The sequence below is a fragment of the Microcebus murinus genome, chromosome 1 (assembly GCF_040939455.1).
Source record: "Microcebus murinus isolate Inina chromosome 1, M.murinus_Inina_mat1.0, whole genome shotgun sequence".
Classification (NCBI taxonomy): domain Eukaryota; kingdom Metazoa; phylum Chordata; class Mammalia; order Primates; family Cheirogaleidae; genus Microcebus; species Microcebus murinus.
In genome coordinates, this window is record NC_134104.1 from 16,696,926 (window position 1) to 16,769,014 (window position 72,089).

The 72,089-nt window shown below is 37.8% G+C and overlaps 2 protein-coding genes across 2 annotated transcripts; both read left to right on the forward strand.

Moving 5' to 3' along the window:
- The first annotated feature begins 4,251 nt into the window (after positions 1-4,251).
- ADAMTS5 (ADAM metallopeptidase with thrombospondin type 1 motif 5) lies at positions 4,252-49,146 on the forward strand. Its single transcript, XM_012764460.3, has 8 exons — positions 4,252-6,092; positions 16,472-16,604; positions 26,621-26,788; positions 35,074-35,357; positions 38,537-38,720; positions 39,086-39,261; positions 40,948-41,123; positions 45,545-49,146. Exons 1-8 carry the CDS (start codon positions 4,989-4,991, stop codon positions 46,110-46,112), a joined length of 2,793 nt encoding a protein of 930 aa, XP_012619914.2. The 5' UTR covers positions 4,252-4,988; the 3' UTR covers positions 46,113-49,146.
- A 16,650-nt stretch (positions 49,147-65,796) lies between these two features.
- Positions 65,797-66,541, forward strand: LOC105871235 (UPF0669 protein C6orf120 homolog). Its single transcript, XM_076005286.1, has one exon. The coding sequence runs from the start codon at positions 65,800-65,802 to the stop codon at positions 66,421-66,423; it is 624 nt and encodes a 207-aa protein (XP_075861401.1). The 5' UTR covers positions 65,797-65,799; the 3' UTR covers positions 66,424-66,541.
- Positions 66,542-72,089: the final 5,548 nt, after the last annotated feature.

The following is a 72,089-nucleotide window of genomic DNA, read 5'->3' on the forward strand; positions in this document are numbered from 1 at the left end:
AGTGTAACCTAGAGGGGAACATGAGTTAGACTAAGTATGTGTGAGGTGTATCCATGCTGACATGTGTTATGTGTGGTAATGTTTGTGAGACTGTGTGTCTGCAATGATGCATCAAAATGCATGTTCCACCATTGTGGGATATAAGAGGAAATAGAGAGGGAGAGAAAGTGCTCCAAAAGGAGGGAAGAAGGACTGTTCAGGTGTAGTTTCACCCTCTAAAAGCTGAAGGAATCATATCAAAGCTAGAATAGTAAATACATTCCTCCATTCTCTGCTCCCAAAGAAGTAGAATTTGGAAAGCTCAGTGGGACAGGAGGAAAAATCTCACCCAGAACCTTTAAGACATTCATAAATGGCCCCACGCAGTAGTGGAGCAGTACCTACTCAGAGAATCCATGCATCAAGGGAAATGGTACTTAGAGGCCTCCAAATGCAGCACAGCCTAGGGTAGGGATCTTGATGTGGGAAAGGAAACACAGACGGACTGTGATTCTTCTACATGGGAGGTATGGAACAGGTGTTTGGCTGGAAGGGAATATTTTACTGTCAGATATTTCCTCACTCTAACCATTAAAATCATAGTCTGGGGCGGGGAAGGAAATGACACTTTAGCAAATGGGAATTTGAAAAAATACTACTTATAAGGATATACAAATCCTATAGAGTGAAGCGGTACTGGAAATACAGGGCTCACAGCACCTGCAGGAGTTATTCTCTTGCTTTTTCTCCATGTTTGTATTTCCCAGTTTGTATTCCAAGTATCTATTGGTACCATTGGCTCCATCTCTGAACTGTGGGTTCCTTAAGAATATTAATCATAATGTATTCATTTTCACATGCTTCTAGAGAACCTCACAAAGCACTCTGCAGTAAGGCCTTGACAGCTATTTGGTAAACTGGATAGATTTTAAAAGGTCTTGTAGATCGACCACCAAATTAGAAGCTGGAAGATTTCGGTTTTAGGAGATTCTGCCACCAGTCAGCTTTTTATCCATAGACAGACCACTTGGCCTCTAGGTCCTTTTCATTGTCAGAGGGAAGAAGTTTTTCTAGATGATCTCCAAGATAACTTTCAGCTTGTAAAATTCTGAAGTAGAAAGTCTGTCTTCCTTTTGCCAAATGTAAAGTATGTATCAACTGTATTAGTGACTACACACTCTATAAATGCAGTGGAAAGAGTGCTCATTAAATGTGCACAAATAAAACTGTTACTTAGATTAATGAAGTAACAATTAATCTACCTAAACAGGATTACTAATATATTTTGTCTTCCTACTGTAAAAATAAAATAAAAACTTTAGCTGCTTTCATCTAGTGTGAATTACTTTCTTGGACCGACAGACATTAAATTTTTCTGTAACATGGCTTATCCTAATCCATTAGCATAATATTTTTAAGTATTACCAAATGACCTTTGCAAAGTGTCCAAGTTATTTTCTCAGGAAAGAAAAAAAAAACTACTTCTAAGTAGGAATTTTCTGAGTGTGTAAGAATTTACTCATATTTTTAAGCTGTATTATTTAATTTCCTTTTGAATATGTGGGTCTAATAAATATTTAGTACTTGATGTTCATATTTGGAACTTTATCTTTTTCTATCCTGTTCTTCAATGTATTTCTCAATATTTCAATTATCTGAGTACAAATGACATTACGAAAGTAAACTTATTAGAAGCATGAAATTTAGATGCAGGATCCATGTGAGAAGCACAGTTTTTAAAGGAGCGGAAAAGCTTCATTATGAAGAAAATTCAGTTGGAATGCCCTTAAATTCCAAATGAGAAATCTGTGAATGAAAAGAATTACAATTAATAAATTTAAGCCACTGTCACCTAAAAAAACCTCTTTATCAAAATGATCCTTTGAGGCCGGGCGCGGTGGCTCACACCTGTAATCCTAGGTCTCTGGGAGGCCGAGGCGGGCAGATTGCTCGAGGTCAGGAGTTCGAAACCAGCCTGAGCAAGAGCAAGACCCCGTCTCTACTATAAATAGAAAGAAATTAATTGGCCAATTAATATATATAAAATAAAATTAGCCAGGCATGGTGGCACATGCCTGTAGTCCCAGCTACTCGGGGGGCTGAGGCAGAAGGATTGCTCCAGCCCAGGAGATTGAGGTTGCTGTGAGCTAGGCTGACGCCATGGCACTCACTCTAGCCTAGGCAACAAAGCGAGACTCTGTCTCAAAAAAAAAAAAAAAAATGATCCTTTGAGATGAATATGATGAAATGGTTAAATTCACTGAATCAAGGTTGTTTTAGACGTGTTATTTAGTGCCAAATATTGGACTTTATTGTCATAAGAACCACTAAAAAACACATACACACACAAAAAACAGTTTTCTATCTGCAAGCACAAGGCAATGACCGCTGGAGGGAGAATCATCAACATAAGACTCCAAGACCATTGCCGGGATAGAGAAGGTTGCTGTAACCTAGATTCTCCCCCTTTCCACCCTGACCCAGACAACTGGTGGTATTGACCTGGAACAACTGATCACTTCATTTCACCAATGAGGCGCTGTGAAATTAAAAGGCAATGGCAACTTCCTCCCAGGCTCTGATGTATTATTTCAGAATCCATCAGGGGGTGTTGGGTGTCCCTGGGGCCCCAATGATCACTTAATTTATAAATGAGGAAGGGATGTCAGGACATGTTTCACTCCATCTTTCAGATGACTCCAGAGAGTGATCTAGACACAGGGCAATGGGCATTGTTGATGGACAATTCTGGAATTCCTTCCAGATGTTTACCACTACTCTTGAGGACCTCAAGCTAGGCCTGGATCCTCATAGTTCCCTCTCCCCAAAAATGATCTGCCTGGGCACCTCTGAGACGCCAGCCTTGCTATCCTTTGCACCATCAAAGTTAAACGTAGAAAAAAGATGAGAACGTGCTAATTACATTGGATTCATTTTTTTCCACTGGTGCATAAATTAGCCCGAAGAATGATTAGAGGGGGCGCTCTTGCCCCTGCAGTACTAGACCTAACCATTACCAGGTACTGGTTAGAAAGTCGTCGGTTTTCCTTCTTCCTTCTTAGAATTGATAATTAAAGGAAACAAAGAGGATGGAGCAAATGAATAGCCGTTGGCAACGCCACCCGCCTACAAATAAGCACCAACTTTACTTCCCCAGAAGTATTCTTTTTCTTCTAAAAGGGATTTCTGAAAATGATGATAGGTCAAAGCCTATGGCAATGAATGGTTGTTCTACATGGGGACAAAAACTGATATGGGTATTTATCACTTAATTATCATTTAAGCAGGAAGAAAAAGAGAAAGTGTGAGCACAAAAGTGTAAAATCTTTTGGGGGAAAAAAATTGAGCGGAATTCCCTCCAGCACTTAACTCTTCCCCTCCCTACCTTTTTAAAGCAAAGGAAGTTCCAGTGGGCAAGGATTAAGTGACTGATCGTGGGCGCTGACTGACTAAGGCGCGCTAGAGAAAGAGGGGAGCCCGCGGTGCGCACACAAAGCCGCGGAGTTCCCAGGCGGTGGGCGGCCTTGCCCCGGGGCACCACAGCGCGCCAGGAAGCGCCCTCGGCTCTAGGGCTGCCCAGCCGCTCCGCTGGTGGCCGGGAGAAGTTAGTCACCCGGAGTCCCAACTCAGCGAGTGTCACAGCGCGAAGAGGCTGGGGAATGGGCAGGGAGGAAAGCCGGTACCGGGACGGATGGGAGGAAAGGAGAAGAGCGCGGGGGTTAGGGGACACACGGGAAGCCGAAAGCCCTTGCTGGTGGATGGAGTTGCAAGGTGTGCGGGGCCAGAGCGCACGGGTGTGCAACGGGGAAAAACTTGCGGCGGCAGCCTCCTACCGAGGGCAAGAAAGGCAGGCGAGAAGGAGGCAGGGAGAGACTTGAAATGTCTCAATAACTTTAAAAACACCCTTCAGGACATGAGGTAAGCCGAGGTTAGCCAAACCCAATTGGTTGTGAAATATCAGACGGACCCGGAGTCGCTGTGGCTTTAAATGAGGCCAAGGAGATCTGTTTTTCTTGCCCAAATACTTTTTTCCCCTCGCCTTCGCTTCCTCTCTTGTCCCTCCTTCCACCTTGCCAGGTCCCAGTCCCGTCCTCCTTTCTCGTCTCCCTTTCCTCGATCACCCTCCCCTTTTGCCCTCCCCCATCTGATTAGGCGCGGACGGGGAAGGGTGGGAGTGGTGGGGGAAGCTCTCCCTTTAAGAGGCAGCGTGCAGTGACGAATTGTTGAAATTGCCATTGCAGGATGGCATGCCGCTATAAATTCATTGTTCCACCTCCTCGCATCTTCACAGCGCTCGCGCTGCTCTCGGCGCTCGCAGCGGCCGACTGGGGATGACGGCGGGCAGGAAGACGCCGCAGCCAGAGGAACACGGACGCGCCGCTTTCCCAGCTCGCCGCAGGCCGCCCCCTGCGTTTTTGCTTTAATTTTTATGGCTTTTTCCCCTCTCTTTCTTCCCTTGCTCCTGGTTCCAGCAGAGCCAAGGAAACCCACAAAATAAGAAAGGAAGTGGGCCCGGGAGCTTGGAACCTCGGCAGCTAGCGAGTCCCCAGCAGCAGGGGGCGGGAGGCAGCGCGCACCAGTTGCCGGCCGGGTGCGCGGTACCTTTCTTACTTTTCTGGGAGCAGCGATCGTGGCTGCCTTTGGATTTTTCTCCTTTTCCCATATTTGCTGAATCTCCACTACCCGGCTTTTTTCTTTTCTTTTCTTTTTTTTCCCCTCCGCCTCTCTCTGGAGCACGAATCCAAACATTTTGCAAAGCAACAAAGAAAAGTTCGCACGCTGGCACCGCGGCCCGGACAGACTGGCGCTGCTGCCGGGTCTCCCTCCCTCTCTCCGACACTTGACTCAACCTTGCAAGCAAGACAGAGTGTGTGTGTGCGTGTGTGTGTGTGTGTGTGTGTGTGTGTGTGTGTGCGTGTGCCCCATCCCCCGCCCCGGTAACTTCCCCAGCGAATAACAAATACCCATAAAGTCCCCGTCGCGCAGCCCCTCCCCGCGGGCAGCGCACTATGCTGCTCGGGTGGGCGTCCCTGCTGTTGTGCGCATTCCGCCTGTCCCTGGCCGCAGCCGGCCCCGCCGCCGCACCTGCCCAGGATAAAGCCGGGCAGCCCCGGGCTGCTGCAGCGGCCGCCCAGCCCCGCTGGCGGCAGGGGGAGGAGGCGCAGGAGCTGGCCGAGCCTCCGGGTCATCCGCACCCCCTGGCGCAGCAGCGCAGGAGCAGCGGGCTCGTGCAGAACATCGACCAACTCTACTCAGGCGGCGGCAAGGTGGGCTACCTCGTCTACGCGGGCGGCCGGAGGTTCCTCCTGGACCTGGAGAGGGATGGTTCGGTGGGCGCCGCTGGCTTCGTGCCCGCAGGAGGCGGGCCAAGCGCATCCCGGCGCCACCGGAGCCACTGCTTCTACAGGGGCACAGTGGACGGTAGCCCCCGCTCCCTGGCTGTCTTTGACCTCTGTGGAGGTCTCGACGGCTTCTTCGCGATCAAGCACGCACGCTACACCCTGAAGCCGCTGCTGCGCGGGCCTGGGGCCGAGGCGGAAACCGGGCGCGTGTACGGGGATGGGTCTGCGCGGATCCTTCACGTCTACACCCGCGAGGGCTTCAGCTTTGAGGCCCTGCCGTCGCGCGCCAGTTGCGAGACCCCTGCCTCCCTTCCAGGGCCCCGAGAGCGCCCCCCGGCGCGCGGTAGCCTGGGCCGACGCACAGCGCCGGCCCCGCAGCTCCTGGACCAGTCAGCTGTCTCGCCCGCTGGGGACCCAGGACCGCAGACGTGGTGGCGGCGGCGGCGCCGCTCCATCTCCCGGGCCCGCCAGGTGGAGCTGCTCCTGGTGGCTGACGCGTCCATGGCGCGGATGTATGGCCGGGGCCTGCAGCATTACCTGATGACGCTGGCTTCCATCGCCAACCGGCTGTACAGCCACGCCAGTATAGAGAACCACATCCGCCTGGCCGTGGTGAAGGTGGTGGTGCTAGGCGACAAGGACAAGAGCCTGGAAGTGAGCAAGAACGCAGCCACTACACTCAAGAACTTTTGCAAGTGGCAGCACCAGCACAACCAGCTGGGAGATGACCACGAGGAACATTACGATGCAGCCATCCTGTTTACTCGGGAGGTAGGTCCAGCTGGGATGGGTGGTCCCAGAGTTGGGATAAGGAGGCTGTTGGAAGGGACAGTCTTGCTGATGGCTTTGCTTCTTCCCCAACTACCTGCTACTATGATTTGTTTCACTGCTTCTTGCGGGAAACCCAGCCAGCCTTCAACTCTGCTTCTGTGTTCAGATTGGCTCCGGCAGCAATTTTTGCCCTAAATAACTAGACCTGCTTAGGCAATCAAACAGCAATCAATATGCTGGCTGTCATCCGGTCTGAGATATGGTGTCATAAGTATAGAAACAAGATAGGAAGGCACTAGAATGCTTGGGAAAAATGTAATAGTTAAATGTGAAAAAAGGAAAGCAAGATTGATTGCCTTGGGAATCTCGGGTATTCTACTTTCTGGTGAAACCAAAAATGTAACTGTCCAACCCAATCGAAAGCGCTTGATGGTTCATTCACAACACTCACTTTTTTCTGATGACCTCCTTTTGTAAATGCCCACACCTTATTAGTTGAATGCCATCTGCTATACAAGCCGAGGAAGGACTTTCCCTTCCCAAGGACTCCTTTTCCAATCTGAATCTCTAATGGAGTTCTTACGCGTCCACCTTGGAACTTCAGTTCCTGGGAAGGAAGGAGGGTTGGGAGGATATAGTTACCCAATCAGCTGAGGGGACAAACTTGTGAAGTTACTTAAGAACTCCTTTGCCCAGTTCATCAATGTGTCACATCACTGCCCATGCCAACTCCGCCACCGCGGAAGGGTCACAGCCAGTTTGCATGTTTGGGTTTTGGATGAATACGTTTCTGAAGCCCCAGTGCAGAAGTCCGGGCAAAGAATCAAGACATGAGGAAGGAATGTTTTCCCAGGATTTCCCTCTTTTAAGAAAGACGGTTACAGGAAAGGAAAGAAATGGATACTTATAGGCCCAGAGGCTCTGGGAGGAACACAATATCTATTTACACAATCATAAGACCACCACGTTAGTGTGACATTTAGACAAAAAGTCCAGGTTGATTTGGGGCCTGGCATGAACATAGTTCTGAGCCTCAGTTTTCACAACTTTGCTCCCATTGGCAGTCTTAAATTGTGCTTCTCAAATGCCTGCTAAGAATTTGACTTTTAAAGCTCATTCTTTAAGTGCTTGAGACCCATCCAGAACAGATGAGGATTGCAGACTTGGAAGTATTTTGTGAAATCATGGTATGAAATGAGGCAAACAGAACAAGGATAGGAAATTGAATGATGGATTGCAGGAGACCAGAATCACACAGCTTCACTACCTAATTCTTCTATTTTTACTAAGGCACCTCTGGTATGAAGGAAAAGTGTTGATAAATTTGGAGTAGAGAAACACTTGTGGTTCATGGGGTGGACATAAATGTAAACCACATGTAAACAAAGACACTGAAGGGCGGCAGCTTAGGGAGAGCCAGGCGGTGCTCAGTGCTGTGCCCAACGGAAAGTCTTTCTCATCATTAAGTGACCTTCTGGAAGCCATCCTTTAATTCCTCTGCACAACATTAGTCTTTGAAACTGTAGAACATTCGTTTTGTAGCTTTCTCTATGAAGTGAAGTTCTGTAAGACTATCCCTTTCTTATTTGGTTTTCCAAAGGTTTTTTTTTTTTTTTTTTTTCTGTGAGCAACTTTCCATGTCTGGGTTTCCTTGCCTTGCTACATCACAAGAGGCTGCCAAGAAGGAGTCTTTGGAGAGTTTATGGAAGGAGGCTCTCTAAAGAAAGAGGAAAAAATACTTTTGTGGGCATACTGTTCCAAAGAGTAGGTCATTTTAATGGTTCAATTTCATTTTTTAATGCAAATACACATTTCATAACTTTTAAATGAATAAAAATTAATGGAAGGTCCATTACTCTCTACCTCCTGCTCTGTAATTTTCCTAATTATTTCCCTACTCCCTACAAAAAGGAAACTAGTTAGTGATTCTAAATGATCAGTCTCTTCTTTTTCTTTTCTTTTTTTTTTTTGGATTTGTTTCTTGTTTGGATAGTTAATAATTCCCATTTTCCTAAACTCTGAAACTTATCAGCATGTTTTCAAAGCAAGAAAGAAATAAATTAATGGTCTATCTTAATTTTAATAATTATTATAATGACATAGATTTTTCAAACTGGTCTACACATGGAAAATATTTTACATGGGTCCTCCCTGGCCTTCTTGCCAAGCAGAAGCATACTTTTAGTAAAGCAGATCTCATTTGTGGTTGGCCTTCTAGTATAAACATCTAATTCCATGAGAACTGAATATTTGAAAAGCATGTATATTATGAATATATGCATCTAATTTAAAAGAGTGCTATTAATTAGGATGCTGAGAAAATTATTTCCAGACCTTTATATAGCACTCATTGAAAGTACTTCAAAATTAATCTCTGCCTAATACTTCAGATAGTAGAAAATAAGAAGGCTGATAGAGAGACAATCTGTGCCCTTTTTTTTCATGGACATCAAATATCTTAAGGCCTAAAGAAAACTTTCATAGCTATTTCTTTTTCAATGATAAATGCCCAGAGTTGGCACCAGGATTCTACTTTTACAACTCTGTTTTGAATGTAAGAAGTACGTTGCTTAGCAACCAGACGCCAAGCCATCAGATCCATGTTTTGATGGGCTCTGAGTCCTGTTCAAATTTTGTGTCCAGATGTCTTTTCCTAAATTGCTTGTTTTCCAGGCATGAAGCAAATGTGTGAGGATATGTTTTCCACCCCTGTTTACTAGCTGAGGCCACCTTGAACGTTGCGTCTGGGATTCTGCAGAATAGTGCTAGTAATTCATCTATCAAACTAACACACTTCACTGTCAGGACTGTACCCAACACCCCAGTACTGTTCTAATTAGAAAGAGTTAGCACCAGTGAATTTTCGGACATAGAAGCCGTTTTCATTTTGGAATGGCACTAATGGTAGGATTCACACCACTTCTGCCACTGAACAGTAGAAATCCAGGATTTAATTTTGCTTCCCAGAATCCTTTTCCTGATTGCCTCTTTTATTTTAAAATAATTTATTTAAAGACAGACTCTTCAACTCATTTTGTAGACCATTCACTCTATTTTAGAAACAAAAGCCGACCTCCTTGTTGACAAAATTGGAAATTGTTTAACATTGTTCCATCCCTGTACACAACCGATGAAAGTCTTAATTTCATAGATTGAAAGCACTGGATTGAAATGGAGCCAGATAAGGGACTGGGCAACATAGAAGATTCATTTGCTTTCATTAACTATCAACATGCCAGTTAAAAGGCCATCATCTCTCAACTAAAACTCTCTTCTACATTCCGCCTTATGATGCTGGGGCTGGGACTCCACATATAACATTTCTCCTTTACCTTCCATCTCCTTATTAGGTTCTACAATAGGGGGCAGTAGTGGGAGACCAGAACTTGGAAGAGGAAGAAAGATTTGTTTGTTTCTTATTGGCTTGCTGCCTAGACTAATTTAGTCGCATGTTTGAGTTCAAATCTCATTTAAGTCTGAAAGTGGACCCTTACCAAGGCATCAGAGCTTACAGGTCATTCCTAATCAATAAAAGCCCAAATAACTCAGAAATGGGGAGGTTGGTAGCATATAAAGTCTATTAGAGACAATACACCACAACAAACAGGACCTATGACATTATTGTATTTCTCACATTCAGATTATGCCTACGTGCACCTCCTATGTGTGAGACACTCATTTAGGTAGCTGAAGGTAGCAAGATGTAAAATACTTGGTCTCTGCCCACTGCCCTTATCCAGCAGAGAGGAAGCAGATGCATGCATACATTGCTTTAACGTTAGGAAAACTCAGATAAATGCTGTAACCGAACTGTAAACAAAATCTGTGAAAGGAAAGGGGAGGGAACAGTTTGTTCTGCTTATGAACTTTATACAGGTCTTATTGCAAATGTAGGACCGAATTGGTCCTCAGAGGATTAAATAGATTTGATTTGGATTCAACCAGCTGTTATTGAGCATTCTAAGGTACTATCCATGGCCGTTAACTATTTTGTAATTAATCCCTTCAACAACCTGCAACCATCATATCATTGTTTTAATCTGACAGGTAAGAAATTCATATGAAGGAAAACAGAGATAATCCCTTTAGAGTAACAGCTGACAAGTGACATAGACAGAAGATAGTCCTGTCTAGTGCTCTCTAAACTAAAAATATTATGACTATTATAATTTATTCAAAAATTCAATATGTTCCTCATAGTCAGAGAGAGATTCAGAGGTTTAAAAAAGTGGCCCCTTTCCTAAGAATCTATTCCTGGAAACAGACAAGCAAATGGATAATTGTACAGCATGATGACTTTTATGATAGATGTGGTCGTAAGATATTATGGAAGTACATAGGAAGGTTGCAACCTCATCTGAGTTTAATTTTGAAGAAAGAGTAGGGGTTTGCTAGACATATGAGAAGATAGTCATTCACGACACACACCCAACTATCATGTACAGTGGCCCAGAGGCAGTGGAGTAGTAGATTACTCTGAGGAAGACAATAACAACCAGATGATAGAAGAAATTATATGCCATGTGTATTCTTCTGTGTGGACTACCATAACAAAATACCATAGAATATGTGGCTTTAACAACAGAAATATATTTTCCCACAGTTCTAGAGGCTGGAAAATCCAGGATCAAAGTTACAGCCAATTCTGTTTCTGGGGAAGGCTATCTTCCTGGCTTGTAGACAGCCACCTTCTCACTGTGTGCTCACATGGCCTTTCTTGGGTACATGAGCACAAAGAGAGAGAAAATACTCTCCAGTGTCACTTCTTAGAAATCTCTGATCAGAGCCCCACCCCTATGACCTTTAACCTTATTTACTTTCTTATAGGCCCTGTCCTCAAATGCAGTCACACTGGGGTTTAAGGTTTCAACTTAAGAATTTTAGAAGGACACAATTCAGTCAGTAGCATCATGGAAGAAATTTAAATTGTAAATTAAATGCAGTGAGAATCAATGGAAAGAACATCAGTGGGAAAACATCAGTGACCAGAGGTGTGTTCTGAAATGAGCCTTCTGGTCTAAGTCGTTGGACTAGATCCTGGGTGAGCCTTTGTAGTCTATTGCAGTGATCTTCAAGAGGAGCCTCGAGGTAGTCTAAACTAAAGCAGTGGCATTAGGAATTAAGAGGCATGGATCAAGTCTAGAAATGTTAAAAAGAAGCGGATGTGAGTAAATGAATCCTTTCTAGCAGAAGGAATGTTTTGAGCTCAGGTTTGTGGGCTAAAATATTCATGAGATATGCAGGAAATAGTGGACAGGATGGAGGAGGAATGTGCAATGGATGCAGTAAGGAAGGCTGGGGCTGTATTGTGCAAGGTTTTGAATGCCAGGCTGAGGGGGATGTGAAGCAGTGGAGGAATCTTATACGATTTGTGCTCTAAAAAGGTAACTGACAGTGGCCTATGGATAAGGAAGTTACAGGAGACAAAGGGAGCAGTTAGACGTCTCAGGTGACAATCCAGGCAGGAAGAAATAGGAAAGAATGAGATACAGAGGACAACTCCAGTGACTTAACAGTGATTGATTGGACATGGCAGGTGAGAGATTGGGAAAGAGGCAAGTGAATGGTATCACCAGGTTTCCTATCCAGCACTTCCATTTTCCTATTTTTTGGAATATCTTTCACAGTGTACTTTGTGTATTTAGTATGCTTCTAAATTATTGAGTTTTACCAAACATTCCATAGAGATGAAAATCATGCTGTTCTTCATTTTATGCAAAAAAAAAAAAAAAAGAAAGAAAGAAAGAAATTCGCTTGACCAAGTGCAGATTGTGAATGTAAAGGATAAGATTAATGTCTAGAATAACATACGTGATGATTTCACACCATAGAGAAGTAAGATCAGAAATTGGGAGTATTTAGATGTAGGTTTGAATTTCAGGTTCAGTATGCTCAAGCTTGAGTTTGGGCACTTAATGCCCCTGAACTCTAATTTCTTCATATATAAATTAGAACTTTTTTAGTTCATACCCACACATGTATAGCTGGGACAAGCCATGGAGATCATCTGGTCCAGACTCCTTATGTTGGTGGCAAAGCATGTAAATGATTTAAATGATGCTTCTTACTCATAGAGTTAGAGTTAAGAAGCAATCTATCTTCCAGTCACTATTTCTAACCAGATTCCATTCCTATTTTCCAAAATGACTCTTCCAGACATCTACTCCCTTCAAGTTACTTTCTCTGTCTCTTCTTCTCCTTCTTCTTGCCTTTGTCAGAGAAATGTACCTTCTTACATTTGTCAGAGAAAATTTCCTATCTTGAAACCCTGAGCCCAGACTATCTTTCCAGCTTCCTCTACTAGTCCCCTACAGCAAACTTCTTGTTGTTCTCCAAAACAGACTCTGCCTTTTACCATCCCAAGATGTTTCCACTAATCTTTCCTTGTTATCATATCTTTCCTCCCAGACTATCACATCCAGTCACCTCTGCTGAGACACCTTTACTGATTCCTTCAGAGATAATTTATCAATTCCTCTTCTGTTCTCCCTCAGCAAGCCATTCATTGTTGCATGTCACATTTGCTTCTCTCTTGACATAGATATTTTGCCCACTAGATCATGATTTTTAAGGCTCAGGATCAGATCTTATTTTATCTATTTACCACGTCAGCACTGAGCACAGTGTCCGAATGATTGTAGACAGAGCACAATAATTGTTTTAGGAATAAATGCACCTGGATCCCTTGGCTCCTAACAGCTGGGCTCTGTATGCTTCGTTATTACTTAGTTGTCTCCAGAGGCAAGGATAGATATTGTATAGCATAGGTCTTTGTAATGGTTGGCCTAATAGTTCCAATTAATGCAGTATCTGCTGAAGTCTAAAACCAAAATGCAGTATCTGCTGAAGTCTAAATCCCCCCTTGATTTGGGGGATTGCTATATGGGTAGCCAGAAAGGCAAATGCCAGCTTAAGAACCAGATTCATAGAACAAATATGCATGGGTGTGTATAAGTATGTGTGTGTGTAATACTTAGGATTAAAATATGTACCACACCACGTTCATTATTCTGTCACTAATCTCTCTTCACTAAGAATAGTGTAGACAGATAGGTACATATCTCAAGCCATGTTAAACCCTCTATTATACCCTTCCCTTGAGCTCCACGCTTGCCCTTACTAGAAGGTAATATCTGTAGAAGCAGAAATGCTATTATTTAACTCCTATATAAGGTGTTCTTTCTTAACTTTGGCTTCTACTGCTGCAGTTATGATATCTATCTTTCTCAGCATTTGTGTTTCCTCTATCTCCTTTCCTAAGCATGTTTATGCCACATAGGAGACCAGTCTCTTGGTCAAGGCAAGATATCCTACAACTCTGATTTTTTTTTTTTTTCATTTTGTACATTTGTATCTGCTTTGTTCATTTTCACCTCTCAGTACTGGGATTTTCCAAGTCTTACTGTCTTCTGGGCATCTGCTTCTCAATGCAGCACTTTGCTGACACCTTTTTTTTCCTCCCTGTCCTCAAGAATCGGTCTCAGGTACTATTAGTGCTTCAAAATTCCATGATTAATCACAAACTCTGCCATATTTATAGTCATCTGAAAGGGCATACCTGGTGAATGTCACAGTGTAATGACCTTCCTGTCAAATCCTTGTTGATCTTGCAGACCATCTCAGATATATTTTTGAATTAGATACAATGTCTCAGTCTTGTATCCTGGCGAACACCACACCAGAAAAATACCAGGTAAATCTCTGCATACTCTTGCAACCCTAACATTTTACTAAATCTCCCATTGCATTAGTCATCACATATATTGATCTTGCATAAAAAAGCCATCTTTGATATGACAAAGATTATAATTTATCTCAGATCCTCTCTGAGTAAGTAGAAAAGTTCTTTTCAGCAATTTGAATTCAATCACATACAGTGTGCCTGTATGTGATTCACATTTCTTCATTGTTTCTGCCTCCAGATCTAGATTAGTTCATTTATATATGCTATTGTCTCCATAGTATCTTTACACCTGCTATAAATTTTTGTTTAATTCTACAGACTTCAAATAAGTTTGCACATGTATACATTGTAAATCACAACCAGAAAATAGACATTAATGTGATATGTTGCATTCTTAATAATTTGATACACAAGTTAGTTTTAATTCATTGAGATGAACATTGGATCACAAAGAAATTCAGGTGTTCAATGGAAATCTTGAGAGTGAAACCATAATTATACTGCCAATGTTTGCAGTGGTATGAGTGAAGTGGGAAGGGTGCCAGTTTATTTGTAGCTAAAGATACAGTCTCAGGATTTTAAACAATGTGGTTAAAAAAATAATAACAAGTGCTTCTGTTCTTAATTTTGTCACATGCACACAATTCCATTGCAAAAGGCCAAATATATTTCATCCAATTCAAGGATGACAAGGAGGATTAATGGTTTCTAACAAGCAATTGATTAACAGTAAACAGAAAGGTATTAAGAATCCAATTTAAATTCCATCTAGAACAGGGAATGCTGTTTCCCTTTGTTGTGGCTCTTCAAGCTTATAAATGAAGTAAGAAATAAGAAGAGGAAACTTAATTCTTGAATTTTATTATTTGAAGATAATGAACCCCAAATTGTGACATAAACATAAATCTTGGTTTAAAAAAGTATATGTGTGTAGAAATAACCTATGGTGTCTAGCAACTCACTTCAGCCATGACCTGGGTCTTTGGTTCTAGAGCTACTGAAATTATTGGGGAGAGAGTTAAAAAAATGTATTGTACTATATTATTATCTCAGAGACTGATTATTATGCAAAAGTGTGTTCCAATTTCAATTTAAAAACTACTAATTTGTTGTCGACAGCTGTAATTTGGGGTCCCATGGGATAACATCTGAGGACACACAGGAAACCTTGGAAGGCTGTTGTTGGTTTGGTGACTTGATTCACCAAGCCTGCTTGGCCAAGATTTCCACTGTCTGAAGCTACAATAACATGGTGCCACACTTTAATTCCTCACAGCTGGGAACTCATAATACACAGAACACAATGAGGACCTGAAGATGTAATAAGAGAATTAGGGTGAAAGTTTTGAATGTTCTTCACCTCAGTTGGGTGAGGAAAATAGGCAGTGGATTAGGGAAGGGTGAGGAGTATGTTGCCATGCAGTGTGTGGAATTGCAGTGTGTGGAATTGGTTTGTAGTCATACTGTCTTTCACTGCTTGCCTGAAGGCTGTTGAAGTCCTGCTAACATACAATATATTAAATGTGGGTGAGGATTACATGCATCTGACTGTAAGTCACAATTCCATTCAATTAAGCAAACATTTATTGAGTTCCTACTACAAAACAGTGTGGTCATTGGTCTTAGAAAGATGATTGCTATAATAGAAACAACCCAGTATTTCAACCAATAAAGTCATCTTTTTAGTAATTAATATATTTTTAATTCTTTTCTTTTGAAGTTATTAACTTATGGCTTACTAGAAATACCATTTTGCTTTTTTGGGATATATATGGGCATACTTAATAAATTCTCATTCAAAATAGTAGCCAAGCACAAGAAACTCATGTCCATTAATACTCAAATAGCATTTAAAGGCAAAGCTTAACATTACAAATCAGTCATGTCAAAAATTGTGGCTTGTATTTTCTCTTTATCCCCTATCATAAGAGTCTCATTGCTGTCCTTTTCATCCAAATCAATCACTTTTAACCATTCATGGGGGTGTGACTCTGGTCCCTTTTGAGAATCTCTTAAAAGCTATGGAACTTCTTTCCAGAAAAATGCATATGCTCACACACATACACACAATATATGACATATATTTCCTGGGGATTGATAATGTAGAAGCAGTACACTAAATATTATGCATAAGAATGCACAAATTTCAGAAAATGCAACCTATAAAATTAAAACTCATCTTGGAAATTAAGAGATGATCTTTCTAAGAATTACACTTATGGATTTAGTTTTTCATCCGAATTACTGGTACATTTATATTCTGTTGCAGACGTGTGGTTGCAGTTTGCCCCTGTGATGGAAAAGAACTTATTAGGCCAGACGCATGATAAATTTAGCATGAATTTAGGTCAGAATATTAGGGCTTTTCTGAGCATGACCATATGTGAAAGTGATCCATGACATATATACATTACAGCTTTGTTAAGGCTGAGGCAGCTATTGTAATGGACACACTACAATCCTAAGATATCTTTTTAAAAGTGATTGAGTTCCGTTATCCTTCTGTGCTTCTGGGCCCTTGAGTAGCTCAGAAGGGTTGCTGCCTTGTGTTTGCCTTTGGAGCATTTCCAAAGCAGAACAGGTGATACCATAAACATATCCCAGTCTTGCCATTTGTGGTAAGCAAGTGGCTCTATGTGGTGGCTCCTTCTGGATGTAAATTGATTTTAATGATTTCTTTCTTTCTCCCGGGCAGGATTTATGTGGGCATCATTCATGTGACACCCTGGGAATGGCAGACGTTGGGACCATATGTTCTCCAGAGCGCAGCTGTGCTGTGATTGAGGACGATGGCCTCCATGCGGCTTTCACCGTGGCTCACGAAATTGGTATGCGGCGCCTTTTCTCTTCCCTCGCCAAATCAAACACTTGTAACAGCTGCAACAGGAACCAAAATACTTGGCAATTAATTCCAGATTTCTCCTGGTTCAGATGTACCCTTGGGGATTGAATTTGTTTATATTTGCACTTTTAGGGTTAACTGAAACGGGAGAGGGAAGGCAAAGTCAGCAGCACAGTAGATGTTTCCTTCTGACTGTGTCATTTCAAAATGTAAGAGGACTTCACTACTGCTACTGTCTTCTTTCTGTCATTTTAAGCATCCCTAAATGTCTCCTAGACGAAATTTGTCACAGTTAACTATGGAATGCAGAGATGCCCATCTCAGATGTTATTCAAGACAGTATTGAGTCATCCAGGGCTAATCGGTCTGCACAGAAATTTAACATATTTTATTTCATTATGAGTGATAATTGTAGGCCCTTGCCAAAGGTAATCAGTAGCTTATGGTAAATATTTCTGTCTCATTCTTAATAGCAAGGCAAATGAAACCAAGCCTGACACTCAACAAAGTTTGCTTTAAAATGTCATTTGTCCAATTTGTTTGTTATAAGAAGCACATCTAAATCCTACAGCTATAAATATAGGACTGAGTTGATTGCTAAAAAAAGGAATATGCACTTCCAAATCATTGGTCTAGGCTACCAGGTGTGTGAGAATCTTGCTTAGTACACTTAGGACTAGATGTTAGAATTAGACACACATCTGGGCTCAGTTCTTGCTAAAGTACTTTCTATCTATGTCATGTTGGTCTAATTATTTAGACTCTCTAAGCTTCTGTTTTCATACCTGAAATACCTTTCATACCTATTTCATACCTGAAATATAGGGAGACAGTGCCTATTTCATAGAGTTGTGTTAGGGACCAAATTGGGTAGAGTTTAGATAGTAGGTATTATTTATATTCCTGTGTATTTCTGATTTGTTTTTTTAGTTAAATAGTTTATCTACTTTTTAGATGCATGTACCATCTCTTAGCATCATCTTTTCGGGAGCAAAGTGTAGTTTGATAATTATTATCATTTTTTAGCTATGTATTTTTAAACATTTGTTTTTAAAGCTAAAATCATAACTTTGAAATGGAAATTAAAACTGCTTTTTCACATTCCTACTAGCAGAGACTATTTTCACAAAGTGTCAATTTCTAACTGCCATGTTTTCTTTGGGAAGTTAAAATAACTTCTAATCAAAGGTATAGTGTAATTGTGTAAGTCAGAATATTGCAGTGGTAAAATAGAATTTTGTAGTTAAATTTCAATTCTTAAGTATTAATCATGATATTAATATTCTTAATCGACACTCTTCTTACCACCTAAGCAAAAAAAATAAAAAAATAAAAAAACACACAAACATAAAACCATAATGTAAATAACCATCCAACAGCATTACTGATAATATTTTTAATTCAACACTTTATTAATTGAGCATCTTTAGCTTTAGGAGCCAAAGATCTGAACCAGAATTCCAGCTCAGTCTCTGGATTCTCTGTTTTATCTCAGACAAGTAATTTAGACACTTTGAGTCTCTGTTTCTTCCCTATAATGTATATTAGAAAGAGGGAATGGCTCTTTCTTATGCTGCCTAGAAGAGCTGGTCAGCCTGGAAGTATTTTTAAAACACATATTTGGTGCTCTGGGGTAGGGATTATGGCTTTGTCTCTCACTCATGCCTATTAAACTAACTGATAAAAACACAGCCTAATGTAGAACCTTAATCAATACTTATTACATATCTATGTGCATGAGTAAGCCAGGAAAAGAAACAAGGCAACATTCCGATCTGCAGCAGAAATTAAGGGGAATTATTCCAGATATTCCCAGAGGAGTGTAATTAAACAGAGGAGATTTAAAAATTAAGCCAGTAATTAATCACTGTTATTCACAGTGAAAGAAGTCCCACTAGAAAGGTTCTAAATCCTTGGGAAGGCAGAGGCTGGTTTATCTTAAGCTGGGTGGAGAAAGCATGGGGAATAAGACACAGAGTTGAATTTTGGCATCATCCATCCACAGAATTATAAGCTTCTAAATCATGACCATCAAAAAATGACATTACACGTTCTTTGAAGGAAGGACCATTTCTTCCTTCTCTCCCGGTTTCCTGTAGCGATCTGTTTTTACACATTGATAGCTTCTGGGAGGTTTCCCTGTAAGACAAACACTGTGGCAATAAATGCAACTTCTCGAGGGCTACTTTGACGCTCAAACCAACTAGGCTAGAATGAAGAGCCCTGCAGTGTCACCTTTCTCAGCCCTCCTGAATTCCTGAACTAAGGGTCTTGGGTTACATGGGCTAATGCAGCAGTCTGAGAGGCAGGAAGCCAGATGCTGATAAGAACAAAAGTTATATTAAAAATATATGCACACATGTATACACAATAAGAACTTAATAGTAGAAGAATATTGGACATAATTAATTATACAAGGAAGTAGTATGGGAGAAATGTGGGCTTCTATATGTAACATCAAACCTAAATCTTCGGTACTTATCCACTTTAATTTCTTGGTTGGATCATTTCTGTTTATTTCTTTGGAATTCCCTATAATTTATTCTCCAATCAAACACTGCATACATAACTCCCTTTTTGCATTGCATTGGGACTACTCTGAGGTATTTAAGGTCTGGACATAGGAGGACTATGGATTAATTCCCCTTTCATAAGAGAATCTGGCTTTCATTCACTTTGTTTTTTCATTGCTTTATTATTCTTTAATTTTGTTTTTGCCTAAATATTATGAACATGTGTTATAAAATATGAGCCTTAAATATTTAGAAAAGATAGCCTGACAAGAGATTTCCTAATCATCTGTGTATTATTACAGAGTCTTGCCTCCACAGGCAGTGTGATGCAGCTTGCTGGTCCATTTCCAATGCTTTATTTTTGCATAGTTGCATGAAGCTATCAGCTTGAGCTAACCATGCACTCCATTCTAATTCTATGCTATTCATACAATCTTTCCCCTCCCCTTTTATTAAACATTTTCAACTTGCCAGATTTGGAACTTATGTATACAGGCTAAGTATGGTGATAAAAATGAAGTCTTAAAGCCTCACTTTTCTAGAGTGTTTTGAATTTTCTTGAACCTCATGCCAAAATATGCAATTTTGCTTAATGCAAACAAACAGTGTAAATGTGTTACCAAGCTTAAAACATAAGCTGGGAGAAGATTCCCAGACTGCTTCCACAATTTTTCTACTTTATTTCTTCTATAAGTAGTAAAAGGATATAAAGTAATATAAGAATAACACTTTTATTTACAAGTTCTCATGGGGGTGCCCAACTATTTTCTCTTTCTATGCATAGTGGTTTAAAATACAAAGTCATGTACATTTTGTACACAAACAATCAAAATTTCCTTTTTTGCTTCTACCCCTTCCACCTAAAAATTTTCCACATTGGGAATTAACATTTAAGATAAGTAGAAAAAAAAGCTGAAGTTCTTATCTTGCACCATTTCTATGCATGGTGTCAGATTACTTAGAGTCCAAATGACATAGGTAATAAGTGAAGAATTCAGAAAGGTTGCTCGTTTCATATTCCTCATGATATTGGGAAACTTCTGTTTTCTTTCTAACTCTTTTGAAAAAGAGCTAGATTTTGGAGGTACATAGTCAAGTGATGCTATTGCAGGCTTCTGGAAGATACATGTTGATTAATATCTGCATCGGCAGTCAAAAATTGCCCTCCTTCTTGCTGTGTTATGTACATATAAACATTGATTAAATTGTTAGGACATTTCAGGAAGGTACTTCAAACTATCACAAACACAATCCCCATCCATGTGCCTTGAGCGGAGGTAGGAATGTGTTTAAGAAAGTTTTTGAGTTACTGTAAGTTTATATTTTGAGTTTATATTTTTAACTTGTCAAACTTTTATTATTGACTGGTAATAATAAAGATTTCACCTGCTGCACACATGGTTCTTCAAAATAATAATTTTACTGATGTTGGGCCAGCTTCTAATATTGCTAGGGAGAACAATCAGATTCTATGTAGGCTAATGAAATCCATAGTTTGCAAACATGCCCACGTTTTGCTTTACAGTAGTTAATTATGAAACGTGCTAAGTGAATCGCTGTACTATGAAAGACTCCAATATGTTTTCTAAGCTAAAGTTAGGCAACTTAAAAAGTCAAGACCAAATATTCAGCTGAGACTTAGGAAGTGGTTGAGACACAACAGCAAGGCTGCCTGTTTTGCTGTGGTTGGAGAGTGTTCTCTGGTTGTGCTGATCTGCCTGTGACTGTGTTCCCATAGATGATTAGATTAAACACAGCCATGTTTTGAAAAGCTCCAGAGGCCCTTGAAACACCATACGCCAAAGCCAAGTGCACAGAATCAGATGCCCAGACTGGCTGTGAGATGTGACGCGAGAAGGAAGCTGGGATTAAACTTGGTATTTACCCCCAAACCCATAGCTTTAATTAACACAAACTGAGCCTTTTTTTTTTTTTCTATCCAGTTGGGAGCAATGCCCACACTATGTCTTTCTCAGCCCCCAGATGAAAGGTGGGAATAAGTTTTTGCTCTGTGTTCTGTAGCATCAAGAGATTTAATGTTTATTGTCAGTTTTTAAAATATCAAATACCAAGTCATGTTTCTCTAGGGGAAGCCTATAGATTATCTGTCACATGTGTGCAAACCAGCAAGTTGAAGGTGCCACACAAAAATAAATATATCATGCATTTTAGTGTATGATTTTTTTTTCCTCTTATGCTTAGGAAATTTCTCCTTCCCTCCTAAATCAAGAGTTTCTGGTAATATCAAAATTTATTAAAACCAATGAGGACTAGAATACCCATAAGTAAAAGTATAACAAACCCAGAATATCAGTGAGGACAATAAAGTTTAGCCAACAATCACTGGCCCTCTTTGCTATATGTCAAGCACATATCCTAAGCACTTTGCATATGTTATATCATTTAATCCTCACAAAATGCCATGAAGTTAGTATTATTAATGGATCCCCCAAGTGAGGAGGAAACTGATACAAAGAAAAGTTTCTAAACCTAAGACCAAAAACTAATATCCTGGTAGGGTAAGATGCAAACCCAAATCATCTGGCCATAGAGCTCAAGATTTTTATACTATCCTGAATGGCTTTTTAGACCATATTTAATTTCTGAATTTGACTCAGAAGGATATTGACATAGCCAGTTTATAAGGTGAAGGAAAATAGGTTTTTCTTCCTTCCAAATTACATAATTGATACCACATTTACTATTTATGTTTAAAGTTTTGAAATGGGAGTTTAAGAATTTTATCACATCTATATAAAGATTTGTGTTTGAATAAACATGTATGATCCAATTATTGGAGCTCGTGATTCCCTTGTGCAAAGATTCTAGATGCTGATCCCATGTAGGCTGTTGACTCACTTTTCAAACCCTGGCACCTCCATAATCCCAGCTGGAAAATTAGGTAAAATAAAAACATGACCTCATTAAGAAGCAGATGCTTCATCTAAGCAGTGCTTTCCCAAGTAAACACATTACAGAGCTTCTTGTGACATTTTTTTAGGATGTGGCGCTATGTCCCCTTGACCATTGGTCAGCTTGGGATCAGGAGACAAGAGCTTGAAATTCTGTTTAATTTGCAGACCAAAGTTTAGAAAAATAACCAATTTCCCTCTTGAGGTTAACATTATAAGTCAGCCCTAGTTTGTACAGTAATACTTGAATTTAATAAAAAGCCAAACAAATAGTTTCCTTTATAGTAAAGTGTCTTTACCTGGCTGTACATTGTCCCAGATTTTCTAAAATCAGATTTCACAATTCACTTGTGAATTTAAGGAAACAAGATGCTCTTTAAATCTGTATTAGGAATTGCAAAGATAAAATTTATTTAATAAAATGTCACTCATTTGCTAATTTAAAAAAAAGGATAATCATACTAGAAAAATGATCAGGTGACTAACTATGTTATTTCTGAGCTAACAGCATAATGCAGAATTTTGACCCTATAGACCTTGCGTTGACATAATTTACCACTAAATTAATTTTCTTAGTATAATTCAAATAAACTTCTTCTTGACATTTCTTTGTGTGATAGGCACTCAGTAACAGGACTGTTGTATTTATGAAATAATGTAATATATATTAAGAATAGATGAATATTTTCTACAAAAACACAATTTACACTTTGACTTTTATTCATGAACTTGAAAAGCAAAATGCAATTCTGAAGTGTTCATCACTTGGAAAAATACTTGTGTTTTAAACAGTTGCATTATTCCCTTATTTTCACTCTGGCTTATGTCCCTCTCCTTTCTAAAATCTTGTTTAATATGTAAATACAGGATGCCATTAACAAGTACATCCATTACATAACTGTGATTGTCCCTTAATTGCCTCAGGATTTTAGGTGAGAAGCTTCCAATTACATCAGCAAGAATTAAAGATTTGCTAAGAAAGACAGACAAAATACATCAAGCAAACTGCTTTTCAATCTTTGCATATTTCCTGATTAAATATAGTTGCAAATACAAATACTAATTCTGCCCTAAAGCAAGACTTTGGGACTTCTACTTTAAACCCTGACAGTGAATTGCTGCCTCTAAACCCACCTCTGCTTTTTCTCTCACTAGGAAATTTTCATGTCCTCAAATCTCTTCTTTAACCCTTCCAAATTGCTTTGAATTCTCTCTTCCCTTCTCTTCCAACACTCTGACTCTCCAAAAAGAAATATTTCTCCTTTCCAAGGGTAAAGACTAACTTTCAATGTGGTTTCCTGATTCCATTCCCTTGTCTCCTCCAAGACTTCACCCTTCAGTTAACTCTGTTGGTCTCTATTGCTCTAAAAGCTCATCATAAAATACAGTTTAATGTAAACAACAAATTACTTTAGGCATTGTAAACATATTCTTCAACACTACTTTATATTCTTTACGTGTGATTTTACTCTCTGGGGCAGGAATGTCTAAACCCCATCTGCTGCTAATTCTCCCAGAGGCTGCTTGATGAAGAAATTCTTAATCACCAAACCACACCATTCATGTTAAACATCTCTGTGTGTGATTTATGAACAACCTCTCTTTAAAAAGGCAGATGTCTGAAAAGCTAAGAGCTATCTTAGGTGATCGGTATAAATTTTGATTCAGCTGGGGCATTACATTTTCAATTTCCTAGAGTCTGGCTTTTCTAGTTAATAAGCTTTCGGTATCATAGCGTGCTGTGAGTGCCACTTTAAAACAGCTTATGCCTGAAATTTCAGGGCTCAACAATATTAGCCAATTTCAAATTGACAATAGATGTCTTAGCATAATTGATTGGGGGCTCACATCTGAAAATACCACTCCTTTTGCTGTTCCCTGTTTTTAGTATGTCTGTCACGTCTTTCCTGAAGAGCATCCAAATATCCCTCACATTGATCTTCCCTTTCATATCCTGTCCAGCTCCTGAGGGGAAGTCACATGGATCTCTCTGTGTCCTGGTTCCAGCCACTCTGGAGCTGGCTGCCTGTTTCTTTGGGTGCTTAACTGTTCTTGACGTTGCCCATGGCTCTCACTGCTCTTGAGAGAGCATCCTCTCCCAGACAGCTGACAGATTTTCTTCATGGGGGACAGAACCTTCACTCACCCTCAAAGAGTCGGTCTCTTTCAACTGACCTTCAGGCAGTCTGTTTCTGCCTGATACTTGGAGATTGCAAAAAATTCACATCTCCTTTGACCTCTTGCTGAGGTGGAACTAAGCTTTGTTAGTGCCCAGAATGGCAGTCTTGTCTGCTAGAATTTCCTATATATATCTTTGGGGGAAATTAAGTTATATTGATAAATTAGTAAGTTCGGGAGCATAAAATTCATAATAGTATGCCAAATAGCATGCCAAAAGATTTGTAAAATTATGCCAAAATATTTAAAATTAAACTGCTTTGTTTACATAATTGAAACCTTTAAAATTATATGCCTCACCTCTCTGTACTCTCTTGGGCCCCTCAGAGTGAATTTAGTGTTTGCCATACGGCCTATATTTTAAATCGGAATTCTAAAATCTACCCTCCAAATGAAGTGAAAATCCCTTGATACAATGATAGAAATGCATATGGAAGTACTATCTATTTATATAGATTTAGAGGAAAAGACTATTACTCCATTAAATAAGTATGAATATCTTATGAAATAGAATGAAAAAGTCACATTTTTAAATATAAAATCTGGAATGAAACAAATGTTATGTTGCACAGGTCACTGTGGGCCACATTCCCTCTCTCTCTTCTATGCCAGAGGAAAAATCTCAAGTGTGAAATTTCCACACAAATACCACATTTGTCAGTGTTAGCTGACAAATATACCTTGGAAAAGTTTAGGAAGCACAGACCTGCACTATCAACAAGTGTTTGGTGTGCTAAATAACTTTAAGTAGTTTTTAATAAGACATAAGTGAAAGATTCTGTTTCTTCTGTGAGCCCTGAGTTCTCTTGAAAACTCAACTTACTACTCAAAACTTGGAAGAGCCTCTGAAAATTTTCTTTGCATGTTATTTGGGACAAACTTTATAGACTATAATGCACATTTATGCAAACAAAACGTAAGTGGTGGTGGGAAAGTTTCCCAAAGAAAACTTTCTTGTCTAATAAATACTATTGAAGTAAATATCTGAATAAATAGCATAAAAATGTGGAGACTTGGAAGGTCACCAAGCCCTTGGCCACTTAATTTCAACCATAACAGCAGTCTGTTGCTCAGTGGACAATTTTGTTATGAGGTGTTGGTGATTTAACAAGTTGACCAAAAGTGGTCGGAATCCAGCATGAAATATTTCATCTCTGTTGAGTTTTATTGGTGTGCACTGGACTCTTTTGATAGAATGGCCAAAGTTTCTGCATTTGGCATTCAGGAATCCAAGGAGAACACAGTCATCAATTTGCTATAGTTATTTTCTACATTTTTTTTAGTGGTTTGTATATCATTCCAGGGAGCTTTGTTAAAAGCTCTACTAAAATGATTTGTTGTTTACTCTTTGGAGTTTCTACTAACTGCTCAAACTACTGTCCCAGATTTATTTAAACAGCATTTTAGATTTATTGGAGAATATCATTTTGTCTTTAGACTATATGAAAATTGATCTTATGTAATAAAAAGTAATTTACTCAGATCATAAGAATGTGGTTATACTGTGAAATAATATCTAGCTTAATAGAATGAATATGGCATGTACTGGGATTGCAGACTACATATTTGGGAGACTTAAGCACAAATATCAACTGGCTGAATGGTTTTAAACAGTCATTTACCTTCCCAATATTTGTTTTCTCTGCAAGCTCTAACACTCCATGATGGGCATCTTGGTATTTTAGACATTTCCTAAATGTAGACAGGTATATTTTCAAAATAAGTTATATGCTTGTGAGAATAGTATACATTCACAACTCACTAAATAACTAACAGAAATGAACAGGTGAAGCAAGCTTACATTTGCATGGAACTTGAAAGTTCCTCGTTTCACTTCACTCTTTTTCCCTCTCCTAGTTCTCTCTTGTCTAGCTACTTATTTACTTGACTAAGAAAATAGAAGTCATTGACATTCAAAAACCATCTATTAAGTGTTTGCAACTTGCACAGCATTAAGTTAAATACAGAGGTTTCAACAGTGTGTGGAGGAAGATGTACTTTGATCTCATGGGGTTTGATCAGAGGAGGCAGAAAATTAGACAATCACAATAATATGTGGTGAGGGCTATGACATAATCCCACAGTTGTCTCACAAACTCTGGATTCTAAGTAAGGCTTTGTTTCTACATGTCACTGAGCATATGTGATCCAGATGAATTATGGGAACATCTACTCGTTAGATTAATTTTTCAATTTTCATCTAAATATTCACCAAAAGTAACTGCTACACTAACTACATGCAGCTTTTATTTCCCAGGGGTCCCATCCCTGGGTAAGAAGGCAGTTAAAATGAAGTCATCTACACATGGTGAAAAAAATCAAGCACTAGCACAATGGTCATGGGAAAACAGAAAAGCACAATCACCCGTTATTTTCACTTCCTCTGTTCTGTCCCTCAGGACACCTGCTTGGCCTCTCCCATGACGATTCCAAATTCTGTGAAGAAAATTTTGGTTCCACGGAAGATAAGCGCTTAATGTCTTCCATCCTAACCAGCATTGATGCATCCAAGCCCTGGTCCAAATGCACTTCAGCCACTATCACAGAATTCCTGGATGATGGCCACGGTATGTATCATTCAGGACAACATAAGCCGAGAAACGGGAGTTTTACTTCATTAAATCTTCATAGCATTCATCTTGCCCTCTAAGACAATGGGTTGTTTAGATACTGTCGGAAAAAGGAGCAAGGAAATTGATTGTCTACTGGCGTGTAATGCCAACATCCTTGGTGGCATTCTAGTTATGGTATTTTTGCTTTTGAATTGAAAAAGTTCAAAGGAGAAGCAGTGTGGGAGACCACACAGAATGCCTAGCCAGTGCCCTGAAAGCCTGGCTTTTATTCCTTCTTTCACCACTAGCTTCCTGTGAGAACTTTGGCAGACATGTTGATTTCCCTGCTATTAATATGACTCTCAGAATTATTTGTTACATGCCCATTATAGGGCTATGGTTAAGTTGTAGGTGACAATTCTACCAGTTTCTCTTTATGGCAACATAAAGCCAAGAAAGGAAGCTCTCTCATTTGCATTGACTGGAAGAATTTGGTTTCATCATGACAGCAGATTCTCCTGACAGTGGAGTGAAGACTACATGCAGAACAGAAATAGAAAAGCAATCGGATTGATGGGAAAACACTTTAAGAACTTCAAAGGAAAATCTTTGGCTTTATACTTTAGATGCAGTTCAAGATCACAGAATATTTTTATTAAATTCTGTAAGACTAGGATTAATGCTATAAATTATATAAAAATACTGAGGAAGTCACAGTTTTTTAGAAATAATAAATACTGACTTCCAAGTAATCTTTGAAACAAGCTGTTGCAAATTTTCTTGCGTTCTTTATTACTTTAAAATAATATTAACACAGGAGGATAAATGCTTTAGGGTTGAAAAAGATCTTCAGAGATCATGTAGTTCAAGTTTTTTTTATCTTACAGAAATGGACACATTCTCATATCTTTTGTTCTTTTAAAATTTGTCTTTTTTCTAAAACTTATGGTTAAGTGAATATGACAGAAATTCTTGATCATCATAATTTTCCATAAGATTTTCTTCTGATATCTGGCTCAATACCAAATAAAGAGAATCTGTGATAACTGCCTTTTTCCTAGTTCCACAAAGTTTATGACAATATTTTCATAATTTCTTAGTGTGTTGACCATCTTGAACTTTGGCTACATATTGTCATAACAATTGAAAAATTCAATTCATTTCAGACAAAAAGAAATTCAACTGCACAGTTTTTTGATACCATATAGCTGAAATCTCTTCATTAACTCATTCTTGGATACATTAGTGGTGAACTAGCAAGGCTACTTGCTACTATGTATTTAAGTCTTCCAAGTCCTAAAAGCAATCCAGGTCCAGCTTGGTTTAAAATTTCTCTCAATATAAAATAAATGTTCTTTGTTATTAGTTGAAAGGACATTCTAATATCTTAAAGATTTAGAAACAATAATAAGAATTAGTGTATTAAGCTTTACTTTTATACTAATAATAAAATGGTAGTTTTATGTTTAGCTGAGTTTACAATGTAGATTAAATGTAGATAAAGTTCTGAAATTAATACTGCCTTATTATCTTCCTATCTACATTTATAGGACCAATATCTAATACAGTCTCTCTTGGGTAGAATCTTAAATCTCCACTCTTAATATTGCTTTTGCTGTTTCATTCTTTTCAGGTTTTCTGAAAATAAAATAACATTAATATTTTATTCCAAAATCACGTTACACATTCCAAGAAGTTGAGCTAAATTTTGAATCACTAAATGAATGGATTTAGTTGCTAAGGCAGCAAATACTTATGGCTAAAATGGGACTAATTTTTTTTCCTGTACAAGTATTAGGTCAGCTAATTACAATGCTGTGCAGAATTTTGTTCCTTATTGCCATAATTTTGGAATGATGCCTTTATTTCATGTTTATGGAATTTGTGATCCTACTTTATGTGCAGTAAATAGCTTTCAGCATTGTCTTCATTTGTTAACATTATTTCTATATTTGAAGAAGTCCATACTCTGATTTTTTTAAAAAATTACAACAAATTTACATAGTTTTTCATCTCTGTTTCCATCCCAAAGGACTCATGATAAAGAAAAACTAAAACATAACTTAGTATAAATAGATCTTCTTTATTTGCTCTGATAAAAAATTATCTGAATTTCCCAGATGTCTATTAAATAAATAAATTCAATTACCAAAATTCTTTGGACAGAAACTATCTATAGTTTATTTATTTATTTATTTATGTCATTAAATATAGACTGTCTCGTTTTTTAATATGTTGGTTTGATTAGGCAGTCTTTTTTTTCAACCAAAAAACAATTCTATTTTATCAGTAGCCTTTAATGAATAGAGTAAGTTCAGAATGATTAAAAAAAATAAAAAGAAAGAAAGGAAATGTGGCAAAATGGCAAAGCTCAACTATGTCTTATTTCATTTCAAAACTGACATGTCAGTTTAAGTGAAAGAGTGGACATAGAAACTAGCAAACCCAATTTTGAGATGATTGAGGTTCTAACATTATAACTACAGAACTTAGAAGAGAGCTAAGAAGAAAATCAAAGCCCAAGAAGGCAGAAAAGCAAATAAATTCATCTTAGTCAGAAGATTAAGCTGATATCATGAAACTATACTATAAGATTTTTAAACTTTACTCACAGTGAGCTACTTAGGTTTCCACTTAGAGCCCATACATTCATATTTTACAGACCTACTATTTTTCTGTTTTAACTTTTTTTTTTTGAGACAGAGTCTCACTTTGTTGCCCAGGCTAAAGTGAGTGCCATGGCGTCAGCCTAGCTCACAGCAACCTCAAACTCCTGGGCTCAAGCGATCCTGCTGCCTCAGCCTCCTAGGTAGCTGGGACTACAGGCATGTGCCACCACGCCCGGCTAATTTTTTCTATATGTGTTAGTTGGCCAATTAATTTCTTTCTATTTATAGTAGAGACGGGGTCTCGCTCTAGCTCAGGCTGGTTTCGAACTCCTGACCTCGAGCAGAGCAATCCGCCCGCCTTGGCCTCCCAGAGTGCTAGGATTACAGGCGTGAGCCACTGCGCCCAGCCTGTTTTAACTTTTAAGGTAACTAAAAGTAAAATAGCATGTCTGGTGGGGGTAGGAAGACTTTAGATAGGTAAACTGAGAGCAAGAAGTGACATCATTTGACCGTAAGGGGAAATCCAGAAAGCTGTAAAATTTAGCCCAAGAACATGAAACACACAGTAGCCTGGTACCATTTCCTAAAAGGTCAAAAACTCTGTCACACCAGCATGATCCTAAATGTACCTGTATATTTCAGCATGATACAATAATTGATACACAGAAAAAAATTATGTTCTGTTTTCTAGGAAAGTTAAATTGTGACTAATATAAAAGCAGCAAAGGCAACTGTTACATTTAAGTAGATACTTTCACAGAATTTATATAATTTTTAGTGGTACCTAAAGAGTACATTATAAATGCAATATCTATTTACATGTAATATCTCATCCCTCCCCCCTCACCTCCAGCAATACCAGAGAAATGAGGTCACAGGGTAAAATTAAATTCAAAGTATCTGATTTATTTTTAAAATTATTAGCCATAAGTAGCTGGACATTTGTGGCACTCGACCACTGCCAAATTTAAATTCATTAGTACTGAGTGTTTCCTGATTTAGTTCCAACAAGAAATATGCAGCAATTAGGTTATGGTTGAAAAGCTAGAGTGCTCACTCTAAAGCAACTGTGTCTGCAGATTTGTGATTCAGAAAAGGAGAAGCCATGCCCCATGGGACTCCTCCACCAACCCCGGCCAAGATACTTGTAGACATTCCGCTGCATTTATACAAGTTAGCTCTAGGCAAGCTGGCTAGAAGTAGGATCCTCGAAAATAAAGGTAAGCACTGGCAGAGAAATTGTGCAGTGAAAGCAGGTTATTGAATTTCCTTTCTCAAATGTTTAATAACCTTGAAGCCAAAAAAGATAGCTGTGTCTGCTGCATGCCTGAGTTCACAGTGCCAGATAATGAGAAAGGCCACCACCTAAGTACATAGAGCCCTCAAAAGCACTCACAACACAAGCTGCTAAAGAAAACCTAGAGATTTTTTGAAAAATTATCATGGTAGCTAACATATTTAAAGAGCTAAGTGTACAGCCACTTACTGAACTCAGAACTTTGGGCATAAAATGATATTAGAAAACCAGTTCTCTGAATTCTTTGTTAAGTATAGACTGTAAAGCTAGCAATAGGAGCTTAACATCAGTTTTTAGGGTGGTGTTAATAAAATCCAAAGCCTATTATGGTTGTATATTGACTTTGACAATAAATATATGATTTAAAAGAGTTTGCAAATAAGATGTATATTTTAAGGCCATAGTGACCTATATATTTTTTTTAAGTTTCCTTCATCCTGTAATCACGGAGAATTTGAAATCTAATTCCCCTCCCAGTACATCTGCTAAACAGTGCAAAAAGGCTGCTTGGATGTTACCTCTGGTTAACAACAATTGTCTGTTCCTTTTTCAGTGCCCTTGTTTAGTCATCTGTCACTGGGCCCAAAGTGAGTCATCAAAGAGCAGGAAAATGCACCATTTTCTTTCTTAATGTTGGGCATTCAATGAAAGACTTAAAAGCAGAGGTGTAAGGGCAGAGAGGTAAAGAAAGGAAGCAAAAGGGAAGAGAGCAGGCTGTAGTGTGAGGAATTTCCGGATGAGTTTCTTTAGGAACATGAATTGATTTCTCCTAAGCCGTGGATATTGGGCTGATGCTTAATTCATGCCTGAGTACTGAAAAGTAAGGGAAGATTGAAATCACTGTAGTGCTAGAAATAGAGAAAAAATACGAAAAGGATAAAGAGCAACTTGGATAATTTCTATTAATCATTGATATGACAGTACTAGAAGTCAGACATGTAAAACCATAGATTTTTCAGTTCCATTTTCTAGAGGTGTAACAACCCTTCCATCACCCATTAGGGACTTTTGTGACCACGGACAGACTACCACATGCTTTGATTTGTCCATCTCAAATCACTGCGTCTTATGTTTTAAGTTTTTGCTTTGTTTAAACATTTAATGTAACATGGATAGTAAGAACATATATACAACAAGCACACATTTCTATTGACTTTCTTTTATAAGCTATCTCTATGCACAAAATGTTAAAAGCAAAAGAAAGGAAGAAAGAAGGAAGGGAGAAGGAGAGGGAGGGAGGAAGGAAGAAGCACCTTGCCAATATGTGGAACAGAACAAACACAAAATGTTGGCAGCAAAGCCCAGATAGAATTTCAGACTTGGGTGAATTAAGCATATGTGAAGTAGCTATGAAGAAGTGGTCGCAAATAAAAGTAAAACAGATCAGGAAAAAGTCAGCAGTAGGTTTCATGCCTTTAGAGGTCAATATAAATGATACAAAAAGATTGATCAATTTCCCTTTTTACCCCTCCCCAAACTATATACATTTAAAAAAATGGCAATGTATATCCAATCCACTATTATTTAGATATTACATATTTTATACTGTGAGATTCAGAATCAGACTCAATATTGATTTTTTATTGTTCTTGGGCACCACACTTCCCTTTGGTAGTGATGTCTGTACCTTTTTGTTGTAAAAGGTCATAATTCAAAATAAAAATGAAATCAATAGACTATACACTTCTTCAGGGGTAAACAGAAACTGATGCAGAAACTAATTTGGGTAGTGAGGACTTTGGGGTAATAAAATAATGGCAATTCCGAAATAAATCATTTTATTTTAAGAAACAAAAAGTCATCTCCACATGTATAACCTCTAAAGGAAAATCATAGAGCTAATATATCTTCTTTTTAATAACAAAGTAAACATGTTATTTCTAAAGATCATACTTCCAGATTAAGCTTTGTGAAGAGATGCCACATGTTAAAGTCTACTTGTAAGCTGATTTCAAAGTGTTTACATTATATATTTCTTTTGACTCATCATCTACTAGTGAAGTAGAACAGGTGTCAATGACTGTGTATCTACAGTCAGGTGTAAGTTACTTTGGCGTGAGATAAATGAGGTAGACCCATGCCACGTGCACCCACACATGGTAAAGCTTCCTAGCTAATATTTAGTTATCCAGTCTCACAGGCTGTGCTTTTTAGTAAAATAAAAAAGTTTCTTAAAACAACACTTTTGAAGAATTGGAAAGCATTCTTGCTGATTCAGAGATTTGTTGACAGTCTTCTAACATCAGCAATCCACCAAGCATGCCTTGGTTTACACAGCACTCCTTTTTATGTAGCAATAAAGATAACGTTTTTAATGGGGTTCTGAAACGCCTAATCTTACTCTGTCCTGTAAACAAAGCTTAGTGAGGTTTTACTATCATTCTTTCCTATTGACTTGATGCTTTTCTTTGAACTAGATGTTTTTCTCCCAGAGTTCTCTTTGGCTAAATACTTATTTCTAATGCTTTTTCTGGCCTGCCTTAAGAAACTTTACCTCTTCAAATGTTCTGGCTCAAAAGTTAAATAGGAACTTTGCTCTTTAGTCATTTTCATATAATGTCTCCATCACAGATTGACAAATTCTAAGATATTCACTTTGAAGAAACTTTAAATGTAGTTGTAAAAACATTTGCAGTATACTTAAAATGTGCTGAATATTCTATTTCTCAGTGGAACATTAGGGTTTAAACATGATTTTCTTTTGCTGAATACAAAGAATAACTCTAATACATCTAAAATGTGGTTAAATACGTTGGAGATAGAACCAACTATCATTGTTTCATATTTTTCTGGTTACCCTTTATATCTGTCTTAGCTAATTTTATGTTTATAGTATACCAGTGAGAAGAGAAACATTTCACAGATCTTGAAAATAAATTAGGGAGAGATTAACTAACTTGGCCAACAGCACTCAGCCATTAGTGTTCCTCTAGCATTAGACTTCAGAGGGAGTGTTTCTACCATTAGGCTCAACATCCCATCACTTAAGGGATCTTTGTATATGCCTGCCCTTCAGCAGTGAAGTAATATCCACATGCTAAGAGAGGCCATACAGTATATGACGAGGGGGGCAGGCTCTGAGCATAAAACCCTAATAGCTATGTGATGTTGGGTAAGTGATTTATTTTTTACATTCCTCAGTTTCCTTATCTGTAGAATAAACAAAATATGTAATAGAATCTGCCTCATGGGGTTCTTGTGAGGATTAAATAAACTAATAAATGTAAAAAACTGACAATAGTGTGTGTAACAAATATTTATTATTATTGTTATTGATATTACAATCAGCATATACATCCTAAAATCAAGTAAACAAAAAAAAAATGACTGAAATGGATGGGCCATATGCAAGCATGCATGGGTATATAACAAGAGAAAATTAATGGTGTTAACTGGCTGGGCAGGGAACCCTGGGGAAGGCTTTTGGGGAAGGGGAGGCACATGTCAGCTTCTAGATTTGTATCATCTGTGTCCCAACTTCTGTGGTTTCCCAATCTCAGTCCTGTTTGCCTGTACCGCCCCACATGCAAGCAGTGAGACACCAACTTGGCAGATGCTCCAAATGCCCAGCAAATGCCAATTCAATTCAATAGCAGACAAAGAGGGAACAAAAAGGAGAAGAGTATAAAGATAGGCCAAAATTATCAAAAATTTGTTTTTTTTTTCTTCTCCAATCACTCCTTTATTCTGCAAATCTTGAAAGCTTTAAATTAAAGTTTTTATTGGTCTGAGAGAAATACTTTATTTAGTCTATCTCCTTTGCTTGATCTGGATCATTTTTCTGTATTCTCAATACCTAGTATGTTTTCTAGAATATCATAGGTGCTGAGCAAATGCTTGCTGAGTTAGTGCAAAAATGAATGAGGTACCACCTTGGTTATTATTTATGGAATTAGTGGAAAGGAGACATGCAACAAGCACATGGGGAAGAGGTAAGTTGGAAATGGAGATTGGGTTATAAAGAGAGGGCAAAGGACAAACTCTGTTTCTTGAAATTGTAGAGTAAATGCTTTTATTATTATTATTATCATTAAAGTTCACTATCTGATTTACTCTAGGTCTTTCCTAATTTCTTTTAGTGCCTCAGCACAATGGCTATTTCCCAACTAATCATTACAAATTTTATTTCATCATCCCACTGCCAGCCCCACCTCCATCATTATAGATACTGCAGAGTGTGTCACCCACTGTGAATTCTGGGGTGTGTTGGTGAGTCTGAGGAGGTGCCCAGCCTCAACCTTCATGGAATGCCTTCTCCAGAGCCCCACAGTGCGATGGATTCATGGATGACTCATGCTTCAACACCAACCAGAGCATTTCATTTTTAGGTCCATGATTTTAGTTATTTGAAACGTGCAACCCAGAGCAGTGGTCAATCTCGGTTATTCTTTCAGGCAACTGCTTGCTAGACCTACCACGAAAGCAGATCCAGGGCCCTGAAGAACTTCCGGGACAGACCTACGATGCCACCCAGCAGTGCAACCTGACATTCGGGCCCGAGTACTCGGTGTGTCCGGGCATGGACGTCTGCGCTCGCCTGTGGTGTGCCGTGGTGCGCCAGGGCCAGATGGTCTGTCTGACCAAGAAGCTGCCCGCTGTGGAGGGAACACCTTGTGGAAAGGGGAGGATCTGCCTGCAGGGCAAGTGTGTGGACAAAACCAAGAAAAAATATTATTCAGTAAGTGATTTTCTCGTCACCCAGTGCCTGGAGACCCAAGATGTGAAGTGCATTCCCATGACATGTGTGGGCATTGTCATCAGATTGTTTTATATCCTAGTTAAAATATTTTGGGGGGTGTTTTTAATTTCAGCATCTTACGGGAGTACAAATGTTTAGGTCACATATATTGCCTTTGGTCCGCTCAAGTCAGAGCTTCAAGCATGTCCATCCCTCAGATGGTGTGCTCTGCACCCATTAGGTGTGAATATACCCATCCCTTTCTCCCCCCTCCCACCTGCCCGACACCCAATGAATGTTACTACTATATGTGCACTTAATTGTTGATCAAGTAATACCAATTTCATGGTGAGTACATGTGGTGCTTGTTTTTCCTTTCTTGTGATACTTCACTTAGTAGAATGGGCTCCAGCTCTATCCAGGATAATACAAGAGGTGATAGATCACCATTGCTTTTTGTGGGTGAGTAAAACTCTATGGTATACATATACCACATTTTATTAATCCACTCATGTATTGATGGGCACCTGGTTGTTTCCACATCTGTGTGATTGTGAATTGTGCTGGTATAAACATTTGAGTGCAGATGTCATTTTTATAGAATGTGTTTTTTTTTTCCTTTTGGTAAATACCTAGTAGTGGAATTGCTGAATCAAATGGTAGTTCTACTTTTAGTTCTTTGAGATATTTCATACTACTTTCCATAGAGGTTGTACTAGTTTGCAGTCCCACCAGCAGTGTATGAGTGTTCCTCTCTCTCTGCATCCATGCCAACATTTATTGTTTTGAGTTTTTTTGATAAAAGCCTTTCTCACTGGAGTTAAGTGATATCTCATTCTGGTTTTGATTTGCATTGCCCTGATGATTAGAGATGTTGAGAATTTTTTTCATGTTTGTTGGCCATTAGTCTGTCTTCTTTTGAAAAGTTACTGTTTATGTCCTTTGCCCACTTTTTTTTTTTTTTTTTTGAGACAGAGTCTCACTTTGTTGCCCAGGCTAGAGTGAGTGCCATGGCGTCGGCCTGGCTCACAGCAACCTCAATCTCCAGGGCTCAGCGATCCTACTGCCTCAGCCTCCCAAGTAGCTGGGACTACAGGCATGCACCACCATGCCCGGATAATTTTTTGTATATATATTTTTAGTTGGTCAATTAATTTATTTCTATTTTTGGTAGAGACGGGGTCTCGCTCAGGCTGGTTTCGAACTCCTGACCTTGAGCAATCCGCCCGCCTCGGCCTCCCAAAGTGCTAGGATTACAGGCGTGAGCCAACATGCCCGGCCTCTTTGCCCACTTTTTAATGGGCTTGATTTTTTTTATTTTTCTGAGTTCTTTACAGATTCTAGTTATCAGCCTTCTATTGGATGTGTATCATGCAAATATTCTCTCCCATTCTGTAACTTGTGTGTTTGCTCTCCTGACAGTTTCCTTGGCTGTGCAGAAGCTTTTAAATTTGATCCAGTCCCATTTATTTAGTTTTATTGTTGCTGTGATTGCCTTTGGGGTCTCCTTCATAAATTCTTTCCTTAGGCCTATGTCTATAAGAATTTTTCCAACACTTTCTTCTAGAATTCCTATAGTTTCATGCCTTAGGTTTAAGTCTATTATCCACCGTGAGTTGATTTTTGTGAGAGGTGCGGATCCTGTTTCAGTCTTCTACATGTGGCTATCCAATTTTCCCAGCACCATTTATTGAATAAGGATTCTTTTCCTTAGTGTGTGTTTTTGTCTCCTGTGTCAAAGATTAGATGGCTACATGAGGATGATTTTATGTCTAGATTCTCAGTCCTGTTCCATTGGTCTATGTCTCTGTTTTTGTGCCAGTACCATGCTGTTTTAGTTAATATAGCCTGTAGTATAAGCTTCATATTTTACCCACAGTAGCCATTCTCAGTAATCAAATTCTGAAGAAAATACAGATAATAGGAATTTATTTGCAGGTTATATTCTTTAACAAATAATTATATAACCCAGATTCTGTCCAATAGAGATCCCAAGTAGGACTCTGCAAGTTGCTTTTAAAAGCTCACTTTCAAACTTTCCTTGCTAAAGTTACCAGAATACATTTATTGAAATTCAGTAAGGAAATAATAGCAGAGCTCACACATATAGTCCTCATAACATTTGGTGAGCTCCAAAATGATAATTTTTTTTCCTCATAGTAAGTTAATCTAAATTTAGGAGCTGAAGTGACTTAAGACTGCTCCAGGGAAACCCGTCTGTCACCACGTACACAGTCCAACATTAGGTCAGCTGCCCTCTTAATTGTCAAGGCCTGAGCAAAGTACATCTTCACTCTCACCCACAAAATTTCAAAGTCCCTAGAAGAGTGTTGCCATATGCTCATTGCCTGTGTCTTTACAGGCTGTCACCCAACTCTACATCATCAGATACCCTGGCACAGGCAGCCAGAGGCAGTTCTTCACACATTCCCTCCGCAAAGCAGTTTGTAATATTCTTCCTTTGGAATTTCTCAGAATCCGTCTAGAATGTTTCCAGAGCTATAGACCTAGGGTATCACAAAAGGGCTCTTCCTTCCTTCTCTGTGGGGAGTGTGTGGGTGGGGGCGTAAGTGCACTTCAGTTTCTGTCACATCTAATTAGGAAGTAAGCCACACCCAGGTCAAATACATTTATGTATATAGCAGAGAGTCTGTCACAGACAGGATGTGGGATATCAACAAAAGGACTACTGAACTGCATTGCTAAAGAGGGAGAAAGAGATGCAGACACAATCAAATAATGGCCCAGCATCATGCAAAACCTTCAGCATTATATATGTCATTAAAGATTCAAGATCAGATCGGATAAAAAGTTTGCATGGTTCCATGATTATTAACAGAGTTGTACAGTATCAGAAAACATAATTTAAAGTGGTCTGGAGAAACCAGGAAGTAATCTCTGTGGTGTGCTTAGTCCTTAGGGTGATGTTTTCAGATCCTCTGGTGCTGGGATCTGGGGCAGGGGAAGGGTGAGGGGGAGTGCTGGAAAAGTAGAATTGTTTAGAATTGGAAATGTGTTGCAATTTCAGAGCATGACCATGTTAAGTTCAGTAAAAATTTGACTATATCTATCATGAAGTTTCCATTGTGTCATGAAATGCATGTGATTTCCAAATATATTATACATCTTGAATGTTTTTCTCCCATCTAAGTGAAAATATCTTCTATTTTCTATTCCAGACATCAAGCCATGGCAACTGGGGGTCTTGGGGGTCCTGGGGCCAGTGTTCTCGCTCATGTGGGGGAGGAGTACAGTTTGCCTATCGCCACTGCAATAACCCTGCACCCAGAAACAATGGCCGCTACTGCACAGGGAAGAGGGCCATCTACCGCTCCTGTAGTGTCACGCCCTGCCCACCCAATGGTACGCTGCTCCCAAGTGTCAACAACCACCATGTGCCACATGTAGTTTGTATTTTAAAATTAATAAATAGGGGAAGCTGGAGAAACAGCATTAACCTTATACTGCGTACTTCCAACAATGTGCAACTCAATAACAAATGTGTGGGAGTGATTTTAAAATTATTACTGTAAACAGTAAAGTATGCAGAGAATTGGAAGAAATAATCAACAGTTTCAACTCTATGCATAGATAAAATCCATCAGCACTGGTGCATATAGAGGCTGTGTTAAAAAAAAATAAGATCTTCTTAAAATTATTTAAGCACACAAGAATGTATCTAAGTTTCAGAACAGATAAGGTAGTAATGTAACATGTGTGTTTCCTAGGTAAATCATTTCGTCATGAGCAGTGTGAGGCCAAAAATGGCTATCAGTCTGATGCAAAAGGAGTCAAAACCTTTGTGGAGTGGGTTCCCAAATATGCAGGCGTCCTGCCAGGAGATGTGTGCAAACTGACCTGCAGAGCCAAGGGCACCGGCTACTATGTGGTATTTTCTCCAAAGGTAACTACACACTGACTATCCAGAAACAGTAGGCATCCTTGGTGGAAATTATTTGGTAGAATTAAGGCTGTGCATGCCAAATGTAAACAGTCATTATTTCGGGGGTGGTTAGATTTTGGAGGGTTTTTGTTTTCATCTCTATAATTTTTATATTTTCAAACTTTATACAGTGAATAAAAATTATTTCATAAATGGAGCAAGTAAATGTTTCCAAGGCTATTTTTGAAAAGTGAAACTCACTGCCAAGGAAGGGGAAGTGTGACCTTAACTTTACAATAGCCATGAAAACAACTATCATGTCCTGAGAACAATAGTAAAGGGGACTTTAAACCAAAGACAAATTTTCTATTTTTCTATCATTTACTTAAGAATTCCTTTGATGAGTAATGAAGATGGGTTTCAAGATCATCTCTGACCCAGACTTTTCAATGAGTCGATGAATATTAATGAATTAATGTTCCCCTAGTTATTTCTGTTATAATATCCATGTGTATAATATTCCTTATTTTTCACAAGTGAGCATTTTCTAAATATATAGCAGTTTTTTTTTCTTACAATCAATGTTGTGCAACAATTTACAAATACTGTTTATCTAATTTGCAAACAAGTGCTACATCTAAAACCACTTCTGAAACTTGGCCTTCAGTTATGACATGTTATTGCAAACAAGCTAATGTCCAACTTATATAATTTTTAAAACATCATGTCTTTTTATTTCAAAATAACAAATTTTCATTTAAAAATATTATAGGGAAATAACACAACTTAAATATCACCTGAAAATACCACCATGTGGAGAGCTTTTAACCTGTTGAAGTATATCTTCATTTTATACACAGACATTCAGTCAATACACACATATATGGAAAGATAGAGTTTTGTATATACACAAATACAAAATGTGTGGGTTTATTTATATATGTATATATATTTATATGTGTTATATATACTCACATGCACAAGCCACAGTCTATATATGTCTATTTTATAACTAGCTTTTAAACTATATACTAATTCCTTTACCCAAAATATATTCAGTGTCTTCCGATAAGTACTTATCCTCTGACTTCCTCAGACTCCTATTTCTACGCTGATTTGATCGTCTCTATTCTGGCGTCTTACAGTTCAGCACACAATAGGGAGCGCTCTCCAATCATGACATGCTTTTGAATGTGAAAGGTAGATTTTCAAATTTGTTATTATAATAATAATTAGACAACAAAGAAGGATCTTTGCATTCTGGAGCCTGCTCAAGTTCAGCTCTTCACACAAGAGATAGTCCCAAACACCAAATGAAAAGATTATTTCTATCAAAGTAAAAAGCCAAGATTATACTACAGGAACATGTTAAGCATACATAAATGGAGATGAGGATCTCTGGTCTCCTAAGACATGTGGAATTAAGTATAAGAGAGGAAGTCCATAATAGCCTAGATTTCTCCCAGAGCTGTTTTCTGCCAAAATTTGAAAGATTTTCAGTTATATACTCCTGGAAATCAGTTAGATACTCCTGGAAATCATGGTGGGTTTTTTTTTTTTTTGGGGGAGGGGAGTGATATTATTTTGCAATCTATTCCAATCAAACTATTAGAAATTAGACAAATTAGAACTTGCTAGGGTACCAAAGGAACTAAATATACCTATGTACGAATATTTCCCACTGCTAACGTGTTTGTCATGATTCAGGTGACGGATGGAACTGAATGTAGGCCGTACAGTAACTCTGTCTGCGTCCGGGGGAAGTGTGTGAGAACGGGCTGCGATGGCATCATCGGTTCAAAGCTGCAATACGACAAGTGCGGAGTATGTGGAGGGGACAACTCCAGCTGTACGAAGATTGTTGGAACCTTCAATAAAAAAAGGTAATATGATAGAAGCCTTGCCTTTATATGAATTGAAGTAAGCTTTAGACTCTTGCAAAATTGATAAAGGGGTCTCATATTACATCATAAGCTATTTGTAGGAGAAGATCTAATGTGGCTCTCTCTAGTAACACAGTATGAATATGAGAGGGAAAGAAGCAGAAATGAATAAGCTCTGGTTGCTCAGAGGAAACCCTGGGCGCCTCTGAAAGCAGATAAACTGCAATGGGGGTAAAGGTCGCGCAGTCAGAAAACTGAAAAGAAAAAGTGGGTGACGTTCTACTTTAGTGATGTCTTGCAGAACTATTATTTCTGAAATGAAATTTAGAAAAGGATGGCTAGCTTCTGTCTTTTTAAAAACAAATGTTCATTAGGCTGTGTTTTTCTGGAGAAAACATTTCTCCCTACAAAATGTAAATTCATTGTAGTGGTGTGGGCAACATACTGTGTTATAGTGAGCCATCCTGGCTTCTATCTACTCTCTAAAGAAATATATACAGCAATGTCTGTCTCCGGCTTTCTCTTGTGGTCCTAGATTACACTTTTGGCTTGAATGTGTAAGTTTATATAGTACCAATATCTGGCACAAAATATAATGCTGTCAGATAGAATGGCTGAGTTGGCTAAAGAATCTGATGGGACACAGGGTTATTTTTAATCTCCAAACCACTCATACTGAATGGTATTCACTGAGTTACCTGTATTCTTGAGGAAGGTGCTATGCTTTCTTTAACTTGAGAGTAATATGCAAATGATCAGTCTGATGTTATTTTACAAATAAGGAAACTGGGATTCGGAAAGTTTAAAGCTTACCCAATTCTGATGAGTGCCAGAGCAAAGCAGAGGCTATAATGCATAGTCCATTTTGTAAATAAATAAGTAAAGCAGGAAGGAAGGAAGGGAAGAAAGAAGGAAGGGAGGGAGGAAAGGAAGGAGAGAGGGAGAGAAAGAAAGAAATTCTGGAACCAGATTAGGAATAAAATTATTTTTAAAAAATAATATCTTATATACTATATGCTATATATTCTTTCTACGTGAAGTTGTAAACCACTTTCAAAATGCTAAATTTAACTTTAAGTTGTTTGTATTGACAACTAATATTTGCACATCTTGCCACATGAATAGATGAAGAAATTCATCATAGCAATGAATGAGATGCAGCATAACCACTTGCAAATAGATTTGATCAAGATTATATTATGGTACAAATTACCTTCTTGGGTATCCCAAAATTAATTACCTTGGCCTGATGTGATTTATATATAAAACAAAAGCACTGATGTTGGGGCTGGAACATTTGTAATCAAGTTCTGGCTCGGTAAGTCACTGGCCATGTGATCTTAGAAAAATCACCAAATTTCTTTACCATGAAATTTCTCAAAAATAGGAAAGAAATAATAGCAATTATCTTGCACTGAATAAAGCTGTTGTGAGGATGAAATGAGGTAAAGTGTATTAAAAAAGTTCATCCAGTTCAAACCTATTCACAAATATGACCCTAATCTTAACTCTTCCCCTCCCTAGATTTTTCCTCATCTCAGTAAATGGCAACTCAATACTTCTACTGCCCAGGCCCCAATTTTGGGGGGTTGGGGGGGTGGTCATGGTTCGCATCTTATTTTCTCTCACACCCCACACCCACCCATCAGCAAATCCTGTCAGTCCTGTTTCTACCATATATCCCAAATCTGATCTGGCTGCCTCTCAGCTCTGTGAGCACTACCACCACAGTGCAGGGGATGGTCAGGTCTCGTCTGCACCTAGCACAGCCATCTGCATGCTGGTCTCCGTACCCCTTGCCCCTCACAGCCTCATCTTTATCAAGCAAGGAGAGCAGCCACTTTATTACCTAAATCAGCCCACGGCATTCCTTGTCTCAATACCCTCCAGTGGCTTCCGTCTCATGTGTCACTTAGAACCATTGTCCAAGACTGTCTTGTTACCTACAGAGGTACTAAAAGGCCTGGCCTCTTCCCTGTTCCATGTCTCTTCTGTACTGTCCCTTTCTCTTGCTCTGCTCCAAGCACATTGGACTTCCTGACACTCCTCAAACATGGCAGCAGGCAGGCATGTGCGTGCTGTTTCTTCTGCCTCCAACACTTTCCCCTAGTAATAAACAATGCTCTCTCCAGAATTCCTTTAGGTCTCTGCCAAATATCACCACCCCAGATAGTGGCTACCCTTTGTGGATAAGAGGACCTCTCCCCCATCCCCACAATTACTGTCTATCTTCTTACCTTGCTCTGTTTCTTCACAGTTCTTATCAATTGATACTGTATGTATTTTGTTTGGGGGGGGGGTGTCTTAGGGGCCTGACTGCCCCTACTGAAATGTCCCCTCCATGAGAGCATGCTTGAATATGAATGAATATATTCCTTCATGACAACAACTGCATTCATTTATGGTTGTCAGGGAAGCTGGTTAGTGTCTGGAGTTTAAACAATCCCTAGTGGTGTATAAAGAAAATGAATAAAAAAATACACAGAGAATCATCGTCTACTAAGGCACTATGAAATCAGAGTACTAATACTCAGACTCCCCTGGTGAAACTCAGTTTGGAGACCCACAGCAGTACCGCCCATCTTCACTCACTAATTCTCATCAGTAGGAGACAGGCTCTAAGGAACAAGGATAGATACTAAACAGTTTTCCTGCCTGATTCCATCACCCTTCATTCTTTGTTTTCCTTACACCTTGTTGCCTGGTATCATTTAAACTCTGAACATAGCCATAACTTATTTTCATTTAACTGTTATAAAATATGGTTGGCAAGGGTAAGGATTCTACGCATGGGGACATACTGAAAAGAACACACACCAGAGGTCACGAGACCTGGATTTTAAGCCTAGCACTACAACTAATTAACCCTGGAGTGAACTTGATCAAATACTTTCATGTATCCCCACTTCATACCCTTTTAGTGTAAGATGAGATATTAGCTCCAATATCCCCCAGGACTTTGAAGCCAGTTACTGTAGGCTTGCATTTTATTTATTCATATTGGATATTACAAAAAAGCCCTGTAACAAAGCCTGACCCATAATGTATTACAAAAAACAAAAACAAAGAATCAAGTTAGACAGAATAAGCAACACCCTCAGCGCTGCGTCTTCTCTCTTCAACACTGCAGGAAGCTTTGGCACCTGTCTGGCAATCGCTGTAGATCAGATGCCCAGTAGACAGGGGCCTTCCCTGGGAAGCAGCCTCCCCTTTAATTCAAAGAAAACAGTGGGGCAGGGGAACATGCTTGGATTTTTAGTGTATGGATCAGTTATCCCATAACTTCTAACCTTGAGTGAGAACTGGAAATTAGACAATGCAATTTCACATACATCAAAATGCACAAGGAATAGTATTACTGTTTAAATAAGTAGGACAGTAAAACATGTGGGGACCTTATTATAAAATTACTTATGAAGGCAAAGATTTTGGCAAAAGATGACTCCTTCTCACTTTTCTCTTGGTGCTTAATTAGCATTTCCCTCCTAGCACTTGTCACGGGTTTGTGGATATTAAAGGCATTTCTGCCTTTGCCCATTTTCCTGAGCAGATGAAAAATCTTTATAGACTTATCTTATTTGTCACTCACTGTAAAGCTTTATTCAACCCATCATAATGTCTTGCAGACACTAAGCACTCAGAAAAAATTGCCAAGGCATTATATTTTTTTCTTTTTATGACAGAATAGTGAGATATCATTACCCAAATAGAATTTTATGTTCCATTTAGTGGCCTTGCCCCACAAAATCCAGAGTTCTAGTGGAAATGGAAGCAGAGACTCTACTCTGTCTCTGGCCTCAAAGTTAATTAAATCCGTGTTCCCAAAATAGTCTGCACATTGGAACAATGTGAGGAGCTTCAAAAGTATGCCGCCTATTCCCCCAACCTCCCCCGAAAGACCGGGATTTAATTGGTCTGGGGTGTGGCTTTGGAATATTTAAGAGATCCCCAGATGATTCTAATGTGCAAACAAGTTTGAGAAACATTAAAGATTTCTATGAGGCTAATTGAAGGCAGATTTTTGTCAGTTTGTGTTAAGATATATCCCATTTTGTGCCAGAAAGAATGTAAAGTAGCTTTGTAAAGCTGATAGGATTTTATAAGAATGGTTAATGACTGAACCAATCTTTGAAGTTAGTATAGATTTTTAAAGGCAGCATGCTAGCATCATCCCAATTTTGAGCATCTCAATAAAAATGTGTACAGTACTACAGTCTAACCTCAATTTTGTCGTAAGAAGATTAATTTTTAAAGCCAATTTTGAACTAATCTTTTAAGTACATGAAAACTTTGTGTTAAGATCAGGAAAGACTTTTGGAGAATTTCTATGTGTTTACCCATGTGTTAAATGTTTACTTATTTTCTCTTCTTGTCTCATCACCTTCCCCATGTTCCTCCCCCGTGGACTTTCCTGCCTCCAGTAAGGGTTACACTGACGTTGTGAGGATCCCTGAAGGGGCAACCCACATAAAAGTCCGACAGTTCAAAGCCAAAGACCAGACTAGATTCACTGCCTACTTAGCCCTGAAAAAGAAAAACGGTGAGTACCTCATCAATGGGAAGTATATGATCTCCACTTCAGAGACCATCATTGACATCAATGGAACAGTCATGAACTACAGCGGTTGGAGCCACAGGGATGACTTCTTGCATGGTATGGGCTACTCTGCCACGAAGGAAATTCTAATAGTGCAGATTCTTGCAACAGACCCCACTAAAGCATTAGATGTTCGTTACAGTTTTTTTGTTCCCAAGAAGTCCACTCCAAAAGGAAACTCTGTCACTAGCCATGGCAGCAATAAAGTAGTCCCCGATCCTTCACAGCTGCAATGGGTAACGGGCCCGTGGCTGGCTTGTTCTAGGACCTGTGACACAGGCTGGCACACCAGGACGGTGCAGTGCCAGGATGGAAACCGGAAGTTAGCAAAGGGATGTCCTCTCTCCCAAAGGCCTTCTGCATTTAAACAATGTTTGCTAAAGAAATGTTAGCCTGTGGTTATGATCTTATGCACAAAGATAACTGGAGGATTCAGCACTGATACCGCCGTGGTGAACAAGAGGTCTACCTAATGCACAGAATGTCATGCTTCAGTGTCATTGTCTACAGGAGTCGAATTATGGGCAGAATCTGCTCTTTGTGACCAAAAAGAAGATGTGCACTGCTTCATATGACAATGGTGACCTTGGAATATAGAATAACTTGGAAGTGATTGAACATCCCCTGGGCCTACAAAATTGAAAAGAAATCACTGATGAATGTAGAATCAGGGGACATTTGAAGATGGCAGAAGAGTCTCCCCTTTGTCACCTACCTCTTATAGAATGTCTTTAAAGGCATCATAATCATTTTCACCCATGATACACAGTAGCTTATTTTTACTGTTTGTAAATATGTTCTTCCTTGGTATGTCACTTTATATCCCTTGGTTCTATTAAAATATACATATATATATATATATATATATTTCTATACAAAAGTGTTTGACCAAAGTAGGTCTGCAGCTATTTCAACTCCCTTCAGTTTCCAGAAAGAGCTGTGGATGTTTTACTGGAAATTAAGAACTTGCTGCTGTTTTAATAAGATTTAGTATATTTTCTGACTACAGAAGATAGAATTTGAGTCAAAAACCATTTTGACAGCAAGCGTCTTCTGAGAAATTCTGAAAAGAAGAAGGATCTCAGTGTATCTAGTCATTTAAATATATACACGGGTCCATCTACTTAGACCTTTGACTGCCTGTATTTTTTTCAGGTAGCCAGCCAAATTAATGCATAATTTAGGATATAGAAGTAGGGTTTGCGTGTGTATGTGACCAGTATTCAAGAGTCTAAAACCTAGTTTACTCATGTTGAAATTTAAAAAACAAAACAACATATTTCACGGTGTTTTCAATTTATATTTTCACAGCTGCTTTCTCTTTCTTTGGCTCCCATCTGGAATCTCACAATGTGTGATATACGTATAAAACACCCAGCTAAGATTTCTCTATCATATCCAACACTTTCAACACTGGTATACCTCTTACCAGCAGGCCTTGAAAATGCATTTGCATTTGTTTTGCTTATTTGTTTGTTTGTTTGTTTGTTTTGTTCAAGGGTTCCATAAACCTACAATGTTTTGTTCTTTCTTGTCAACTTAGTTTAATAGGAACATTAAAGATCATGTGGTAATTAGCCACATCTAAAAGTGGTTATCATCATTAATGTGGTTAATGCAGAACAAAAAGTGGTTAATATTAATAAGACTGTTTCCACATCATAGGCAATAATTCCTTAAATTTTTTAAATATAATTTTCTACTGTACTAAAGATTTTTCCCAACTAGAAAGTATTTGGTTGTACTAGTAAGTGTTTGAGGGACGAAATGTGATGATTTTCAGGAAGTTGTTGCTTTTATTTCCATAGCCTGTTTAAGTAAGTTGGAAGTTTGAATAGTTAGACATTGAATTGTTTTATAATCATACACCTAAAATTCTCTTTTAAGATAGTAAACTGCATACCCCCACATCCCACAGCTCAGAAAATCTAAGGTGTTTCATTTCACTGGGATTATTTTTTTCTTTGTGAAATACTGCAAAGCCAATTGTTTTTCATAAAATTTTATAATATTAATGCCAAACGTGCCTATTGTTAAAGATTTGCATCTATGGATGTTTCAGTTTCATTAAGCTCATGGGAGTTTATTTTTATTGTAAGATATGTTAATATAGAAGAATTATGTAATTGATCTCACTATATCGCTTTCATTTCAGTGGGCCAGGAAAGTGGAGGTCTCACTGTTTTAAGTATTTTCTTAAGAAATTATTTTTTTAAAAAAAATTGGTTTACAAAACCAATAATTATCCTTTGAATTTTCATAGACACTTTCCTTTAGATGTGGTCATTTTTTTCTTAATAAATTATCAGCTAAAGAAATGAGGCCTATACAAGGCTGGTAACCTATATTTGATGGACATCACCATATACCAATGGCAGAAACCAAAGCCAGTCAAACCAGAAAAACATAAAAATAAAAATCACATTGACCATTTTACTGAATAAAGTGAATGAATAGCGTCCAATGTTACTTTTTCCAGTTTTGAAAATAATTTTAATCAAGTAACTCAAATGTGACAAAATTTATTTTTATCCCTAGTGGTTACATTACTAACAACATTAAAAAATAATTGAAGAGCAAACATAGTTGTCTCTTACTCTGCTTCTGTATAGTATATTCATAGATTTTTAATATGATTTATTAATGATTCATTTTTCCCCCAAATAATGACATTTTATACTTCTCATTGAAACAATCTGAGTGAGTGTAGGGCAAATAAACCACTATTGCATGCTTTTAAGGAGTTTTTTCTACTTTTTTCTTATGAGTATCACTAGATTGACTGAGGAATGTATGTCTAAACTCCTGAGAAAAACGCTATAGACTGGAAACTGAAATTTGGAGAAAGGAAGTGTTCATTCAATAAATGCAAAGAATGATGACTAAAGGGAAAATCCTCTATAACTCAATCTAATTCAGTTCAGTTTCACTTTGTACTATGTTTTCCACCTTACATAGTTGCATCTTGAATTTTTAAAAAGTCTAAAATTCAGGATGCTAGGGGCTACTTCATAAAAAAAGAAAGGTTTATCAGAAAATGCTCAGGTTTGTAAGAATCTAATCTCACTTACATAATAACTAAGCACTCCAGAATAAGTTTCATGAAGTACAAAGGGAGCCCAAAAGAAAATACCATTTACTTCTTCTAGACCAGAAAGAGTCAAATTAAGCCCTGCCTCATTGTTTAGAGGTATAGGGCTATTGCTATAATTTATTCAACACATTCAACTTCCTTTGCCATCCTGTGGAAACAGTTTTATCTCATTAAACTAAGAATTAAGGGATGAATCACCACCAACAACAAAAAAAGTTGCAGCACTGAAAAAAAAATAATTTATTGTCTTTGCAACTGGTATGTGAATTTGTGTGATAAAATTATTTATTCTTATTTAACAAAAATATGTGCAAATTCTTCTATATTTAAAACGTTTTGCTGTTGTCCTACTTTTTAATTTATGCTTCATGTTTGTGTATAAAGTACACCTTGTGAGTTTACATAATATACAGCACTGGTTGCTTTTGTATTTTTTTACAGAAAGCTGTCTGCATAAAACAGGTGTGTGTATGTATTCCTCATGTATCCTTATTCTGAAACCACCATTTTCTTTTCTAAGGAAATTTTAAGTTTGCTCTTTCATGACTAATAGTGTTCATTACTTGTAGCTATATGAATAGGTCTTTTACATCCCATTAACACTAATTTTTCCAAGTCACAGATAAGAATTCAATCAAACAAGGTACAAGTTTTAAATCTGGGTACACAGATAGCCTAGAAGCTTCCCGTAGACATTAAGATACAGTCAAGAGTCAGGTCCATTCAATTCACTGATAAACTTGGATAAGTAACTACTGATGTATTAGATGAAAGTTGGGTACACACAAGCTCTAAGGACTATAAATGATAGTAAAACCAAATATTGTCTTTTGCTTCTTTAGAAACATCCCCTAAAATTAATATCATTTAGTCTCTAGTGTCTGTAGGATTCTATAAATGAGTATAAACAAATTGGATTTATATGATTCAGATGTTATTAGTCATAATATTTTCTACAGATATGGGGTGTCCATTAATAGAATATGACTTTTTCCTACTACTATTGAATCCCCTGGAAAGATCATAGGATAGAGGACAGGCAGGGTCATCTTTAACGACGTCAACTTGCCTGACTGTGATCTCACAGTCTGATCCCAGCAACAAGGCAAAGCATCCTTGGTCTCATGGCACAATTTACCACATCAGTCTCCAATGCTGACGTTTCCCTATTGACTTCTTCCTTGTGAACAAGGTCATTGGAATGGTTTAGGTGAGGACAGCAGCCAGGTTCAAAGTCCAAGACTTGTGCTATGACTTAAAGTTCACTGTAAAATGAGATGGAATTTAATAATGACTGTATTTTGCCAGTGGTTTATGACTGAATGTGAAATCTCATTGACAGTATTGGTGCACATTACTGATCTCTTCATACTTAAAATTGAGGGCATACCTTATATTTTCAAATATTTCAAAGCTAAAAAATAAATGAAATAACCATGAGTACAGAAGGACCATCTAATGCTGAAATACAGCCAAATTTGAGGTGCTTCATCATTTAGGCACACAAAAAAGGAATTTGTATAATGTCTCTATTATTTTTCTCATTTGCCAACAACCTATAGTTTTATATTATCAGACAGATTAACTTAACTGACTAGTATTCTGAAATAAATAATTTTTCTTAACATTCTGTTACAATGAACTACAGAAATAATTTGTCATCATGAAATGTATCTGGTATCTGTCTATAATGCATAATTGTGTTCTATCTCATTAACATGTAGGAACATATTGAAATAAAAACCATGCATTAGTCAGCCAAAAAAATAAAAAAATGCATATGGTGATCAGATCAGCAAAAAATTCATTCTGGCAAATTTCTGTTTGGTGCCATGATATAATTCTCATTGCAAGCTTTGTGTGAAAAATGAATATGTTGTTAGATACTGGTTTTGAAAGAAAATAAGACTTTAACATACACATTAGTTAGCCCAGTTAATTGCACCTTACTAATATACTAGCACTTTAACAATAATTTTGCTGTCTTAGGTCCTTATTTGCTTGTCTGTTCTACCAATTAACTGATCCATTTGACTAGTTAGGTCAAATGAAAAAATAAATAATGGTCCATCGTCCTATAAAACACTGCCACGTCCTATAAAACACTTAGAGTGACCCAAAGTCTAACACTGTAAGGAAAACTGTGATTTGTAAATTAAACAGGGCATGCTTTTTTACTTTTTTCATTTTCCTTTGGCACATGCAATGAACAATTGTCATTGTTATTGAGGTGCTAACAGCTTCAGTGACCAACTTCAAATGTGGTATTTCTGAATTACTACTTTTTTCCTACATGATTTTATAATTTGCAAGAAAGACCTATAAGCTTTTTCTCAACATAGGACATAACTTGATACTTAAAATTTGGGGAAATAAGCACATCCAATGGTCGTTCTGACTAATAGTGGTCAGTGACAGAAACTATATGTATATCTGAGGACATTGAAGGTGTCATCAAAACTTGGAAAACATCAGGCTGGTGTAGCAGACTTTTGGATGAGTCATGTGTCAACATTTACTATATCCTCAGCATTCCATTCAAACTTTTGTGTATATTTGGCCTGATTATTTTAAACCTTCACAATATTTTATGCCCATAGTAAACACTTGGTTGACTATAGCTCAGCCTTTTCTTTAATAATTCACAATATGTTAGAAAGATTTCTGCTTATACTGAGAGTATATTTAGAATAGAAGATCATGTTGTGTGTGACTTTGTGAGGCTAGACTTTTAATTCAGAAATATATAGTCTCTGGATGGTATTTTTGCATCATACACTCAGGCATGACATAAACATTGTTGGTTCTTCTTGCTGCAATTAAGAGTTGACAAACACTGCTTACATTTTTGTATGACCTATTAATCAGAGGAAATCATACACATGCTTTGTAAATAAACTTTGCAGATAACTAAATAGATTGAAGAAATGTGTTTGATATAAGCAGTGGCACAAATATTTGATTTCTATATTAGCATATGTGAGTAAAGTCAAGTAATGAACCTAAGTAGGTATAACTGAGATCTTTAAATCTTGAAACATGCTTTCATCTTAGAGAAAAACATTGAAGATTTACACACTGTATATAAGATGTAAAATGTAAGCTGCTTGTTACCCTCAATTTTGCAGAAGTGATAGTATGTAATGCAGTTGAAAAACCAAAAATCTTGGAAAACTAAGACGGGTCTTGTTTAAAATGTCTCTTTAGCTTTGGCAAACTTCAAATCTGAATTAACTAATTAAATCATTACTGTGTCTTGTAGCCTGCATTCCACAACAGCTCTGTTATTCAGGTAAACCACTTGAACTGAGCCGTTTGGGACTTATACTGTAATATTTTTCATTGAGGAACAATATCCTATTTTGTAAAGAATTTCCCTATGTGTGACTTAAAACTGTAAAGTTAAACATTGATTTTGTGGTTTCAGTGAGCATAATAAATATAAATTGTAAACTAGGTTAAAGTATGTACTGCATATATGTTTTAGAGCTGGAAACTACTGTCCATTTATTTTATTATTTTTTATTTCAAAATATTAATGGGGTACAAATGTATTCGTTACATGGCTTGAGGAAGGGCTGTAGGTGTGCCAATCACCCAGATAGTGTTCACTGTACCCATCAGGTAGGTCTTTGCTCCTCATCCACTCACCTCTTCCCCTTGCTTGATTTCCACTGAGTTTTACTTCCCTCTGTGCCCATGTGTGCTCATCAGTTAGTTCCAATTTAATAGCGAGTACATGTGGTGTTTGTTTCTCCATTCTTCAGATACTTCACTTAGGATAATGGTCTCCAGTTCCATCCAAATTGTTGTTGCAAAAGGTATTCATTCATTCATTTTTAAGGCTTAGTAGTACTCCATGATGTACATATACCAGCTTTTATTATCCACTCATGAATTGATGGGCACTTTGCAATTGAATTGTGCTGTAATAAACATTTGAATGCTGGTGTCTTTTTGATAAAATGATTTCTTTTCCTATGGGTAGGTACTCAGTAGTGGGACTGCTGGATCAAATGAGAGGTCTACTTTTAGTTCTTTGAGGACTATCCATACTGTTTTCCATAGAGGTTGTACTAATTTGCAGTCCTACCAACAGTGTGTAAGTGTTCCTTTCTCTCTGTGTCCATACCAGTGTCTATTGTTTTTGGACTTTTTAATAAAAGCCGTTCTAACAAGAGTAAGGTGATATTTCATTGTCATTTTAATTTGCATTTCCCCGATTAGTGATGATGAGCATTTTTATCCTGTTTGTTGGCCATTTGTCTATCTCTTTTGAAAAACTTCTGTTTATGTCTTTTGCCCATTTTTTAATGGGCTTCTTTTTTTCTTTTTTTTCCTTGCTGATTTGTTTGAATTCTTTGTAGATTGTGGATATCAGCTCCTTATTGGATGTGTAGTTTGCGAATATTTTCTTCCATTCTATAGGTTGTCTATTTGCTCTGTTGATTACTTCTTTAGCTATGCAGAAGCTTTTTTAATTTAATCAAGTCCCACTTATTTATTTTGTTGTTTTTGTAATTGCCATTGGGGTCTCAGTCATAAAATCTTTGCCTAGTCTGATACCTAGAAGAGTTTTCCTTACATTTTCTTCTGGAATTCTTATAGTCTCATTCCTTATGTTTAAGTCTTTTATCCACCTTGAATTAATTTTTTTGTAAATAGTGAGAGATAGGGGTCTTGTTTCATTCTTCTGCATGTAGTTATCCAATTTTGCAACACCATTTATTGAATAGGGCTTCTTTTCCACAGTATCTATTGTCTGCTTTGTCAAAGATCAGTTGGCTATATGTGGATGGTTTTATATCTGGGTTCTCTGTTGTGTTCCATGGGTCTGTGTTTCTATGTTCGTGCCAATAACCTGCCATTTGGTTACTATAGCCTTATAGTAGAGTTTGAGGTATGGTAATGTGACATCCCCAGATTTGTTCTTTTTGTTTAAGATTGCTTTGGCCATTTATGCTCTTTTCTGGTTCCAAATGAAGCATAGAATTGTTTTTTCTAGATCTGCTGAAATATGACATTGGTATTTTAATGGGGATTTCACTGAATCTGTAAATCACTTTGGGTAGTATGGATATTTTAACAATGTTGATTCTACCAATCCATCTGTATCTTATGTTTTTCCATTTGTTTATGTCATCTGCAATTTCTTTCCTCAGTGTTTCATAGTTCTCCCTGTAGAAATCTTTTACCTCCTTGGTTAAATATATTCCTAGATTTTTTATTTTCTTGTAGCAATTGTGAATGGTATTGAGTCTTTGATTTGATTCTCAGCTTGACTCTTACTGGTGTATAGAAATGCTACTGATTCGTGTACATTGATTTTATAAGCTGAGACTTTGCTGAATTTATTTATCAATCCCAGGAGTCTCTTGGTGGAGTCTTTGGGATTTTTTAGCTATAAGATCATATCATCAGCAGTGTTAGCACCAAGCCAGGCCTCAAGGAAGTCCTAGACTCTGTGATTTCTATCATCCCTTATCCATTTTGGCACAGACAATTAATACTTTATTTTAGAGGACTATGGAATTATTACTTCAAGTTCTTTTTACTAGACTATCATCCCCCAAAGTCTGCCTACTATTGAAATTCTGGTTTTAAATTAGAAACAGCAAGCAACATAATCTATTACTTAATTTTGTATAACTATAAACTTATTCCAGATGTAAAATTTAAAAGTTGGGATGATAATAATGCAAGCATAGAAATTTAAAAAAGAAAGTAAAATTCACTGGCAAAAGTCTGTTTATTTTCTAACAAATATATATTGTTAGGTTTCCTTAATGGCATTAATTCCTTTTAAACCTAAAATCATTACTGTTTAAGGTACATTGCAAACATTGAGTTTCCCTTTCATGTCAAACATTTCTAAATGGTGATACTTTAAATTTTCTCTCTAGTAGGATTTATGTTTTTTAAAGAAAAGTTTTCAAAGATGTGTACTTTTAACAAGGTGGTATATTAAACTTAGCCATTACAACGTGGCTAAGATTTGAACATCTCATTGGGTCAGGCCCTTTGGTAATCATCCCACAAACTTTCTACCATGAATTTCTCTCTGAGACCCATGTGAGATTGGTCTTATGATTCCAATATTGCAGATAACAGTCACAATATCATAAGAGTTAATGGTGATCTAACTTTCACCAAGTGCCAGTCACTGTCATAAACATCTTAGATATTCATTATCATATTGGCTTCTTTAAGTGCTGAGAATCTTAAATCCTTATGGACTGTAAATCTGAGGGAGGGATTACAAGGTGGATGTAGGACCGTGTGAGATTAGAGAAATGGGGAGAAGTGTTTAGATGCCCTAATATGTGAATCCCCTGAATAAAAGCAAAAGCAATCCTGAACTTCCAATGAAAATGGCAAGGAAACGATGTAGAATCTGGCAAGCAGCAAAGGTAGAAGCCAGAGCTTAAAGTGGCACAAAAGGTCTGTTGTTTATGAAGAGAGGAGAGAGAATTTGATTTAGAAAACTAGTAAATTGCTGGTAAGGGTTTAAAAAAAAACTTTAGTATTTAGCCTTATAAACTGCTTCACAGCTAATAATGAGCTGCCTCAGACAAGGCCAAAGGCATAAAAATAGTACTGAGGGTAGCTGTTAGATTATGAGTAGAATGAACAAAGAAGATCATTAGAAATTAATTACAGATGTATGTGAAGTCCAAATCATCTTTCATACCTAGATTTTGTTGTGTCTTTCTAGACATATATTTTATTCAGTGTTTTATCTGTTCAAGCAAAGTCATGTTTTCCCAGAGAATAAATGATTATGTTTTTTATGTAGACACAGGTGAGGGAGTATAAATGATTATATGTCATTATGTAGACATAGGTGAGGGAGTATAGTGGAATATCCCTATTTTTTCTTAGGTCTCTTCAATGTATGTCACATAAAGAGGATAGAATCCCGTAGTGATTAACCATCTGGGGCAGTTCCTAACCCAAGACCTCACTCTAGCATACATTCAAAAAAATTTCTGTAATATTTATTTCTCTTTCTACTTCTACATGCTACAATGCTTTGTCTCCTATTTCAGCCTTCATTAGAGGTTGCCTTAAATTGGAATTACAGAATTTTGTTGTTGTTATTTATTATGAAAATCATCTAAATCTTATAAAGCAAGAAAGTATATTTCTACTAGTTATAAGTAGACTCTGTTCAAAAACATTGCCTGAACTAGTGTTAAGTTATAAGAGGTTTTCATCAACAAAAATGTTGAGAACCATTAACCTATTCATCTTCCAAATATGTCTACTACCTACCAGGCATTGTAAAGAATTTACCTAGATTGTTTTCTTACTCTCAACCCTTTACTATCCCTCTGCCTGTTCAAAGATGTCTCCTCTCTTGTTCCTTGGTTCTTTGTTGTATTTTTTAGGTACTTTCAAAATGGGAGCTCAGAGTTTGGGACTGGATAAGATCAGGCAGAATATACGAAAGCCACAAGAGCCTCAGGCAGAATCCTAAAGAAGTGCCTGAAGCTTGACCAGCTGTGACTATGTGAGACAAAATATTAATATATGAAAACAAGCAACAGATGTCCCTTCTCTCACGTTAGACTAAGACCAGGAAGTTCATAGCTCTTCCACCACCACCACCACCACCTGAGGCCAAGCCACCAATCCTTTCCATCCTGAACAACAGCAAATGGCTCTTCATGAGGCTTCCTTCTTCCTTCATCAGCCAGACTGATCATTGAAAACCATAAGTCAGATCATTTAACTCCTATGCTAAAAATTCTCCACAACTACCTATCTTATTCAAAGTAAGAAACAATGTTCTTTCCATGGCCTTCAGGGCACTCTGGGATCTGGCCTGCCTAAATCTCAGAATTCCTCTTCCATTTCTCACCCCTTGGTTCACTGCTCCAGCTACTTTGCCTTTCTGCTGTTCTTCAAAGTATCAAGCATGAACCATGTCCAGAAGCCTTTGCCTAGAACACTTCTCCATCCAGATAGACATTAGCTTCCTCTCTTCCTCCAAGTCTCTACTTAGATGCTATCTCTCAGAGAGGCTGTCCTTGACCACACTAAATCAAATAGATACATTATTCCTTCATTTTTCTTCATGGCACTTACCAGCAGTTGAAATTTCATCATATATTCATTTGCCTGTTATCCCTGTCATATACATAGATATACGAATGTACATACTTTGAGTGCATGTCTTTTTTTTTTTTTTCACTGCTGTCTCACCAGCTCCTAGAAAGGTACCTGGCTTAAAATAAGTGCTCAATAACTATTTGTTGAATAAATGAGTGAATCAATGAATTGATGGAAGTTCAGGTAGACATTTATCATTAAGAGTTCAGGAAATGGTGCATAGGTTTCAGTGGGTGGGCAAAATGTGATAATGGAAATACTTTCAATAGATAATGCTGTTATTTAAAAAAAACAAAAAAGCCAAACCAGGATTAAACCAGGGAAGTAGGAGAGCCAGAGTACATAGGTGGCACCAAGAACTTGGCTACCTAATTCCAAGACAGATCTTCAGTTCCTGGAATGACATGCTGTGGAGGGAAGGATTCCAAAGACATCCCTGTGTAATTCCTATCTCTTGATTAATCAAACACTAATCTAGGTACTGCTGAGAAAGTATACATGAATGGAATAAATATTACTAACCAACAGACCTTAAAATAGGAAGATTATCCTGGACTAACTAGGAGGGCCCAGTATAATCACATGAACTCTTGAAAAGCAGAAGAGAAAGGCAGAAGGGGAAGTCAGAGAAATTCCAAGTAGGAGATGGATTCCATGTACCATTGCTGGCTTGGAAGATGCAGAAAGGGAGTCCCAAATGAAGGAATTCAGGCAACATCTCAAAGCTGAGAATGACCCCTGGCCAATAGTTAGTAAGGAAATGGGGATTTCAGTTGTACAACTTAGAGAAACTGGATTCTAACATGAGCTTGCAATAAAATTCATCCTCAGGGACCCCAGAAAGGAATGCAGTCCTGCTGGTACCTTGATTCCAGCCCTATCAAACTCAGAGCAGAGACCCAGGTGAGCCATGCTGAACCTGGACATCTATAGAACTGTGAGATACTAAACAGGTATTGCTTAAAGCTGCCGAATGTTTGGTATTTGTTATGGTATTAATAGAAAATTAATACACCAGTGAAAACAGGGAAGGATCCCAATGTAAAGTGGAGTATTTAAAAAGCTATCATGTTAGACACATAAGCAGAATGAATAAGGTTAAGAGTCAGTTTTGGGGGGTACAGTACAAGGGGAGACAGATACATAAGAAAACACAGAATCAGAACTTGTAAATATGGCACGAAAACTTGGAATAAGACCACCATCTAAGCAAACTTTGATATGGAGTCACTTGAGCTGCTAAAAAGGGGTACATATATGCACCCCAACTTAAGGACAGGATTCACTAAAAACGTCATGTGGAGTGAGAATCTATAGCCACAATGACAAGAACAAGCAAAAACAAGGCTGAAAACAGGGGCAAAACAAATGAAAGTGGATGGATGTGGAAATCTATTGTCTGGAATAATGTTTTCCAAAACGCAGCTAAGAAATCCCTTCTTGGCAGTAAATAAATGAATAAAGGTTTTAATCAAATAAGCTAAAAATTTAACAAAGGCATCCTGTTTATATATTGCTGTTTATAAACCACCCCACAGCTTACTGGGTTAAATAAATAGTTTATAGAACCTTATGACATTGTGACTCAAAGCTCAGCCAGGAGATACTTCTGCTCTACACATCAAAAGAGAGCTTCACCTAATGCCTGGGTCTTGGCAGGGACAGCTAGAAGGTCAGTCTCAGCCCACCTCCCTCCTCAGGTAGTCTCAGGGCCTTTCCATGTGATCTATTTAGCAGGGTACTCAGTCTTCTTACAAAGTGGCTCAGGGTCCCAAGAGATAAATCTACAAGCTTTCTTATGCTCAGGACTTGGAAGTCTCAGAACATCCCTTTTTAACACAACTAATTAAAAATTTCACAATGTGTGAATCAACAACACTCGAAGGTGTTCATTCTTCTGGACATAAATAATTTAAAAATATACCACCTTACACTTTGGTTATCAATTCTTTTAAAGTTATTTTTTCTTTGTTAACATGTCGTTCTTACACACACAAAAAATGGGGCTTTCATTTCAGAGGCAACAGTGTTTAGAAATGAATATCATAAACAATGATGTTTATTATCACAAAGGCATAATAGCTAATGATAAAGAAGAAATTATTATCCTTTCTATTTGCTTGAGTATAAAACAAGTAAGCTGCCAGCAATAAGTCACACAGTCTTATTATGAAGTTGGTACACCAGTCCTGACTTTGGGGAATCTTCCTGGTTGGGCATGGAAGATGAATTGATTTTTATTGTTTGTTTGTTTGTTTTATTGATGGGGAAGGAGTTATTTTCCCAATCTGCATGCCGTTCCCTGAAAAACCATTTCAACATTTCTAAAAGTTGTCATTTTGTGGACTAGGAGTGTAAGGTGGAATAGGATGTAAGGGGACTATTCTGTGGACCAGAATGCAAAGAGGCCCCAAATTTAAGGCTGCAAACAAAGTTTTTATCAGTTGTATGTGTGAAGTTGGACAAGACACCTTCATTTTCCAAAGATTAAGCCAGATGTATACAACAGTATAATGAATTGTTCCATCATCTGCTGGGTCATTCCATGAGTAACTGAAACCCCTCTAGTGAGGAAGAGGAAGACTTAGGAAATGTGCTATTTAGGAAATGTGCATTGAACCTTAATTTGGCTCTATTTAATGAAGCCATAATCAAGTTCCAGCTCCTTTAAAGTGGTAGAACTCACTCCTGAACTCTACCAGTTCCTCTGTTGTTGGTCCCATATGGGTCAGTCAGCAATTATGAATGAATCAATATAAATCCATCAATGCAGACTTTAAAAGGCATCTACTGATGAATGGGTCAGGAAACTATAGAAAGCACAGCTTGTATGTTGCATCCTTCTCCTTTGAAAGAATGAAATATTTTTATTTTTGGTAGAGTGTTTCTGGAGCCTACTGATAGCTATTTTTACAATCCATAGACTTCTCAACTTTTTTTGAAATTTTGGCATTACTAACTCCCATTATGTGAGCTCTGTGACAGAATTAAACATAAAATCCACAACTGTCATTGTAAATACTTTTTTTAACTTTGGGGTCATAGGAAGAAACAGAAATATCTCCAAAATAGGCCCCAGCTGGCTGTCCTATTTTCTTGAAAATAAGTGTTCTCTCAGAGTATTTTACCTTTGATTTTCCATTTCCTTTCCTGAAAAATCTATAGTGTATAGAAGCTTGAAATTTATGTGGGGGTAAGGGAATACTTCTTTAAGAACTTTATTAAAGCTGTGGTTTGATTAATAAATGCATATGTAAACAAAATATTACATACAATTTTGAGATAATTCAGCACCTAAATAAGGAAATCTGATATAGCAGAAACAAAGAGAAATATAAATAGAAATTTTCTAGTAAATAACTTTTTGTAAGTGAAAATTTTGTTTTTAAGACTAGAACATATTTGGTACCATTGATACTTTGAAAGAACATTTCCTGAGCACTTATGTAATATGGCCTGTAATAATGCAAGGATGCAATTACAAATAAGGTACAGTTTCAGTATTCTACGACCTAAAGCCATGGTGATGCATATGTAAGTGACAAGGAAATTACATTGCAGTAGAATAGTTTCTATTATAAGATAAATACAGTGTCAATCATGCAATAATATGGTTGTCAAGGAAGCAATGAGGCTCTTAAAGGGCATTAATCCAGTTATAGACAATGATACAGTAATGCTCTTCCTATTCTGCATTGATGAAGTATGTTGCAGATGCTGCCTATACTGTCATTCCACCTGTCTTCTTTGCTCCATACTAACATCTTCTCATCTAGAGACAAATCTTTGAGCAGCTGAACCCACATCAGCAATCAACCATCTCTGGAATTCTTGCTATGTGAGAACATTTTTTTAAAGGATTAAATCATTGTTGGATGTTCTGTATCTTGCAGACAAAAGCATTTCTAACTGATTTAATTTCTCATGGGAATTGGGATTCTCAATCCTGGGAATCCCAATTTAATAATAAACAGATTAAAGCTCCATTAAGGGAGAGAGGTTAGAAAGACTGGAGGAACTTAATGCTATTTTATATGGCAAAAAAAGATTGGAAAAGGGACTTCAGAACAATATAGTATGTTGTGTGTTTTCAAATAGTTGAAGGGCTCTCATGGAAAAGGAAAATCATAATTATTTTACGTAGTCCAAAGGGTAGAATTAAAAACAATGAGTTAGTCAAACTAAGGACCAATGTGGAAAATTTCTACCATGATCACATTCTGATTTGTCTTCCAAACATGGGTGCATCAGAAGTCTAATAACTGTAGATGTTTATTTTTACCAGTCTCCCCCCAATAAAGTTTTCCAAAAGTCAGTATATGCTTTGTGTTTATTTATATTAATTTTGTTTGTTTAATAAATATTTGTCCTATTATTATTTTTCATCCTATAGCCTGCTATATACTCCATGCTTTCAATATATGATGTTGACCAAATGCAAATGCCTAATGTTAGTTTTCCCTTAGTGCTTTGTCAATCAGGGCAAATTTTCTCCCCCACAGGATATTTGGTAGTGTTTGGAGATATTTTTTATTGTCACAATGGTGGAAGAGATGTTACTGGCATCCAGTGCAAAGAATCCAGGGAAGCTGCAATGCACGGAACATCCCCCACCCCCAACAAAGATTTATCCTATCCAGAATGTTAATAGTGCCTAGGTTGAGAAACTCTGCTTTAATAGACCACTCCTGTTTTGGTCTGGTCTGCCTGTGTCATAAACATTCTCAGAGGAATACTTCTTACCTTCTAATTAGATGTGAGTCAGCATGCTTGTAACTCTTTTCTCCTTGCTGCTATAGAAGTCAGAGTAGCAAAAGCTAGGAGCCAGTGCTTTGTTCTTGGAACATTGGCATTCGGTGTCTGTTTCCTGAGACTCAAATAACCTCAGGTAGCTTATGAGCCCTGGGCACTGCTGGGACAATTGATGGATTATGCAGGTGAGCATGGCATACAGCGATGACAGGCAATTACTATAAATCACCGTGAGTCCTACTTCCAGCTACGTAAAACTGATTGCAAGAAATCTATGGAAACCAGCCCTGGCCCATCCATTTAAGAAAATTAGTATTGTGCCCAAAGCCAGGTTTGCACATTTTCTGAATGAGCAAAGTGGAATGTTTTCCATATAACCAAATGAAAAAAATTGAAAAGAATGAAAGTTTTGTTCTTTCAAGGGCATTTTTAAACAATATTTTATTTTAGGTGCAGATAGCATGTATTTTTAACTAGTAACTGCTGTAAATAAACATGTACTAGTTTCTCAGGAATCCTAGGAAATACAAAATCATGGTACTACAACAGAAAATCCTAATTCAGTTTCCAATGACAGTTACTTGCTATAGATATTGGTTCTTTCGTTTATGAATATTTTTGTTTCAATTTTTTAAAAACTTTTACTTAAGAATAAAAATTACATACAAAAACCTGTATATGAAGATTTATGCCAAAATACACATTCTTGTACTTAGTCATTTAGAATAGCCCTAATGCTATTTTAATTGACTAAAGAGAACCAAAAAAAGGAGAAGGAGGTTTCTTTTTTTTCTTTTATTCCAGCCACAATTTCCTAATATAGAAAGGAAATCACCAATACAAAATACAAAAGCTGGAAATTTGGTCAATAACAAGAATGAACCACAATAAACATACCTTAGAGATCAAGGAAAGAGGGAGAGGAGGGAGAGAGGAAGAAAAGAAGGAATTAAGGAAGGGAGGAAACAGGGAGGAGAGGAGGGAGAGAGAGAGAGTAGGAAGGCCACAAGCATTGTGGCTAAGAGCAGGTAAGATCAGGGGAGGACACACTATGAAATGCGGCTTACATTTTCATGAGGTTATTATTCATTTTTAGATATATACAGGGTACTTGCCACTGGATTCCAGCATGCCAAACCAGAGGATTCCTGAGGTTCTCATTTATTTCTGCTGTCTAAAGCCATTACCTTCCACCTCCTAAAAGACTCAATACCACAGCTTTCAAGTCAAGGCCAAAGACGCTGCATCTCTAGAATAGAGTGTGCAATTTGACAAATGCTTCCACTTTGATGTGCTTTGTTTTCTCATGGAAATGATTCCCAATTATAGGAGCCAATCTGGGCTCAATTCAAAACCTGATGCACAGTGACTGGTATATAAAGCACACAAGCCACCCAAACAGAGGGTCATCACTCGAAGCGTGTTACCTTGATTCCGATTCACTGTGCCTGTGATATAAATGGGGCAGTGAATAATTCCTTTCGTCAGTTCAAAGCCAAAGTTTGGAGGCAGTATGTTTTCCTGGATGTTTAACTAAATCTTCTTGGCTAAGCGTACTAGGTCAGAGCAACAAACTTCCAAATACATTTAGAAACACAGTGGGTTCTCATTTGTGGGGATTCTACATTTTGAAGAATATTTGCAGTTCTTCACCCCAGAGTGCCTGACTCTGGAATACAGCACATAAGGGGTACTTATAACATTCAAATTCCAACCAACTTTTCCAGCCACATGTGCTACTATTATACTTGATTGTACACAGTTACAATTTTGACACAAAGGCCACCTTTTTTCCTGAATTTCTTCCTTATGCCCATGTATGTGGGCCTTTGCCACATTATTCTTCAGCCAGGTTGCCTTTCAATCATGTCTTTATAACAAAACCCTGTGCAGTTAAACAGTCTTACTTTTTATAAAGACTACCCAATTCTGCTGCTGCCACTACTTCTACTACACACACACACACACACACACACACACACACACACACACACACACAGATTCTCAGTCAAAATCAATTCTAGTGTCTTCTAAATGTCCATATTATGGGTACCTGTATTATTATACTCTTCTATTTTTACCTTGACTTTAAATTAGTTGCATAATTCTGCTCCTTTACATACCCTGCCAACTTCACCACCCCCAATTAGTTCATAAGTCCTTTGAAGGCAAAGGTCATGTTTTAAACAACCTTATATTTGCAATCACTACAAGTTTATTGCATGATAAATACAACATGCAATATTTATTGAATGATTACAGGATTGTAATATTAGCTTGAACAAACTTGATAGATATTAATTTATACTACGAAACTAATTTTAAAATGCAATCTATCTTTATTTAGAATGTTGATGTTTTATTCATCATGGAGTGTTGTGCATTAATTTTGATTTTTAAAAATGTGACACTAAGATATTATTTTTCTAACTGAATCTGCCAAACCCCCGCTTCCTTAAATTTGGTGTGGGTGGCAAGTTCTTCACTTACTTTTTCATAGATCCACTACTGGAATATCAACCACATCTAAAGTAGCTGATGAAAAGTTAGCAGAACATGCTTTTTGTTTAATGTGTTGTCATTGCTAATGAAATTCTGTTACTGAAGAATAAAGTTATGTGCAGATTAGAGAATTAAGGAAATTTACAAGTCATATTATCTGCCCTCCTCATTTTAAAGATGAAGCAAGCCCTTAAAGGCCAGCGGTTTTAGAAGTATTTCAGGAACACATTTTTACTTCATTTTTTCTTTGTAAGGCAAGGCTTTCATTGAGTCGCTGTTTGGAGTCTGTGGCATGAACAGAGAATCCAATCAACTTTCCTATGCACGAGCACCAGTTCAGGGTCCTTGGATTTGTTAGTACTGCTCTCTGTCAGTCTGAATTCAGCCTATCTTGGATGATAATACATTATAAAACAATGAAGGCACAAAGAAGTAATCTTAGATTGTATACAATTTTGACTTATTTCATTGGCCTTTTTTGGCTCTCATGTTTTAAGACAGATACATATTTCCTTGGAGGACTTTATAATATAAACATTATAAAAAACAACAACATTTCCAAGAAGGTAGGAGAGAAAAAATGACTCGTTGAAGCTTTCTCTTATATCAGATGAGAAAACTGAGACTGAGAGAAAAATGATTGATGAAAAATGTTCATGCTGTAATCATTGGTTCTCAATCTTGACTATATTAGAGTCACCTGCGGCACTTTTTAAAAATACCTGTGAAACCAAAGGAACTCTCATTCATTGCTAATGGGAATGGAAATGGTACAGCCATGTTGGAAGCCATTTTGGCAGATTCTTACAAAATTAAACATACTCTTGCCATGATGATCTAGCAGTTGTGCTCAAAAAGGCTGAAAACTTGTGTCCACACAAAGATGTTTATAGCAGCTTTATTCATAATTGCCAAAACCTGGAAACAACCAAGATGTCCTTAAGTAGGTGAGTGGATAAATAAACTGTGGTACATCCAATGGAATATTATTTAGTGCTAGAAATGAACTATTATACCATCCAAAGATATGGCAGAAACTTATATGCATATTACTAAGTGAAAGAAGCCAATCTGTAAAAGCTATGTATTGTGTGATTCCAAGTATATGACATTGTGGAGACAGTAAAAATATCAGTGGTTGTCAGTATTTGGGGGTAAGGAGGGATAAAAAGGCAGAACACAAGATCTGTAGGGCAGTGAAATACTGTGCATGATGCTATTATGGTGGATATACATTGTTATACATTTGCCCAAACCCACAGAATGTACAACATCAAGAGTGAGCTCCAATATAAACTATGGACTTTGAGTGATAATGATGTGTCAGTGTAAGTTCATCAATTACAACAAATGTATGACTCTGGGGAGGGGAGGTTGCAAATGGGGGAGGCGGTGCATGGGTGTGGGCAGTGGGTAAGCAGGAAATCTCTGTACCTTCCTCTCAATTTTACTGTGAACCTGTAACTTCTCTAAAAAATAAATCTATTAAAAAAATGCCCAGCTCCGGCCTGGCCCCGGGCCCGGGTCCGGATGCTCGTGGGGCCGCGCGGCGCCCTGCGGGGAGCGGGGAGCGGGGAGCACTGACAGATGAAGCCCATGAGCCGAGCCCTCCGGCCATGGCTGCTCCCCGGAGGACAGCAGCTCCCCGGAGGAGAGCTCTGCTGATGCTTCTGGCATCGCAGGCCTTGTCCTTAGCCTTGTCCTTAGCCTTGTCCTTAGCCTTGTCCTTAGCCTTGTCCTTAGCGAACTGCTCTGAAGAGGAGGAAGTCCCAGAAGAATGGATCCTCCTGCATGTTGTTCAGGGTCAGATAGGAGCTGGGAATTATAGTTACTTGAGGTTAAATCATGAGGGAAAGATCATTCTTAAGATGCAGAGCTTAAAAGGAGATGCAGACCTGTACGTATCCGACAGCACCCTCCACCCGAGTTTCGATGACTATGAGTTACAGCCAGTCACTTGTGGCCAGGACATTGTTTTTACACCAGCACGTTTTCAACGCCCTGTGGGAACAGGGATCTATGGACACCCATCTCACCATGAGAACGAATTTGAAATGAAAGTATATTATGATAAAACAATCGATCAGTACCCACTTGGTGAGCCCGCTCACTCCTCAGACTGCACAGACCCAAGTCAGAAGCACGCTTATGCTCCGGAAGACGCGCCTCAAGAGGAGGAATCTGTTCTTTGGACAACATTAATTAGTATTTTGAAACTGGTACTCGAAATTCTTTTCTGAGTCATTTAGCATACTCTGGAGTATAATACCCCTAATCTGTGACGTTAATTGCAGTTTGCTGTGAACCTTGCTACTTTTACCTGGCTGGAGTTCTGGTTACCATTTCTAGTTGAGGAATGGAAAAATAAAGCCATACAGTTTTTTGTTTTTGTTTTTTTTTTTTTTACCTCAGTTACCCCAAAGCCCCTAAATTGGAAAAGCAGCAAGCACAATGTTTTCAAGATAAAAACTCTTATAAAAGGAATATACACAATAAAATGTTCAAACTCCCTTTTGATGAGTTTGTCAGGTGATGAAAAAGATTACTGTAGCGACTTAGGTTTATTATAAAAATCAAAATAGAGCAACCTTTCATGCAGTTACACAGATCATATTAAAAAGTTGATACCATTATAATTTTATTCTAGAGATTCTAAATGAAGTTCAATGTGTAAGTTTTCAAGAGTAACTAAAATCCCATCAGAAATGTAATGATTTATTTACACTCCCCTGAGCTGGGACTAAAGCCCCAAGCCCATATCCCAGGTAAGGATGGTACTTTCTATCCAAACAAGATTTCCTGGCACACAGGTATTTACAAACTTTTTGTTCCTGTACCAATAATTGCAATTTTAAATCCTGCTGCACCAAATCTTAATAGGCTGTTTGTCATTTTAATCTTGGGCTACCTATCAATTAAAATTTTTTAGTTGTTAAATAATTTTGTTATACTGCCTATGGTAGGCCAGAAACAACAATGCATATTAGGAAATTTTCATGAAATAATAGTAACTTTTCAGGCTACTGGAGGAATAGTTAAGTATTTTTAATTAAGTTGCTAAATATTTCGACTTGAGTTTTTGAAGAGCCAAGTACTAAGAAAACTCTTTTGGAAGATGAATTATTTCTCTACTTGGAATTAGTTTCAAGGGTAAGAGTAGGTTATAACAAATCAACTGCAGATTTTAAGCCTGTATTTAATTTCAAAATTCTTTTATTGACATAAAAATGAAAATGTAAATAAATTGGCACCAAATATTCCACTTAAATGCATGTACAATATTAGGGTCAAAAACCTATTTTATCCCTCTTTGCTGTTTTTCCCCCTTCTGCCCACTTTCCTGGGTGTTGGGGGGGCTCGGTGACAACAGTCACAAATCCAGCGACCTAGGAGAAAAATTGTTTGTTAATATAAAATGACACTTTATTTTTACAGGATTGAATTATAAGCCCATTTAAGCTATCCTTCCTTAGCTGTCAACAATGATGTTCCTCTCTGGATTTGCGTTGAGAAGGGCCCTAAAGAAGTTTCTTAATTTAAGGGGAAAAATGTAAACTTTCCCTAAAATAATCAATGTAATCAATGCCATGTGAGATTCAGTGCAAATTAAGGGGGGTGGGTGAGAAAGCAATGGTACACAATGTTCCAGACCTTTACAAAATTACTGTAATCTTCCCTGAAATTCAAACACTATCAAACTTCAAAAGTTGAATAGAAATTCCAATATAAAACCCATTACTGAATTTAGCTTTTTAAAGCCTCTTTCGGCTGTTTACTGGCAGTTGTGTGTCTAACAGCATTCTCCGAAGTCCTGATGTACTGTGCTGATATAGCACTTTAAAATTTCAAGTTTTTAAAGCACAATGACAAACTACTCCATACTTACTTGATCTGAATTACTGCATAACCTTAAATCATGATTTAAGTTGCTTGCTTCTTAATGACTCCCAGGAAATTTAGTTTCAGGCGTATATTTTATAGAGCATTATACAATGTTAACTATGCAAATAAGTTCTAAATTTACACAATTATCTGTGTAATGTTTTAGTCCAAGTACTGTGATTCATTCGATTCTGTGTTTATTCTAAAGTTATCTGGAATTGTCATGCTGCATCAATTTATAAAAATCTCATTTAATATGTATAAAGACATAGCAATCATTTTGTTAAATTTCTAAATAGATGATGTATAAAAATAAAATCAAAGTTTGAAACAACAACAATAAAAAAAAAATGCCCAGGCCTCACTCAAGACCAATTAAATCAGAAGCTCTTGGTTGAGGCCCAGGTGTTTTCCTTTTCTTTTTTTTTCTTTTTTTTTAAAATCTTCTCAGAAGATTCCAAAGTGAAGCAAGAAAGCAAAGTATTTCAGCACATCACTGTGACAATTTTCTTTCTTACTGTCTTTTTACAGGCTGCATGCTTTGGTTTGGTTTGGTTTTCAGTTACTCATCTTTGAATTGAAAAAAAAAAAAGTCTATCCAGATGTGATGTTTTTCAATAAGGTGGACAACTAACTCCCCTAAAGATCCACTTGAATTTTGGGAGTTTTCCTCTCTTGATGTAGAAGCCAAGAGGAGTTGCATAATCCCTTGGTGATTTTGTGGAACGTAGTAGGGATTTATCTGGTGGGCACCTGGTGAACTGAGCTTGGGTCTTTTTCAACACTAACAGCAGGTTGCCGTGACAATGTTAAAGTTAGATACAGTTCACAGATTTTCCTTGTGCTGTCAGAAACATTCCCCCATCTCCACTGATTTCTAGCCCCCTCTAATTCCTCAGCTTTTCTATGCTGAGTCATGTAATCTGTGAATAAATGTCAAGAAACTAATGCATATAGAAGAAATGAAGGAAAGAATTGGGCTCTGGATTGAAATAGTTCAGATTTTAGTACACTTACAGCTCCTAAGTGCACACCTATGCTCAGGGAAGAGCAGGTCCTTTAACCTAATATGCAGCACCTGTGATAGAAAAGTAAGCATGTTTGTGTCCTTGCAAACTGGTGGTTTCTTTCTTGTCCCACTTCAGAGGTCAGAATCTAGAGTGTGTAGCCCAAGAATATGCTTTTCAAATGTCATACAAGAGATACAATTCGAGAAAATTCTGTCCTTGTTCTCCTCTTGTATTTAATGTATAGTGCTGCTGCCACTCTGTGTATCATTATGCAATTTGAACGGGAAGTTAAGTGGAAGTATATTATTAAGCATGCACAGTTTGCTAACTCAGAGGTCCTATAGACATTTATAATCAGACAAAAATAATAAAACTAGAAATTCTGGTGTTTGCCCCATGTTCTATAAAGTTAGATATAGTTTATGAGTTTCACCTGGACGCAGGGTAGAAGCTCACATATAATATCCCAGCTCCCAGTCTCTACGCCTAAGGCCAGATCTTCCACCTTGAAGATCCTCTTGATTCCTGCCTTCCTTTGAAGCTTAGTCTTTGTTCATTCAACAAACCTGTGTCAAAATGCTCAATCTATGGATTCCATAGCAGGTTTTCAACACCTCTGAGCCTTGGTTTCTGTGTCTATTTATAATAGGGAATGTGACATGTCTGTATATACATAGCATAGAAGAACAGCTCCATAAATCTTTGGCCTTTCTTCATCTATCCTTTTTATCTTACCCCTTCTCTTTTCATGGAGCTCTATTTAAAACTCAATGTCTACCAAATGCCAATTATTCAAATAAAGCTCCTAATCCTGGCATTCCAGGGCATGTACAGGGTTAACTTTCCTACTTCACCTTCTACTTTGCCTATGTCCTGCACCTTTAATTACTCTCACTCATCTGACATGACTTGGCCCTCACCCACATCCCTGCCTTCAAAGAGCTCCTCCCCTTGGTGTGGAGGACTCTACCCCATCCCTTTGTTACTGAAATTGTGCCCTGAGAAACTTAGAGCTAATTTAAATGCTGCTTCCTCAAGGAAGCTAAGATGGCCTCACTCCAAAGAACTTCCAAACTTAGAGACTAAAATTCGTCCCCTTGCCTTTTTAAATCAAGATTCAAATAAACCAAGAACTTATTTAAATTCACAATGCAGTCAACAAATGAAAGAAGAAAATAAATACACCTGAAAAAATAAAACATTCTAAAATATGTTTTTAATAAAAAAAAAACCCTACTTCTTCATTCGTATATTTTTTCTCCTAATTTTTAAGAAGACAGATAAGCTAAATGCCATTTGTTTCTTTTCAGCTTAACCTTTCCTTACTCTAAAAGAAGGGCATGCGTTTACATTAATTCCCTACATAGGTGAAACTCTAGATTTTTAAGGGGTCTGGTATACATCCTGTTTGCAAACTAAGATTTCTTTATGAATGAAGAATAAAATGTGCATATGCAGACCTGAAACAGAAACCTTGCTTTGGGGTTTTGCTATTAGTTCCAATCTTTGTAATCTGCATCTCTGAAACATTCCACTTCACAAAGTACAAAGCTGTTTTCATAGTTCTCTTATAACTTGTTTTCCTAGTGCACTCCAATCAGTTTCAAAGCCAGTGTTTGTTGTGTTTATTATATTTTGTCTTCTCTCCACGCAGCCCCCACCCTCAACTCCCACATTGTGAGCAAGACTTTCAGTAACCAAAAAAAGCTTGTTAGCAAATTTTCCAGCAAACAGAATTATTCTGTTTCCACCTTTGGTTTATGGGTTTACCCTGAAGTAAACCAGCCATGTTTGTGCTAAACTTCTAATGGAACTTCACTTCCACTCACATTTAATGAATGAATGAAAAACTGAATATACCGACAAAAATCCAGTCGTGAATGAAAACACAGAGAGACAGAGAGACACTGAGTGAAACAGAAAGAATGTGAGAAGGAAACTCTGGGAGAAAGAGTAAATGTTTATTCCTGTGGCTCCTCTTAACAAAAACTTAATGTACATATTTTTTCCCTAAACCGAATATGAATATCTGAACATCAGAAAGAATTAAGAAGTTAAGCCTTTATTTTAGTTCCATTAGATCTATTCCATAATAATTGATCCCCTCTATTGGCATCAAAACTTTGGTAAATCTATTGCTGATATTAAGTGGGAAAATCACAAAGTGAACATAAGGTCACAGCAAACTGAATTTAAATACCAACTAGACCTATCCAGGTGAATTGAGAAGCAAACGATGACAAAGCCAGCCTTACCCGAAACATCAAACCAGATAAGATGTTGACCCCTTTTGCTTCTGAAAAATACCCAGGCCTCAAATACAGTTGCTGCTTCAACTTTTGGTCCCACACTACATCCTTTCATTTAAATTTTTTTGAATTTAACTTCCCTGTATCTTTCTCATGACCTTTTCAAAAAGTGCCAAAGTGTTAGCTTTGAACTAAGATAAATAGCTTGCTAGCAACTGGAAAATGGGGGGGGGAGGGTGGGAATCAAACAGAAATAACATCTTCAAAGTAGAAACACCTTGAAAACGGGCATATCTCCATCATCTAAATCAGTTTCGTATCTTGGTCTTGAACCATGTATTGCTCCCCTCACTGAATTTAGTCTCAAGGATCTGAGGAGACTTGAGAAGATGATTACAGTATGTGTCCTAACCTTAGATGATGCTAGCAGCATGTTCTACATACCTCAAGGTACACACCTCTAAAACCTCAAGTCCCCCCAAAAAATGATAAATAATTTCTTGTACGTAAAATAGTACTGTATATATTTAATAAATGCACTCAGATACTACATCATATTTTGTCTGATTGACCCAAGGTAGGTGCTGATTCAATGCTTACTGCAGCATTGGATAAAAATATATTGAAATTACATGAGAAATTTTCATGTGTATAATGGATCTAGAAAATGAGAAGTCCAACTGTTGATTGGAGACGATGTTTAGTTTGTATACAACCAAATCAGAAATAAAAAACCAAGCTCATTGGAAGAGTTGACACACCAGA

Coding starts and splice junctions, on each gene's coding strand:
- LOC105871235 (XM_076005286.1), top strand. CDS start 65,800: ATGGCTGCTCCCCGGAGGACAGCAGCTCCCCGGAGGAGAGCTCTGCTG.
- ADAMTS5 (XM_012764460.3), top strand. CDS start 4,989: ATGCTGCTCGGGTGGGCGTCCCTGCTGTTGTGCGCATTCCGCCTGTCC. Junction 16,605..26,620: donor CACCGTGGCTCACGAAATTG/GTATGCGGCGCC, acceptor TCTGTCCCTCAG/GACACCTGCTTGGCCTCTCC. Junction 41,124..45,544: donor GGAACCTTCAATAAAAAAAG/GTAATATGATAG, acceptor TCCTGCCTCCAG/TAAGGGTTACACTGACGTTG.